General features: G+C 38.8%; 3 protein-coding genes and 2 long non-coding RNA genes across 11 annotated transcripts in view; 2 read left to right on the forward strand and 3 right to left on the reverse strand.

Moving 5' to 3' along the window:
• Positions 1 to 1,886: 1,886 nt before the first annotated feature.
• Positions 1,887 to 9,563, reverse strand: ankrd40 (ankyrin repeat domain 40). The gene is made up of 5 exons (XM_032588014.1): positions 9,033 to 9,563; positions 6,885 to 7,033; positions 6,068 to 6,721; positions 5,579 to 5,760; positions 1,887 to 4,132 (listed from the first exon to the last, which is right to left on the reverse strand). Exons 1-5 carry the CDS (start codon positions 9,164 to 9,166, stop codon positions 3,989 to 3,991), a joined length of 1,263 nt encoding a protein of 420 aa, XP_032443905.1. The 5' UTR covers positions 9,167 to 9,563; the 3' UTR covers positions 1,887 to 3,988.
• Positions 9,564 to 11,349: 1,786 nt separating this feature from the next.
• Positions 11,350 to 18,571, forward strand: luc7l3 (LUC7-like 3 pre-mRNA splicing factor). 2 transcript variants are annotated; one of them, XM_032587133.1, is made up of 11 exons: positions 11,350 to 11,607; positions 12,936 to 13,002; positions 13,095 to 13,134; positions 13,218 to 13,362; positions 13,480 to 13,554; positions 14,189 to 14,293; positions 14,478 to 14,639; positions 14,742 to 15,091; positions 15,448 to 15,674; positions 16,495 to 16,703; positions 18,141 to 18,571. In XM_032587133.1, the coding sequence occupies exons 1-10, from the start codon at positions 11,509 to 11,511 to the stop codon at positions 16,668 to 16,670; spliced, it is 1,446 nt and encodes a 481-aa protein (XP_032443024.1). In that variant the 5' UTR covers positions 11,350 to 11,508; the 3' UTR covers positions 16,671 to 16,703; positions 18,141 to 18,571. The 2 variants fall into 2 exon arrangements, with proteins under 2 accessions (XP_032443024.1, XP_032443023.1); XM_032587132.1 differs by having other exon boundaries at positions 16,495 to 18,570.
• Positions 18,572 to 38,748: 20,177 nt separating this feature from the next.
• Positions 38,749 to 42,160, reverse strand: LOC116735029 (uncharacterized). The gene is made up of 3 exons (XR_004342311.1): positions 39,490 to 42,160; positions 39,031 to 39,167; positions 38,749 to 38,919 (listed from the first exon to the last, which is right to left on the reverse strand). It is a non-coding gene; the product is annotated as an uncharacterized LOC116735029 (long non-coding RNA).
• A 4,520-nt stretch (positions 42,161 to 46,680) lies between these two features.
• LOC116735792 (voltage-dependent T-type calcium channel subunit alpha-1I-like) overlaps positions 46,681 to 71,486 on the reverse strand; it is a 78,479-nt gene continuing 53,673 nt past the window's right edge. For 2 of the 6 annotated variants that reach the window (XM_032587891.1, XM_032587888.1), the window contains 6 exons: positions 68,467 to 68,916; positions 61,857 to 62,003; positions 56,848 to 56,985; positions 53,927 to 54,140; positions 53,189 to 53,427; positions 46,681 to 53,034 (listed from right to left, as the gene is read on the reverse strand). In XM_032587891.1, coding sequence (XP_032443782.1) covers positions 52,303 to 53,034; positions 53,189 to 53,427; positions 53,927 to 54,140; positions 56,848 to 56,985; positions 61,857 to 62,003; positions 68,467 to 68,916 — 1,920 coding nt within the window. In that variant the 3' untranslated portion in view covers positions 46,681 to 52,302. The remainder of the gene's footprint in view (positions 53,035 to 53,188; positions 53,428 to 53,926; positions 54,141 to 56,847; positions 56,986 to 61,856; positions 62,004 to 68,466; positions 68,917 to 71,486) is intronic. The other 4 variants (XM_032587890.1, XM_032587889.1, XM_032587893.1 and 1 more) reach the window with 4 other exon arrangements.
• LOC116735794 (uncharacterized) overlaps positions 66,718 to 71,486 on the forward strand; it is a 10,126-nt gene continuing 5,357 nt past the window's right edge. The window contains exon 1 of the long non-coding RNA XR_004342435.1: positions 66,718 to 66,823. This is a non-coding gene — a long non-coding RNA (uncharacterized LOC116735794). The remainder of the gene's footprint in view (positions 66,824 to 71,486) is intronic.

Here is a 71,486-nt window from a genome sequence, read left to right on the forward strand (position 1 = left end):
AAGGAACTATAGGATCATCAGCCATGAGGGCAATATCTATTTATAGCTGATATGCATTAGTGACAGGGATTGTCAGGGATAGGAAAGTGAAACTGCTCATAAATATACAAGTTCAATTGGTTGCAAATGTGCAAACACAGTCAAGCTGTGCTTTCACTGTCTACTCACCCACTTGTTCCCCCCACCTCTCCCGTTAGGCCCCCCCACCCTTAACCTTCACCCCTCAAGACCCTGCATTCCCAGCATTGTCAACACTGAGGCTACAGGGCATGTAGCATATTGAATCAAGCTACATGCGGGACCCCTCATGGGGGCCGCTCTATCAGCCTTCAGTCATGTATTGTCTGCAATTAGACCTTGACTTTGACCTTCACCGTGTTTGTGAGCAATCGTAGCTCAGACACTGAGTCTGTGCGGGGTTTAGTACAGTTTTGTAAAGAGGAATGAGCGAAATGAGGATTTTTCATTTTTTAACTGTAATGTATTTTCTTTGTTGTTTAGGACAGTTTTGTTGGGAAATACTTTTCGATCTGTTAGAGAATGACTTGAACTTCGCTCAGTGACAAAGAAATCAACTTGTGACTAATGTTGCCTGACCATGTAGATCCACTGCTTCTACTCCCTGTGCCGGATGTCTAGAAAGCTGGTTCAAGACAATAAAGGTATTCTAAGTGCATTTTAAGCTTAATAAAAGTGTCTAATTTCTAAACAAAGGAGAGGGACACATCCAGCTACAGCACGGCTGTAAGCTTACCCCCCACTCTAGTCTAGACATCCAACAGAACACAGCAAGGCCAGAAGACTTGCATAGCTTTGTCCTTTGTATGAAGGCGCAGTACTCGCGACCCTCTGTGTAGATTTTGTAATATTTGTTCTCTGCAGATTGCATCACCTGGACATCTGGTCACTGCATGAACACTATTGTCTTCATTTCACAGATACAGCAGTGACGATGTGACCGTAAAGTAGATGCTGTTTGTGTTCTTTAAGTCGGACAGGGAACACAACAAAACCTCATGTTCTGCAAGATCATTGCAGGATAACACAACAGTGGGTTGTTGTGCAGATGCATGTGACGACTGACTGAACATGTAGGCACTCTGCAGCTGGAAGGTGGCGCAATTCCTGCAATTCAACAAACTCTTCTAACATGCTCAGGTCTTCAAAATAATTATGAGATGAGATGACTAGCCTGCTGCATCTTTTCCCAAACCAGTTATTGTTGTGTGTTTAGCATTATTACTCTGTTGTAACAAAAATGAGCCATCTGACACAAAGCATCACCCTACTGTAAAACAAAAGGGCTTACAATATTAAGTAAACTGCCTGGGCTAAATCTCATAAATGCAACAATTCTACAATTTCACATGAAATCAACAATCAGTTGGTTGAGACTTGAACACAATGGGTGTGCTAACAGGACAATAGTGGAAAAACATGAATAGAAATGTTAATTTGTTGCTTTCTTTTAAGCTGGTGTGATTAAATTTGACACTGTGTGGATTCAAAACAAATACACAATATAAATGATATTTTTGTACCAAAATATTCTAAATCTTTATATATTTAAATGTTTAGGTATTAATTTAAGTTTTTCATTTGTTTGAAAAACTGATGCCGATCATAATCAATATCTATATAGTTGATACTGTACATTGTTAAAAATATTCTGAGCTTGATTATTGTCAGTTTGAACAAGGTAACGTTGAAAATCCCAGCAGTGCTGTTGAAGTTATGTTGTCGGGAATTACTCAAATAAAAATGGTCAATCTTCTGTCTGAATGAAAAGGAAAACAAAAACCATTGCATGTTATCATAGGCTCCTCTAACCAGACAAAAACATAAGAAACGGTCCATTTAAAATAAAGGATGAGGAAAACAGATTGTTTCATTTACCATGCTTTTATCAAAGAACAGTTAAAGGTTTCCAGAACAAAATCACAATTTTAACAGTGCCTATTTATTAGATTATTTGTACATGTATACAGGTCCTACTGTATATAAAAATATCAGACTCTGGATGCATAGGTTAATTCCAACTGTATTCTGTATTTTGAAATAATGTGCAACCAACAAGCACAACGTAGGCATCCCCTTTTCACAAAATCAAATGTTCTTAAAAAAAAAAAAGAAAAAAAAAAGCAAATTTCATTTAGCATACATTGTTTCAGTTCACAATGTCTGCTTTGTTATTTCAAGCTCCAGCATCGCACACGTGGCATAACTTCTCTTAACGTCGTCTCGCTCTTCTTACTGAAACACGTTCCTCTTCCTTCACATTGCACTTCAACAAAAGCGTTTCGGGTCTTTCGGTGATGAACTCCTGCACAACTGCAGGAGATTTTTTTGACACAAAACAAACAAAAAAAAACAAACAGGCCTAGCTGGTAAAAAATATATATATACACAAACACTACCTAAAACCCAAATTAAAACAAAGAGTTAGAGGCTCAAGTATATTCAGAGAATTAAACTCTCACCACAAGGTAAGACGCTGATTGTAAGACATGTTTAGTATCCATTTACTGAACTTTAAACAGGAGCCCCAGTAACATGTTAACATAGGCAGCGTAAACAAATCTGCTATCTAACACAAGTGTGTGTCTTTAGAGTAAATATGTATTTTCTCAGTGTTCAAGATATTCTTCAAGTCAAATTCAAAGTGACCTTTTTAAATTGTCAAGCTAGAAAAAGTGTCAAAGGCAAATGTTAGTTCTGAAATAATGATTCAAAAAAAGGACCAGACTGGCTTTGAACAGAAAAACTGTAGCCGTATGATAGATACTGATGTTATGTGTAGTCCTCAACATGAACAAAGAATATCATGGCCAAGTTCCAAAAGAAAACAAAAATCTGTATGTTTTCCTTTAGCACTTGTGAGAAAACAAAAATGAAAACAAAGCTACCTTCTCCTCTAAAATAGTGACAGGTTTGTTAGTGAAATTATCGTCTTTGCTGGCTAGTCCGGTTTATTTATTTATTTTTTTGGGGTCTCAATTCTAAATTGACACTAAACAAATTGACAGCAATGTAAAAATATTTAACACAGGGCAGGATTTAAACATTTTAAGATGAAACCTCATACACATTTGCTTTGCCACCAGAATGCAAGATGTGGCTCTGCTCTGAAAACTGAAGTTTGATTCTGGCTGCTGAACATAAAAAAGTAGCAGCAGTGTAGTGTTATGTTCAAAAAATAAAAAGCATAGCTCCTGTGTTATTCGTTTACCACAGTGGAATTATTTCAAAAACAGGAAATAAGTTTTCTTTAAATCGTCTCTGAGAGGATGCAGATGAGAATATATGTTTATTTGAGGCCAATAAATGAACTACTCCTAATTAAGTGAGATAAACTTTGCTTTCATTTGGCTAATAACAGATACCGTCTGTGAGAAGACACTATGGTTTATGCAAAGAGCATGTGTGCACAACCAAGACTAATCGGATATGACTCTGTAGCTCATTCTGTTAGAAACCAAAGTTGCTGTGTGGTCCACTGTGCTGCAGCTTATCCGGCATGGTGGTCTGATGATGATCTTATGTTAATCCTTCCTGATGTCTTCTTGGCCAGTTTTCCACAATAAAAACTTGTCCTTATAAGGCGATCGCAGAATCCAGCCCGTTAGGAAGACAAGCCAACGTCCCCCTCTGCTGACCCACTTACTCCTTGGCACGAAGTGCAGTGGGAGGGCATGATAAAGAGGAAAAAAGAGGGTCAAATACGTTGCACATATTCGAGGATACCATGCATCAGCTTTCACTTGGAACTGATTCGGGTACACATAAGCAGCAGCAGCAGCAGGCCCAGAAGGGGACAGGAGGAGGACAATAGCTACAGTTGTACAAACAAATCCCAGCTGAAATATTGGTCAAACATCAAAGCTGAACAAAGCTGGAACAAAGGAGCTGGGCAGGGCGACTATCTGAGGTTGCTCGAGGGAAGCTACAGAAGCCCGTCGTCAGGGAGACCTCTGGGTCTGGGTTTGCTTCAGTAAGTGAGGCGAGAGGCCTTCATGTTGTAGCAGGGCCTGTCTGTCAGGCTCCCCGTACCAGAGAACAGGGACAGGCCTTCTGCTTTCTCCAGCACAACCTCCAGCTCCTGGAAGTCCTGCAGCCGAGCCACGTCCTTGTCCTGAATAGGAAGGACAAATCGGTTGAAATAAAGAAATTCCTGACTTATAAAAATACCAGTTCATTAATGACCAAGTTGTTCTGACAAAGGGTGGTGGAAGTTTCTCAGTTATGAACTGCCAACTTTTAAAAAAAACTTAAATTAGGACAATTTAAGCTGACTGTTAGGTGTTTACAGGAGAGTAAAAAAGTTTTGAAATTAAGGTTGAGTTACTGCGGTAATATTACTAATGTAATAGACATTTAGGACGCTTGCCTGTGATTCTGTCTTTTACAATTGGATTTACAAATACTATCTTTATCAAGCAATGTTCAGAAGAGATGGTCGACTTTTTAATCACATAATTTAAATTAGGGCCAAAACAATTAATTGTCGTGAATCGATTATTGAAATAATTGTCAACTAATTTAGTAATCGGTTAATGGCTACCTGGAGACTCAAAAGAAATTTCCACTTGCTAAAAGAACAACACATTCAGAGTCTTAAATAATCCAAAATTGTACAAAAATTCTATAAGGTTGGCATTTAAGATAAATAAAAAAAAATAAAAAACTGATAAAAATGTTCTACCCAGAAATCAGGTGGTATAATTTTAGATTCACCTGGTTCAATTTTTTTTGAAGTCCTATTAAAAACCTTTTGCTATTCAATTATTATCCAGAAATGTATCAACATGTTGTTGTTGATGTTAAAAATATGTTTTTAGCTATAGATCTTTCCTTTGCTACAAACGACTAAACGTTCAATAATGGAATGCTATTAATGCATTTCAGCCAATAAAATGTATATTTTCTTATTTAAACATGGAATTGAATTATTTGTAACTTGTAATGTATTTCTAATATTGTATAAAAAAGTCTTAAATGATTAAATGAAAAATTTGCAGAATTTATTTTCCAATTTTGGAAAATAAATTCCAGAATTGGAATTTATTTTCCAATTCTGGAATTTAAAATTCCAGAATTGGAATTTTAAATTCCAATTTAAAATTGGAATTTTAACTTAACAAGAAAAAGAAACACAAAACTTTTACAAACAATTGAGTTTTTAAAAAACATGCAGTCATCTATTAGACTGCGTGTTTAATAGAACAAGAAAAACAAGAAAAAGAAACACAAAACTTTTACAAACAATTGAGTTTTTAAAAAACACGCAGTCATCTATTAGACTGCGTGTTTAATAGAACAAGAAAAACAAGAAAAAGAAACACAAAACTTTTACAAACAATTGAGTTTTTAAAAAACACGCAGTCATCTATTAGAAAACGATTAACAGAGAAGAATACAAGGATGGGAGGAGGAGGGGGGGAGAGCGGAGCCTTTCTTCCACCCTGGAAGTGTAATTTCAATACACTTCGATTTGCAGACAGCATTTTTTTTTTTCACAATACATGTATAGTAACGCATGAGTACATAATCCGCAGGACAACACATCTGTCAGCTGTACCTTTCTTAACATGGTGTTTGGCAGCTTGCGGATCTTCTCCACATGTTCAGCACTGATGTCCAACTCGCGGCAGCAGACTCTCAGGAGGGAACGGTAGGTGAGCTCCTGACGATCCAGTTCTACTTCAATGAAGTCGTTCTCCCGTGCATTTGGGTTCTGGATTCGAACCTTCAGAACCAACTCTAAAAGAAAAAAATGAGAGATACCTCCTTATTACACACATAATATGGCTTATTTAACAGACACAATGGGATCTCAGGATAACTGCGTCACCAGTTTATTATTGTCATGTACTAACAAAGCAACCTTGTTGGACCAGTTAAACTTCTCTGCATATTTGTCTCTGTTGTAGGGGTCAGAGGTCAAGGTGAGTGACGTTACACCCACTAAGAGTCTGTTCTGCTTCATCAAGTTGTATACTGTATGTGGGAAGTTCAGTGTTTTGTTTATGTAAAAACTAAACAACAAACAAGTAGTAGTTTAACCCACCTTGTACATTTACAGGAAAGGTGCTGGTGAAAAAGAAAGGCTGAAACGCTGGCATGGGCCCATTGGCCTGGCTGTAGCTCAGCTGCTGTGGAATAGACTGTTGACGGCTCATGGTGGGGTTCGCGCTGGCCACCGGAGCCTGAACCTGTGTGCCGCCGCCACCACCGCCGGTCAAGCTTGGGCGCGGCGAGGCCAGTGGAGGTGAACTCACAGTACCGTTGTGGGCCACCATGTGAGGGTAGTCGGCATGGTTGACCAGGTGAGGCTCCACTGAGAGGTCAATAGGCACCGTGTGGTTCACAACAGTGTGACTGTGGGATGAGGCCATGCTGGGCGACACGCCGTTTTGCTCAGGCACAGGAATGAATTCAGGAGCTGGAGGTTGGCTGTGATTGACGACGGGGTTTGGTGAAGGGGCGGGCCCGTCGCACACCATGCTCTGGGGTTTCTGGAGCTCATCGGTGGAGGACAGCGAGGCTGAATCACTCTGCGTGTCTTCAGCGTAATCTCTCGAGCCGTTCTGTGTGAGGGGCTGGGTTTGGAGGATCTCTGACTTATTGTCCATCTTGGAGTACATGAAGGGCGGGTTGGACAGGTAATTTGGGATGATTGGTAACTCAGGCTCTTTCACCTCAGGCACTTCCTCCACCTCAACTATGAAAGTGCACAGACAATCATTATTTATTAAAGGGTTGACATAATGACAAAGACGATACTTTAATAGACAGATTTAGACAAATAATGGCTTGGGTTTTAACTGAACATAGCAAAATTGGAACATGATAAGAATAAGGAGAACATCAAAAAAAGATCTAACCTCCCAAGAGTCTCTTGATCTCTGGTTTAGATGTAAGCTGAGAGGCGAGCTCCTCTTTAGCCGTGAGGATTTCTTTGTCCGCTCCACAACTGAGTAAGTAGGACACGATGTGCTTATGGTTCCTCTTGCAAGCCCAGTGCAGGCATGTCCTGGTGGAAGAAATCGAAAATTGCTCTTTCCATCCATTCATGCTCTGCAGCTTCTTTGTTAAACAGTCAAAGAAAAATATGTCTACATTTATCATTTAAAAACAAACATGCTCCTTTTATAACATGAAACCTGAAAATCTAATATATCCAGATGGTGAAGTGTAGACGAGCCATCTCTAAACTTAAAGTATCATGTTTAATTAAAAAAAATTAAAATAGCTCACATTGTAATGCCAACCATTCTTTCCAAACTAGAAAGAACTCATTAACTCAAGGTTCATTTTGAGGTATTTTTAACATAATGCTATACAAAAATCTAAGATAAATATTGTTAATTTTCTTTCAAGTAAAATGTCCTAATCCTTTGGGATTATTGGCAAACATCATGTAGTTCACCAGAAGTGTTTGGGAACGCTCTCAAACACGTTCTCGTAATGATCATAAATTATCATAAATGATCAAACGTTGTAGTTTGATCATCTATGATTAAACTATAAATGATAGTTTGATCATTTATACACATTTTTGGTAAACTTTTTGTTTTGCAGAATAAGTTTTTTCATTTAAAATTTGGTCATCAGAACCTTTTTGTAACGTCACTTTAAGTTCCTAACTTTTTTTTTTTTGTCTATATAACATTTTTATTCACCAGTCTCATCACTTGTTTCATGCAAAATGTTTTTCAGCATATCACCTAGGTTATACATGATACGTAGTTTTATATTTCAACAATTAATGATTATGGTTTACAGTTAATGGGAACCAGAAACCCAGCTTCAATTAGAAAAATTCAGAGGATCAAGTAAAAAAAAAAAAAAAACCTTAATAAAAAACACTAATGTTATGGCCACACTCTTGACAAGGGAATCATGGGGAACACTGCTGCCACAAAGGTTCACTCCTAAAGAAGCTGGTTGGCAGTAGTGTGGTAGAAAAAGTGCACAAACAGGGATATTAGAGGGTTTAGGGGGAGATTTACAAGACTTGCACTGCTGCAGGGGTTTCAAGAAACACCACACACAGACAGATATCCATGATACGAGCTTGAGCTGTGGCATCCCTTGCATCAAGTCACGCTATTAACACACACGTGTCTTATCAGGACTAAAGAGCTGTAATTTATTGTAGTTATTAAATTTTACTACAGTTTTAGTACAGTGTGAATTATGCAAATCTGAGTACATTGTCCTGACATGTTTCAAAAATGTCCTCCCCGAGACACTCCCACATGTGCCAGCTTGGCAGACGTAATTAAAAGGTTACTGTGAACACTGCTTATGTAAATGTCTGATTATATGAGAAAGTAACTTCTACGTTTCTATTATCTGTAATCTATAACAACTGAAATTAAAAGAAAAACAACTGCTACCAACAGGATTCTGTCTAATAAATATTTGAAATGAATTTGAACATTTTAATTGCTGAAATAAAATTTTTAATCTAATTCTTTGAAATGCACCTGTTATCACATTTGATCTAGCTATGATCAGAGCCTTTATGGAATGGGTGTTCACCTGGAGCCCTCAAGAACCAAATTAACAGCTTTAACTCAACCTCAACTTGACAAAGTTCTGCAGAGGCCTGCTAATGAGCCATTTTTGGTTCAGGTGGGTTGAACCAGAGAAAAAACATAAATGACACCAGCCCTGAAGGACTGACTCCCTACGGGGATTTTTTTCCCCCCACTTGAACATGTTATCCTTTTGGATCCGTTGTGATATTATTGTAGTTTCACAGCAACAACGCGCCTATTTAACCACTGGCATGCAGAGTGATAAAGGGCATTTCGACAGACTCGGAGCTCTACGGCTCGGATAAAGCAAAAGGGGCAAGGCTGACTGGTTAACAGGCTTAGAGTCGCCTAATAGGATAACACTGACCATTTTTATCCCTACAACGACGCACTTGGCTCAGTGACTCCTACGAGGGTTTCAATTGGTGAAGCTAAACACAACAAAAAGTCAGTCACAAACTGCGGTAATTTACTAGAAACGCTTACCACCCGTTGATCTCGTTCTGTGAATTAACATTCACCCCGCTCTCCACCAGCGACCGCACTTCGTCGATATCCCCGATGGCAGACGCTTCTCTCAGTCGCTCCTGCAATTCTTTATCCAACGAAGTCGTGGACATTTTGGCACAAGCAGCTAGCGGAGTGAGACCATAGGACGGCAAAAGTGTCTCGACAATAATATGGTCTAACACTGTGTTCGCTAGTAATGCCCACACAGAGTCCCGCTGAGAGTCTGATCAGCTAACCGGTTCACCTTACCTACCAGTGGCTAGCTTGACTTGACAGGGGATGCTAGCTTGTGACAACAAATAGCTTCGGCTAACGTAACTTCGTTTTGAAGAGTTCTTCAAATCCTCAGACTGGAGTTAAACACTCAACATTCAAATATGCTGTTAGTTCATGTCATACTACCATTGACTATACCCTGCCTGGGTCATTCAGACAGCAGTGACGGTGTCCTGTCAGTCTCAAACACCACCGCTTGTTCGTCGAGTCGGAGGGGTTAGGATGTGACAACATTATGCACCCAGGTAGTTGGTTCCACTTTCTCATATTTTAGCTCAAAACACTGTCGTTACATTACTCTTTAATGCTACTTTTCACAACTTTGTCTGCTTAACAAATAAATCCGATCTTTAAAAAACAAAACGAGTTAAATTAGCTTATTAAAACTACACATGCATAGTTATATTTTTAATGCATTATATATATATAAAACTGTCAATTATTTTAAATGAATGCCAACAGCATTCACACTAATAAAACACATGTAAATAAACATTACGAGTTATTGTAATGTTTATTACATCTAATATAGGTAAATGACTATTGCATCTCCAAAATGTGACCACTAGAGGGAAATAAATATCCACATGCCAGCGCAGCCGCTATCCTAGATCTGATCCATCCATCCATCCATCCATTTTCTAACACCCCTGTCCCTAGTGGGGTCGGAAGGGGTGCTGGTGCCTATCTCCTGCTAAGGTTCCGGGCGAGGGGCGGGGTACACCCTGGACAGGTCGCCAGTCTGTCGCAGGGCAACACAGAGACAGACAGGACAAACAACCATGCACACACACACTCACACCTAGGGAGAATTTAGAGAGACCAATTTACCTAACAGTCATGTTTTTGGACTGTGGGAGGAAGCCGGAATACCCGGAGAGAACCCATGCATGCACAGGGAGAACATGCAAACTCCGTGCAGAAAGACCCCGGGGCGACCCCAGATCTATCTGATATAACATAATCAGTTTTTTGTTGTTGTTCTTTGATGAAACAGTAAGAGACGATAATTCCTGCCCCCATCCATCAGCATCTAGAATAACTCTTTGAAAAGCCTTGCATAAGTTCCAACAACATTTAAGTTTCCTATGGGATCAATAAAGTGTGATTGACTGTCAACCAATTACTATCAATTTTCCAGAGCACAAACTTAAAAATGTAGGCTATGTATTGTGATGATAAAACTAAGCTTTTTAAAGGTGCACTAAAGAGGTGGATCGAGGAAACACCAGTAACCTTTTCTGGTCAAACTAACCAGTTAAGGTCATAATGTTGACATAGAATAGATAAAGAAGGGTATATTTTGATCACCTGACAAACTAAACCCTTATTTTAAGGCGAAACTGACCCAAAGTCATGCCACAGCAATTAATTCAGATTTAAGTCTGACCTTTGACAAGGTCATTTCTAAAAATTTTGAAACTCTTTTCATATTTGTCCTAACATGAACACTAACTTAATAAATGAACTATAAGTTCTTTAAGTTCTAAATGAGTCATTGAATTGAAATGATTGTAGATTCCAAAGCCCTGTAACATTTTAGAGTTTGATATGTCATTGAATCTTTCCTCATCTCTTCCCCAGTTTTGTTTGGCTATATGATGCTGCTTTTTGATATAGTTTAGCCTATTTTATGTTTTCAGAAAGGTTTTATGATCTCATGATTGATTCTACAGATCAGACAGTAATCAGGTTCAGTCAGTTCCATTCACCTTGTAAACAAAGGTGAATGGAACCTTTTCATTGTTAACGTTGAACCAAACAAATATGGTAAGCTGTGTTTTCTGACTGGACTTGAAGTTTCAAAATTACATTTTGTGTGTACTCTTGTCATGGTTTTATATGCTCTGAAACATTAAAGTGTAACTATAAAAAGCAATAATAATAACAATAATAGGAGAAATCTGTAAGATGCAAAAAAAAAATTTCATAGCCTAGTTTATAAGACATTTATTTGCTCACAACAGTGGGACCATGCGTGGGACTTTACTGAACTCTGCATCAGTTTCTGCATCCGGTTCAGAGTGACCTTTTCGAAGACGAGCGGTGAGCGGGCGTTGTTGCTGCTCCAGCGTCTGCCATTTTGGTTAGAGCTACTTAGCATTGTATTTGGCATAAATAGGCTCCTCGGGATACACAGCGGTACTCCAAGAGAAGGCACCGCAGTCCTATCAAAATGCTGTCTGCAGCCCAGTTACTCGATGAGTTAATGGGCAGAGACAGAAACTTGGCCCCTGATGAGAAGCGCTCCAACGTGCGATGGGATGACGAGAGCGTAAGTTAGCATGTAGCTAACCTTAGCTTCGAAAATGTGATGAGCTAACATTTTTTTAGGCAATGCGAGATGTCTTGCATCATGTCTTCTATGGTTTGGGACTCAACTGGCTTCTTCATCAGGGATTTTCGCTTTAAGTTTCATTTAAAAGGTTCTTCTAATTAAATCTTAGGGGACACTGCTTTATAGGTACGCATGTTAGCGGTATTAACCTGAAATTGCTAACGGTTAAGCTAGGCTAGGCCAGTGAGTCACAATGAAGGATGGCAACGCTCTCGTCAGAACGAGGTTTTTAAAGCCTCAAGATACCCGAGAGATACTTTTAAATGTGTCATAATCAAGTTTTCTCAGATTAGACACTTTTTTTCATATATGTGCTCTTCGAATAAGTAACTTAAAGTCTTACGTGTTGAAAGCAATTTCTAAGTGTTAAGATCACGTGTGGGTTTAAAATGAGAGCTACCGCTAAAGTTTGTCGGTAGTATGTTTCCCTCGTTTTACACTGAAACCAGTGAGAAGTTGTTATCCAAGTCACAGAAAATGCTCTGAGGTTGCTCTGAAACCTCAAGCAAAAAATTGTTTGTTTTTTCAGATGTTTTAAAAGAACTGGCTTGTTATGGTGTTTTATTCAAAGAACCAAATTAGTTACTGTAGAATATGCTTATATATATATATATATATATATAACAGTTACTAAGATTGATATCCCAGGAGAAAAAAAATATAAATAACGTTTCTAATTTGTTTTTACTACATGGCCATTTCACATTTCTAAATTATAGATTTAGTTTATTTGAAAATAATAAATCTACTCATCAGGTAAATTTGGCACATAAGCATTGCATCACTTTTTAATTAAAATGGATAACAAATAATTTTATACATTTTATATTTTAAAGAAGCCAAATAAAGTTGGATTTTTAAGGCAATGGTGCAGGTTTTGGCATAATCAACATAATCAAGCAATTGAAGCAAAAAAGGGAGACGCAGACTAGTTCCTTTTCCGACCTAGAGAATCTGCAGATTCTTATTTTCTTTGATCAGGTTAGAGGACAATATTGCATTATTGTTGCTTTCATTTGATGCAAAAATACTGACATCTGAATTGATTTGGAGTAAAGTTAACTTTATTTTTGTTTGTGTATTGAATTGTACTTGTCAAAAGTGTGCACTTCTCCTTCGGTGTGCTTGTACTGATTATAGAAGTCTGAAATAGTTTTTGACTTAAATGAACGAAAACCTCGATTTTCAGAGTTTTACAATTCTTCATAAATATTTCTTAGAATATAAACATAAGAAAAGTTTTATATTTCCCTTTTTCTCTTAAGGTTTGTCGATACTATCTGTGTGGCTTCTGCCCAGCGGAGCTATTCACAAACACACGCTCTGACTTGGGTAAGGACCTAAAGAAAGAATAATAATAATTTAATAGTATTAAATTAATACTGTTATAACATAGTGTAATGAGGCATTTCTATTTTTTCCAGGTCCTTGTGAGAAAATCCATGATGAAAATCTAAGGAAACTGTAAGTTCTGCTTAAGATTTTAGTATATATATTTTTTCCCCATTTTGGATGTTTTGACCTGATAAACTTCTTTCTTGCCACAGGTACGAGAAAAGCTCTCGGTTTATGAAAGAAGGCTACGAGCGAGAATTCCTGCGGTATCTGCAGTCTCTCCTGGCGGAAGTGGAGCGGCGGATTCGTAGAGGACATGCTCGGCTTGCACTCTCCCAAGCTCAGCAAAATGCAGGGGTTTGTAATTTTATTATTAGTTTTTTTCTCACAAATATGCAGTTTTACCTATTGTGGAAAAACCACAGGAAAATAAATGCACTGTTTGTGTGAGATATTGCGGTTTTATTCCCTCAGGGCCCGGGTCCATCTGGAAAGAACGAAGAGAAAGTTAACGTTCTAACAGAGAAGATAGAAGACCTGGTTTTACAGGTTTGCAACTAATTTGTTGGTATAATTTTACATTTGTTTGAGATCCATTGATAAGAAAATTGTGAAGGAAAACTTTTCACAATGTTTTTAGATGTTTGTTTTGGATCATAATTATATAAACACACGCAGGATTAGGCAGTTCTATGTGTTAAAATAGCTTTTGATGCAGCTAATATTGTCTAAGAGAATTCTGGTTTTTAGTTTAACTCGTTTGATTTCCAAAATGTTTTGGTACCAGATCCAACTTGTTTCATGACTGAGAGAAGTTGAAACCTCAAAAAGAAGAGAACAAATTTGCTATAGCAGTTTTGGCGTTCCCTTTATCTGCTGAACGTCTCGTTCTCTCTGAGCCTGAATGACCTCGTGGCGAACATGTCGGAGAACATTCAGTTTAATTTAAAATAGATCCTGATATTTTTGTGCTGTTTTTGTATTTCGTTTTCAAATCCTTCACTGATATCAGCAATAGCCAAGTTTAACTCTGCAGTAACTACAGTTACACATTTGGAATTGCCATTACATTGGAATAAATTGGTGATAAAGAAGGTCATACAATCTTAAACTGAATTGTAATAGATTACCAAGATTTCCCGTTTTCTCTGCTAATAAACTGCAACATGGTTGTCTTCCTTAGATTGAGGAACTGGGGTCGGAGGGCCGCGTGGAGGAGGCTCAGGGAATGATGAAGCTGGTGGAGCAGCTGAAGGAGGAGAGGGAGATGCTGAGCTCCACCCCCTCGGTGAGTCACCTAACACCGGCTAATCGGCCTACTGATGCAACTTAAGATAGTAGGTGTTGCTTGTGTAACACTGTTTGTTTTCAAACAAGAATTTATCCTACGATGTGCTGAAATACATGAATCCAAAATGAATTACGTTTTTATTAATTATAGGGTGAAACTAATATTGAGCTTTTTTTTTAAGACTATTGAGAGCTTTGCTGCTCAGGAGAAGCAGATGGAGGTGTGTGAGGTGTGTGGGGCCTTCCTCATCGTGGGTGATGCACAGTCCAGGGTGGATGACCACTTAATGGGCAAACAACACATGGGCTACGCTAAGATAAAGTCTACTGTAGAGGAGCTTAAGGTAACATTATGAAATGCCTCAGCTGAGCATTGGAAATCTAAGACAATTCATTTGAATGCTTTTGGTTTTGACTTTCATTCAATTGGGAATTTGTGTCCTCAGGAAAAACTCCGACGTCGCTCTGAGGACCCTCAAGGCGAGAGCCCTGCTGTCAAACGGGACAGAGAAGAGCGAGAGCGCGAGCGGGAGGAGCGGGAGAAGAAGCGCAAGGAAGAGGAAGAGAAGGAGAAGGAGCGGGAAAAAGAGAAGGAACGGGAGAAAGAGAGAGAACGGGAGAAAGAGAGGGAGCGAGACAGAGAACGGGAGCGAGAGCGGGACCGTGAGAGACGGGCGAGGCGAAGCCACTCCAACAGCCGCCACTCCAGCCGAACGTCGGAGAAGAGGCGGAGCAGATCCCGCGACCGCCGGAGGTCTAGAAGCCGGGAACGGGACAGGGAACGGAAGCGCAGCAGGTATAGTTGATTATTATTCTTTTTTTCTGCTCCTTCTCCTTCATAGCTACAATCAGCTATGAAATAGGATTAAAGTTTTCAGTTTAATGAATTATTTCACTCTTATAAAAAGATATTTAGCATCATGAAAAGGATTTTAGAACATTATTTTTGACTTAAAACTATAATAAAATTAGAATTTACAGAAAATCTGAAAACTGGCATGAAGAATCAGTTAATGTTTGCCGTCTCAAAGAAAGAACATTATAGGAAGACTTGCTTACATTACATGCTTCGATATGTCTTGCTTCAAATTGAGTGTGTGTGTATGTAGAGAAAATATATTTTTCTTCAACTTGTTCTCCTTATTTCTTCAGGAGTCGTGACAGAGAGAGGAGGCGCAGTCGTGAGCGATCCGACAAAAAACGTCGCTCCCGCAGCCGCGACAGGAAGAGGTCGCGTAGCTCAGAGCGCAAGTCTCACCGCCATCGCAGCCGGAGCCGCAGCAAGGACAGAGAAAGAGACAAGGACAAGGACAAGGATAGAGAAAGAAACAGAGACAAAGGAAGGGACAAAGACAAAGAGCGGTCATCAAAAGAAAAAGGTGGGAGCCTGTTTTCCTCAGCTTGAGCTTTGCCATTTTTGTCATGTTACATCATGAAACCTCAGGGTTTTGTGTTTGAATTTAAAGTGAGAGTGCAATAAAAGCAGTTGAAAATGAAACTTTGCTTTTATCAATTCAAACCAGAATGTAACTTTTTGGCCTTCATGCAAAAACTTCCTCCACTCTAATGGCACCATTGTCCCAGAAGTCATTGCAATAAATGTTGTCTTGAGACTATTTTCATATGACAATATTATGATAACACTAGAAACCATTCTCAAAGATCAGTAAGCTTTAAATTCTGATGAACATTTAACACTGGAACTGGAAGGCATTTTAAAATATCCAAAACAAACAAAACAACACAATGAATTATGAAGTCTCTATAAACAAAACTGTCCTTCAAAAAAAGGGCTAGTTGAGACCGAAGCACCAGACTGAAGATTTTTGTCATCCAGTTCTTGGTAGGAAGAGAAAAACGATAAATCATGCAAACAGAAATTATTGAGCTAGTTTTAATCTATCATGCAATTAAACATCTGTACAGATCAAAAACAGCTTATTGGAGTCTGAGTTTGAGCTAATTCTCCCAGAAGAATAATTAAATGTATGGAAGAGATAGAAAGCTGGTAGAGACTTAAGCCCAGTAGTAATGAAATCCTACCTTTCAGGTTTACATTTGTGAAATAATTTTTTTTTTTCACTTCTACTTGAATGTTATGTTCTACTTTGTTTTGGCCTGAATAACACGCTTTTTAAGTGAGTTATTTTCAGACTGTAATAATTGGTCAACTGCTGAATATCTGTATCGTTTTGTCAGACCGTAAGGCGACAGAGGAGAAGAGCAGCTCTAAGAAAGAAAGCGACTCGGCCACCATTAAGGCTTCGTCGGAGCCGGAACCGATGCAGACCGAGGCTGCAGCCTCCTCCTCCCCCCCTCTGCTTAATGGCCAGCAAGAGCTCCTCCAATCTGAAGGTGACACTCAGTCCAATTAAAACTGATCTGATAGGACCTCAGATCAGGCTCAGGTAAGTGCGTCCTCCTCTTCACTCCCCCTGGCTCTCGACCTTCCCTCTCACACTCTCTCCCCTTTCCTTCAGCCCTCCTACCTTCCTTCCACCCCTCCCTTCTGCCCCTTCCGTTTCCCCACGCTGTTTATGTTCAGTTCAATGCGTATGATTTATTTTTTTCTTTTTGTCGTATGTACTATATGCAAATATCTTTATCCTGTTTTTGATTAGTGCATCGTAAGTATGCACTGAAGATGAAGGACTAGGCCCGATGAATGAGAAGAAAGTAGAAAACATTCACACAAAGCCAAGAGGGAAAGGCCAGTGTAGCCCTGAGCAAACATGCCCAGAGGTACCCCTCGTTTTGTATCAGTTTTCGATCCTTACAGATGTTTAATTTCACTCTGTGGAAGAAATGACAGATCCAGTCAAATTTCTCTAGCTTTATATACATGTTTTTATCTTTTTTATTATTACTTTTCATAAAAAAAATTTCTTACTCTGAAACAGGAAAACGTAGTAATTGCTGTTTGTCCATTCAGGGAGGAAATTAAGTGGCTGTGTTTTCTACATGTTCAGATTTTACCTTTGGGAATTTGCCCATTTTCTAGCTTACTGTGCCTGATAATGCCATGCACTGTGTTTTTTTTTTAATTTTATTATTTTTTTGGGAGGTGCGGGGGGGTTATAGCACCTGGGGGGGTCTTAACAACACTAACTGGAGGTGTAGGGTTTATCGGATGAATTGCAGCTGACTTCTATACCTCACACAGCGTTGGTGTTGTGAGCGAGACCCACATGAGAAAAAGGGCAAATTAAAAATCTTGGATACTCTCTGACTGTCAAACTGTGCAGGTACTCACCCCAGGTACTCCTTTCTCTACCCACATCCATTTCTGAATGCTCTTGCCTGTCTAAGAAAAAAAAAGAACTAGCTACTTCTTTTAGAACATGTATCCATCGTGTGTATATTTTTAATTGTCTGATTTGCTGCTGTATTTGGTAACATGTTGGGGGAAGAAGAGTTATTTGAATGAATAATCTGAGACGACCTTCATGTCCTTTTGCCATTGGCTGAAATTGCCACAGATTTGTCCACAGTGTTGTTATTATGCTCAAATTCTCCAACATGTCGGGCATATTTCCACTTTGGCGAAAGGAATATTATATAGGTTTGTCTTTAAAATAATGCTAAGTTTTTATAGATATAAAGCAGATAAAATATACCAAAGTAGCCAAATGTATTCAAAACCTGCAGTGTTTATGCTAGAAATCTAAACTGTTATTTGGTTTATATTCTGTTAATGGGACCATCATTTTTTTTTCGCCCCCACAAAAAATTACCATATTTGACCAGCAGATAAACATTTGCCTGCATAGCTGGTTGTCTTTGCTACAAGCCCATGTTGTGGGACCCTTGCTAACGTTGTTTGTTGTGGCCGTTTTGCTCTGCAGGGGAAGCTGGAATGTCTTGTGGAGGAAAAAGCTGAAGAGCATGCCCACCTTTACCCTGAACCTGACTTCGCTGCTTACAAACAAGGTGAACCACAGATGTGTAGGGGGTTATTTAATAAATAACCATGAAATGATATATCTCAATGAGGAGAGAGGGTTAATACTTAGATTTTTTTTTGTTTGTTTGTTTAATTGGCTGGATAAAAGGCAGTTGTGGTTCATCTCATATTCATCTGATTCACTGGTAATAGATGACAGATATCACATGGAAAGTGTAGAAAAAGTTCTTAATGGGCTTTTTTGTTTTTGTTGAGTTGAAAATCTTTACACATCCTATGTTTCTTGGCATTTAGTGGAAATTGAATAAAAAGTGCTCGTGATTTGTACTCATTTGTCAGGTTCTACTTCTCCTGACCTCCTTTTTTTTTTTTTTTTAAAAAACAAAAAAAAAAAAAAACAACCTCAATTAAAAGCGTCTGTACAATGTAAGATCCTTGGCAGGGAGTGTTTCTTTCCTCCTCCACTTTGAGCTCATGGCTATTGCTCTTGTCCCATAAATGTAAAATATTTTCATTTTAGTTCTCATCTGAAACTCTTCATCATTCAAGATTTGTTTAAATTTCGCCTTGCTTTTAATGTACATGTTGTCATGTTAAATTAAAAGGTAAAAATCTTGTCTTTTGTTGATTTTTTTTTTTTAATCTTCTTTGTAATAAATTCTATATTTGATATTAATAGATTTTTGAAATATGCTTAGTAAGACAGGAAAAAAAATACAAATGTGGCAGTACTCCAAGCTGCATCCGGTACCACTACCCGAGGCAGGGCAGCAGTAGCAGACCCAATTACTTAAAGGTGAAGAAGCTGATAAAGACGGCTGGTTCAGTTCTGGAGGTGAAGAAGAATGGTTCAAGAAATGAAGAGCATAATGGACAACTTTGGGCATCCTCTTTCTATAAAACGGTGTGTTTTCAGTCAGAGGCTTCACCTGGACCGCTGCAACACAGACTGCTGCTGGAGGTCATTTTTGCCCACTGCCAGAACTACCATCTTTGAGAAACCTTAGTTAACAGAGGTTGCAACATTTAATTTCACTTCTGGATTTATAAAGCATTTTACAATTGAAATGAACATTTAGTCAATTTTAGGTAAGTTGTACTGAATGAGTTTTATTTCCCAGCACATTAGACATGCCAGGCGAAAATCTTTCAAGTCGTCTTTACACCTTTTCTCAGTTTTTCAGAGGTATCTTCCGATGATCCCGGTAAATGTTTGGTATTGAACATTTACATAAATGGAAAAAACTAAGGGCTTTTCAGAGCTATATTTCCTCAGTCTCTACAGTATGAATGCTTCATTTTTTTCAAGTCGATTAGATCCTTTGTTGTGGTAGCATTTTTTGTCTCTTAGAAGCTAGTTTTTTGTTTTTTTGTTTTCTTCAGAAATTTAAGGTGGTGTGTTTAATTAGCCTGTTAGGACAGGCTTTTAATGAATCTGTTTGTTTGCTGAATCTTTCTACTTCTGACTAATGAATTTAAAAGGGTTGTGAGATGTTTGGCTGCAATTTGGGGGGTTTATCTAGCAGCAGTGATGCAAACCTGTTTTAGTATCATGTGGTATATATAAACACACAATTTAGCCTAAAAACTCAAGATCAAACAGATTTTTAGCAAGATAAAAATCCTTAGGCAGCTGGAATGGTTTCATTTTGGAAAAGGTATGCATTCATTTCCACAAATTATAATTATGTTTTAATTAATTACAATTATTTCTGAAAATATTTGAATTCAGGAGTGGCTAGTATAATAGAACACAAACCAGCTGTCATGACTTGTTCAAAAATGATGGCCAGAATTAAAGATCAGACATTCATTCTGTTCCAAAACAGGCATTTTTTTTGTCTCAAAATGGCTCATTCCTGACAATGCTGAGCATATATTCGGTTAAGCCTGATGAAGGTAAATGCGTAAAACCACTAGTAGAGAGCTTCATCTGTCTTTGTTTTTGAAGAAAAAAATTTAAAGAAATCGTGGTTATGTGCTACAGACTGAAAATAATGAAATTTCTCATTGATTTTAGAGGCTGCAGACAGTTGGTCAGATGACCCCTAGAAACAGCATTATCCTCTGTGAAGCATTCTCCTGCTATTGGAATGGCTCTCATACTAGTGTTGGGCATATTTGACACACTAGGAGTCATGGATTGTAATACATCAACATTCTTTAAGAGTTTATCCTCCTTCGTGCTGAAGAGGAGATTCCTATGAAAAAAAACTTTTAAGCATCACTGACCTACAGGTATGCCGTCAGCATTTTTGTTCCTTATTAACATTACGGCGTTGTTGCATCAATCTTCAGACCATAATGGAAAATTCTCTGTTTCTGAGGCAAAAACCAGAGATACAGAGGAATGTTGGTGTGCTCCAATTGTTCTGGCATACTTGTATACAAATCCCAGAGGTCAGTTCTCCCCTGGCAACGCAGGTTTGAAGCTGTTCACAAAAAGTGTGTAGAGAAACATTAGTTCTGACAACTAATTTAAAAAAGTATTTTACAGTTTATGCAGATGGGTATATATATTTTTCCCATCCATCTCCCCTCTTGGTCAGAAATGTGATCTCGTTTTACTCTTGATTTGGAATATGCAAAGTTTCAAATGCATTATGTGGCACTTAATGAAACATATTACACATAATATAACATGTGTACTAAATATTAAACATTGCATTCTGAATTTTGGAGGTTTTGATGAGCTGAAATGAGCTTTGCATTTCATATTTAAGAAACATACAGTGAATTTTATGCTCTTAGATTACTTAACAGCAGGGGGCGCTATGTACCTATTTTTAATTGAGATTCTTCACCGAGCTGGCAGTAACATCAGCATCAGAAGTGTAGAGAAGGAATGTGTTTGTGTATGTGTTGTCTTTTATTTTGTGCATGTTCACACTGGAATTGAGAGAAAAAACAAACCCTTTGAGGATAGCAACTCCTTTCTACAGTGTCACACTCAGGCAACATTAATGTCCCGTTCTACAACACCCAGTCTGCACATGTCATTAGCAAAGCAGAATTTCCCCAGGGTGAGAGTTGCAGCTACAAGGGGGAAAAAAGAGGCTAGAAACAATAGGGAGATAGTAAGCTGGGGAGGCAGGAGAAACCAAAATGTGACAACGCAGGAAACAGGAAAAGAGAGCATCGAAAGAGAGTTTAATGGGATGCTAAAAAAAAAAAAATCTCACAAAAAGAAGAATGCCTTTGGATTCTCTAGTGTGGTGTTGCAGAGAAATGCACTGACTCTCAAGCAAAGTTTAAAAGACAAGAGCAGCACAGAGGTTATTCAGGAGAAGAGAATTCATGAGAACTTTTAGCTCGCTGTCTGATTAATAACCAAAACTGTTTTACTTGCTAACAGCTTATGTCAGTTGCCACTCAGGTTGAGATGAGGCAGAATAATTTCTCTGTCATTTGAACTGAACTCATGCGTCGTGCCCTGAAAGCTGCTTAACCAATTTTTTTTTTTTCTCCGTAGCCAAATCAAATGTTCAACGTCATTTGTTTCTCAGTACTCGTAATTTAATGCAACCTAAGAAAGGTTTTAATCTCCAAGGTGGCAGATGTCAAAGGAAACATGACAAATTTGCAGAGGAGAAAATAGGCTTGTCCTTTTCATTAAAGTTTTAAACATCTGTGCTTTACGGAAGAGCGACCAATGCATAGATAATTGCCTGAAGAAGCATGAAAATATATACATTTTACAAATCACCACAGGAATGAAAATAAAAACCCCAACAGTTCACTTCTCCCAATACAAAGTCAACTACAGGTTTTTTTTTCGAAGCAGAGGTGAAAGAACCTTGTTAATCTTGTTAATGTTTATAATTTAAGGGATTAAAATAGACAGTGACTTCACCGCTGCAGAAAGTTGTGGAACCTGCACTTCACACCACCTTCTCATCTGCTGAGACTGCTGTCTCTGCTGATGGCAGTCTCAGCAGATGGCGTCACCTCAAGAAAGAAGCCAGAATCAACGAGCTGTCATTTTTTATTCTCTCTCTCTTTCTGACCATCTCCTCCTTTGTGCCATCTCTGTTTTGCTTTTGCCTTTTTTTCTTCTTTTGTCCTGCAGTGTTAGCGGTTCTGGCTTTTGAAGAGCTACCCAGAGTCAGGAATGCAGTCACTATGAGAGTTCAGACCTCCCAGCTGAGCTTCAAAAAATGTGTGAACAGAAACTCATTTTCTGTGCTCATCCTCTGACATCGCCACCAGAAATAGTGGGAATGGTGTAAAGTAGTGGAAGAAAGAAATGTTTCCAGAAACTTGACATTGCATTATTATTATTTTTGTGTTAGATGCATCATCATAAATTAGATAAGGCACTGGGTGTCTGCTGAGCATTTTTGATTTACGTCAGATTTTAGAAAATAAAGTTGGCAAGGGGTGGAACAAGTAATATAAAAGCTTTTAGGTTGAGGCTTTTTATGGAAAATTGCAGCATGTGTTATGTGGATGAAATCACTTTCACCACAAAAAAGGGCTATTGACCTTAAGACCCCATAAACAGCACAGCTACAGATACATGTTTTAAAGCAGGCAGAAGAAGCCAAGCATTTCACAACATGTAACCTTGTGTCCATGGGGCTGGGCACAGCTGACCTTGCCTACCTTCTAATATAAAAGTCAATGGTCTTGCAGAGTGTTAAAAACCTTAGAGGTGTGTCCAGATGTGCAGAGAGAAAGCCTTAGGCAACTGCAGTGATACAATGATGAACAAAATATGATTTATGAGTTAAAGTGAAGAAAATATAACGCTGCCCTCTAATGGATAGTTGAGTCATCAGATAATACCCGCCGAACGTGTTCAATGACTTCATTTTAAAGGGTTTTATTAGAATCCCATTTCTTCAGCCAATATTGCCATGAATGATCACCTTTCAGTTAATTTATTTTTATTACATTGCCAGTTTATTTCCATTACACCAATTACTTAATTTAACACAGGAATTGAAGTACGCTTGATCTCAGTAACTGCAACAGGCCTAAAGAGTCTTGTGGTTATTTACGTGTAGGAGAAACATATTAGAGTAAATTCAAACACATACATCTTGTTCTAAATTATATCCAGCGTTAGTAGCGGAAAAGATTTAGACCTTGCAGCCAAAGATTTTGTGTTTCCACTTTTTGGTCTTCACAAAAGTTTAAATAGTTTCTGATCCAAAAATATTAAAGTTTCCTTACATAAAGAAGATTAAATAGGGTTGCTAGTGTTTTGGTTTGATTTCCTTCCTTCCCAATGAAGAGAAACTGTAAATTTTTTACATATTGATAAAATTTTAAATAACATGACGTGCATATACAGTATATATATGTTACCGTAAATATTTTGTTTTATAAGAACACAGTTTTATTATTCTTTTTCACAGAGAAAAAACATCCAGTCATATTGTCATATTCAACAAATTATTATCTGCATTCCATTGAGGGTTGTTTGTCGGATTAACATGTATAGATTGTGAATATTCTGAACGTGTTTGGGTTCAGCTTGTTTTTCCTCCAGTTGCTTTTGCAGGAATTCGTTTTAGAGGTTCCTGTGTCTCCATATGCTGCTAAAGTTGTGCTTAATGAAATATCCAGCAGAGTAAAGAGCAACATTTAATTAATTATTCAAAGTCTGTTTTCTAATATTACTGCAAAAAGTAAATCAAGTTGTACAACTAGCATGCCCATAGGCTAAACTTAAAATATCATGAGACACATTAGCTCTTAAAATTCTTATTAGGTTTTTACTCGTGTAAGCTTTTTCTTCATGATTGCTTTTCTGAGATTTCCGTCCCAAACACCGTCTCTCAGTTATCCGTTAAGCATGTGTCTTTTAGTAAGAGCAGAAAGAATATTTGGTATAAGAAATATAAAAAATATTCTAAGACAATATCTTTATTTTTGTAAATAATGTGAGCAAAAAGTTGAGAAGCCAATAAAAAGTTACTCTCTTATTTGTGCTTTATATGCTTTTTTCGTTTTAATACACGTTTGGAATATACTGAATACATTTATTGATTTTGTATCGCAACAGCTTGCTTTCCCTGATTTATCTGTTTCCCAACTTTGGCAAACTTAATAACAATCAATTCAATCAATCAACTGAATTTGACTGCATTGTCTTGTAATTCTAGTTCAGTTGCATGAAATTGTATCTAATGAAATGCAGTGAAACACACAAGATTTACTTAAACTGGGGTGGGTAAACCATTTTCAAACTTCAACTCCAAACAATTTTGTCTTTATCATCTGAACCAAACCAATTAAGGGAGATGAGCAAACTAAATGAAGAAAATGTAAGGATTGAATTTGAAGGTGTGTGAGGATAAAGTTTAAACATTTCATGGAAAGGAGCTAAACTTAGTCATGTTTCTTAATGTTGAGCTTCTGAAAATTGTGTAATCCTTAAAGGTTTGTTTTGAATACATTTACTCCAAAGAAAATGCTCAAATTTTTTGGGAGCTCCATTCTAAAGTCAAGAAGCACCAAAGACGTTGAGTTTGTGTTATATTTTTGTGTGTTTAGTAGATGCTTGAAGTTCTCTATGAATGTCTTATTTAAGAATACCTTTTACACATAATCGACCTGGAGTGTTAATCAACCTCTAATCAGCCTGTTTGTTTCACTCAGAAATTCTTCAGAATGTTCTCCTGAGAGAAATGCTGATGGTAGCAGTCTTTCCTGATCCCTCCTGTTTGTTCACAGCACACTGTCGCATGAATTATGTATCCGAATAATTAGGCCTGTCATTACGGCGTATGGTCAACTCCTGTCTGATGTGCTTCAGTAATACAATAGACATTTTTATCTTCCACTTTTTCCCCCAGCTTCATTGGAGACTCTCTTATTATGGATGAGAGGGTATTTGTCGTACCTCTCGGGACGCTGCATGGCATTACGCAGGGGAATACAATGAAACAGCATGATAACAAGATAAAAGCCTCGTGTCGGACTTCAAAGAGGGGGTGTCTGCTTAAACACAAGCAGGATGAAACATAGTCTGTGACGGGGTGATTTCAAAGGGGGTTGCTCTAGTTGAACACTTTCCTACACCTCAGAATGTACCGGAAATATACAGTATGTTGTACATTAGAAGGGCACTCATAAGGAAGGGCAGACTTTCTGAATGAGGGTTTATTTTGGATGGAATACTTCATATTATATCTTGCAAGCATTGTTTTATACATATGTCACCTACTAGTACGCATCAGGTTCGTAACATACAAAGAAAAAATGCTTTGCACAAAGTTAGAGCAGATTCTCTAACTGTAGTCCCCCATTATGTATTGATAGTTGTATCAATACAAAATGTAGACAAAAAGTACAAATTGAGCCATTTAATAAAGTAAATTACAGAATAAGACATATCATATACCCAACGAATCCTTTTCCCACAGACCCCAAACACACACACACACACAGACACTTGTAATGTATAAAATCCGATGCTTTGCTAAGCGTGAGGAACGCTAATCATCTGTACCTTGAACTTTGACCTTGGATTGAGATAAAATTAGATGAAACTATGTTCTTGTTGTCAATGTTATGATCAACAAGGTGGCTAATCACTGTTAGCACCACCAGTATGAGCTAATAGCAGCACACATCTGTTCATTACATTAATGGAAATGCTAAAGGATAATGTTACTAAATAGATAGTGGACATGATTTGGATGTGTGAAAGATTGTGTGACATGCAAACTGCAAACCAAATGATTTAAAAAAAAAAATTAAATCAGTAGGAGCCATATTGGATTTCGAGCCAGAATTGGTAAGACTGTTCCACTTTAATGTCTGACGTGCAAAACAAATAGAAAATATCTTTTTTTTTCTTCACAAAATAACTACTGTCGATGAAATGTTTTGGAAAGTTTTTGATACTGATTGGTGATTTAACCCGCATTCGAAAAAGAATGAGGTTTGCTAGATTCAAACTTTTAGAAGCACAAAAGTTTGTGAGAGTTGAGGTTGCAAAACAGGATAAGCCTGCTTTCGTTTTCACTCAGTGTTCTTAGGTAGTTTGACTCTTCCTTCCAAACTTCTCATTGTTTTTTTCAAACACATTATTTTGATAGCAGCTGTCAACAAAGGGCAAGATACTGACTGCTTTCAGCAACTCCCCAAAACCTAATTTTAAAAATGCATTTTTTTTTTAAAACTAGCCCTTGCCTTTTGACACTGCCTTTTGCACACACTGTATCATGTTTGCATGTTTGGCTCAAAGTAAGCATATAGTATCTATCTCCTGTGAGCTTTTAAGTCTTGACAAACTGTTTGCTGTCTCTGCAACACATTTGCATATCACCTATTGATCTATGCAGTGCTTGGAGAGGGCGGACAATCCTGGCAGTTAGGAAAAATGCCCGCACTTACCAAGGAAAGGAGTGGATAATCGCTGGTGTATATCTCGACAGATGTCACAATCAAATGATCTTTCTGGCAAAACAACATATTTGACAAGTTTGCTGGACTGCCCTAACAACGTGAAATAATGGAGGGATGCTAGAGGGCGGCCTCTGTATTCTGAATCCTTTGACTTTTCATCGATTCAGGGTTTCACAGGCTCCCTATTGATTCCCTGTCTTACCTGGTACAGAGATCAGTCATATTGATGCCCTGTGCACAATAGTGAGATTATACAAACAAGTTTGACGAGCCAGGATGTTATGCAAATTGCCTATCAAAGACGTAGCTTCTTAATTGCTCTAAGATTTAAGCATCCTTGGGTTTCAAACTGGTAGGACAATGCGTGTGTTTGTGAGGTTTCATCTTTGCTCCTCCTCAGGTGCAAATGCTGTCATATGGCATTACTATGATATACAGTATTTTGGTGTCTCTGCATGTCAGTGTTTACATCTGCGCTTGTGTGTGCGTGGAGCTCCGCTTATTTTCCTCTAATCATCCTCTGTGTGTCCATGATGAGTAATGAAACCCTGGCTGTCTGGCGGATGCTGTTTAATCATGCAAATCAGTACCAGACTCGTTCCCTGCAAGGATATTACCTATGCTGGCCGCTGAGCGAGGCCGACCTCCTCCCGGCTGATTTACTCTGCCCTCTTCCTGCTGCCCCTGCTAGTGACACCACAGCGGTAATGTAGAGGATGACAGAAAAGGGGAGAAACAAAGAAGAGCAGGCAGGTGAGTTCAGGCACTACATCCCTGTTTTGTCATCAGCTTTTCTTACTCCCTCACAAGGTTCTATAGCTTTTATGCAACTGGTGTATGGCTAAATAAATTAGGGTTGTTGAGATATATTTACAAAACATATTACTTGTGTCCATAGATGGTAGCCGTTAGGCTGCAAGTCAGTCGGGTGCAGACATGTATTTAATTTTTTCCTATTGCATTCTAGGAGACTGAAGCCGATGTGTACTGACATTTGCACTGATGTGCACTGAAATGGAAAATTCGGCAAACACCTGACTCTCACCTCACAACCTGCAGGACCTGGTCTTCTCTAGAAAGCTAATGCTCACAGAGACAAACATGCATGCCAGACTTGCACTTGCATATATTGAGCGTAATTGCTCAGCAGTTTCCACAGACAACATTAGGGGAAAATTGTAACGTTTGATCTTTATAACTCACCTACTTTGCATTAAGACATTACTTGGACCTTGGCATAACGTGCTCTAAGCCTAATGAAAAACCAAGCTAATCGCTGTTCTGAGACAATGAGTTGTGTTATTATTATGTTCTCTGCGCTGATTGGTCTCACATAATTTCTTCTAGTTAAGCTGGTTCTTTTTGGACACACCTCAGATTTGAAACCAATTGCAAAATTGAACACGTATAAGGCTACGCAGCTTCATTTGACATGGTTTGAATCAGCTACTGCTGCAAGCTATTCACTACGTTGCTTTGTTAAATGCAAAAAAACACGAGTGTGATTGCATTTGATTTTTCTATGCATTGCAGATCTCTTCTGGTAATTTTTTTCATTAAAGCAATTGAGATGATTGTGAGGCTCAGCTATGCTTAATGTGGATAGAAACAACTTAGAATTATTACCAAAGTTTTTTTTTCTTGTTTTTTTTCTGCTTCTCCTTGAGCGTTTGTATTACCCTGTTAAGTGGAAATGGTTGGTTCACTTGCCTCAGTTAAATCCTGGGTGCCTAAAAAAATCTCTGTCCGCTATGGGGTTATTGTAGTACAGTTTAACCCACACAAGTAACACACAGAGATTATGTAAAGAAAACTGAGACATGCTGAATACTGTTAAGAGTAAAGTGGATTGCTGAATTATGAGGCTATTCGAGAAAAAGTGTCAGAAAAAACTTAACCAGACGTGGCAATGTCTAAGCTGAATGCTATGAAAGTTTTTATGAAATACAATTTTTGTAACAATTGGGTATTTGCCACTGTGGTCTTTTAGAAAGACTTGACTCTCAGCAGACAGTCGCATATGTAAACAAGGACAAAGATTATCATTTTTGGAAGCCTGTCCAATGGTCTGATGATACTGAAAGTCTGGCTCTGGTGTGTTTGGACATATTGACTATTGTAATATTTGAAGAAAAAAGGAGGAAGCTGGTTAGATGAAAGAAAAAATAATCTAAGCTAGTCAGTCAAAAAAACTTGACTGAATTACTACATACTGTACGTTCTAGTGCGAATGCTCAGGAGTGCTAGTCTAGAACTAGCATTCGTGCTAGTTTTAGCATATTCTAAAACTAGCATGCTAGAACTAGTATAAATGAGTTGGCTCAAAAAAACATTTGAGCCAACTCTTTCAGTTTATTTAAAACTTAAAAAACAGATTTATTTAAAAGTTAAAGAAATCTGTCATGTGTTTATATTATTCTTGCATTTAGCATAAAATCTAATCTTGGTCTGGACTCATCTAAAACAGCAAAGGTTTAATCTGGTTTAATGTCAGACAGATGGAAAGGTAATTTTTTATCTAGAGTTTGCAAATATCTGGTTTCAACCTATGCTTTAACAGTTCAGTATCAAAGGAAAAAAAAAGTAATGTGAATAAAGTAAGGCAGAAGTGCATGCTTCTTTAATATTCCAAGAAAACAACTTAAATACTTTCTGAAAATCTAAAGAGGCATTAATCTGGACCAGTTTAAAAGATTAAAAGAAGCAGCTTGGGTGCATAAAATATTTAACGAGTCATTACTTAAGGCTTTTGCACAGTTCCCAACTACTGGCAATAATCTACTCACTCCCAGGTTACTACTAAATGCTTATAACATATGCTGCCTTTTAACATAAAACTTTAAACAACATACGGATGCAAAGTGTTGCTGAGCAATGCTGCTGCATGGCCCAAACCAGGTTGCGATTTACATCCTTTCCCCCCCCAAGCATACATGGTAGCAAACAGAAATGGACATTTACTTTAGCCTTTTCTCAGCTGACTTCATACCATATGTGCGGGAGGGAGAGCATCTGCCACAAAGTAGGAGCTTGCAAGTACAATGTATCTGCAACTAGATGCATCCCCCTGGAGAGAGCAGTTCAGGGTCACGCTACATTTTGCCAACTCTTGTAAAACTAATAAAGCAAGCAAATTAGCCTACAGAGTCCGCTGGGACCACGCAACTAATAAAGCAGACATCCTGAAAACGATCTGTCACACCGCCATGCCTAAATAAGATTGAGCCCATCTGAAAGGCCAAATTGGATTTTATTTGGACTCAAATGAATTCAAATAAGAGTAAAGCAGGTTTGGCATTCTTTTTACAACACAAATAAATTTGTGGTTGTGTTGGTTGTTTTTTTTCTGCAGCAGTTGCTGTAAAACAATGGATAAATGAGTTTAGTGATATTTAAACAGATTTCCCCGCCACAGTTTTTAGTCCCCAACAGTGATCGCTCACAGAATAGTAGCCTTTTTTTTTTTTAAAACCAGTTTTGTTTTACAGTCCGGGATGGTCTACTCATACATTTGGATTAGAGTTTCTGCAATTTATAACCTTGCTGTTAGACATGCCAAAATTGTGTTATTTATTGTAAATTGTTTGAAAACATGATTTTAAGTTTTGCATCAACTTAATTTTATTCTATAAGTAAAGAAAGGACTACAAAAGTGTAGAAATAACTTCATGAAATCAAATACATATTCATAAATACTTAGCAAACTAAGTATTTATGTTGTTCTTCAGTGTAGTGTGTACAGTAATTTTGTTTTAACGGTACTCTAAACATCAACTTTCCACTGCTCCATTTATGACATGCTTTACACCACTGTGCCTAATGTTTTTCACAGCACTTGGTGATGTAAGGCAGTGTTTTTCGACCCTGGTCCTGAAGGCACACTGCCCCCTGCATGTTTTGTATGTTTCCCTGCTCCAGCACGCCTGATTTTGATTGATGACTTTTGCTGAACTTCAATCATCCGAATCAGGTGTGTTGCAGCAGGAAAACATCTAAGACATGCAGACCAGTATGCCTTGAGGACCAGGGATAAGAAACACTGAGCAAGACTTTGATTCATCTGCTCGTTTATGGACTCCTTTCCATGAAGCTCTCTACAAATTGCCTTGAGCTAGACTGAAGGGCACATAAAGTTTGAATTTCTACAGTCATTCACTTTGCATAAAGTTGACAACTTCGGCACACTGCACACTTCAGCGCAGTCTACCACTTCATAGTTGAGTTGCTGTCGGTCCCAATCGCTTCCAATTTGCTATGACACCACTAATGGCTGACTATGGAGTATTTAGTGGGGGAGGAACATTTACTATGTGACTTATTGCAGAGGCGGCATCTTATTATGATGCTACATTAGAATCCATTGTAGTTATTTTTTTTATACTTGTGGCCATGAAGCGACTGGAGCGCATAAATTAAAACATTTGGAGGGATGATTGAATAGTTTTTGCAAAAGAGTGAAGCAGACAGCACACTCTCCCACTGAGGCACAAAACTCGCCTGAAAAGCGCAACAGGTAAAACTCCCTAACACGCAAGGAGACACAGGAAATAACAGCAAGCATTGCAAAGACAGGAGATAAAAGGAGTAGGTCAGTTTGCAAATGTGCTTACAGTACATGGTAGCACAGGAAAGGTCGACTGACGTACAAAATTCATCATGTCAAGAGGGCAAATATTTGCAAAACTTTTTTTATGGTCTTGCCAACCTCAGCAGAAATGAAGTTTTCACTCTGCAGGTCATGAAGTTAAAAAGAGGCTGTCCACCCACAGTCAAGCAGACTGTCTGTTTAGGTGCTGCTGATGTAGGAACAATTTGTATGTTTTCTCTCTCCAGCCTTCAGACTTTGGAGCTTGCTAGGGCATGTGATGTTTGAAAATTTTCAAGAGCTTTTAGTGCAGTTGGCTAGCAAATGGTTATTTCTTAGAAGCACCGCTTGTTACCTCACTTACAGTGTTGTGCAGAATACAGTAGTACTAGTACAGCACCACTAGTAAGTTTTGAACAGGTTCCAGAGCAAAGCAAATCTTTGTATTTTTGTAAGGATTAATATGGCATTTTTATAAAAAAAATACCCGACCATTCATGCTTGATGCATATATCATATGCTTTTTTTTCTGTTTATGCATATTTCTGAGGATTAAAATTTTAAGGTGCTGGATTTAAGCAATTCCATTTAATTTGGTTTTATATTTAAAAATAAAACTAAATATATGCTGTATATTTTGGAATGCGAAAAAGCAATTATGATGTCATTGTCATCATTATGTAAATTTCGAGACACATTCTGAACTTTCAACAGAATCCTATTTTTCTTTCACGCTCTTTTTTTAATTTTTATGTGTTATATGTTTTTTTTCCCCTCATTGACGTTTTTTGCATTCAGCTGCTTAAGTCGAAGCTTCTTCTAGAAGAAAAATAGTAGAAATAGTGTAAGAAAAGTATAATAATCTTTATTCTCATTTGAAACTTTAAAACATTCATGGAAAAGTTCACTAATTACTCCACTGTGTCTTGAAGCAGAGGTTAACCTATGATATAAATAATTCAAAGGGCTATGCTTGCTGTAACCGTTTCCTCCCCTGCTCATAAATACCACTGAGACATTCTGGTTATTTGCTTTCAGCAGAAGGTTAAATGTGAGTACTTAAAGGAATTAGACCAGAGGATACTTACTTATACTTATATAGCAACCCTGAATAGGAGTATCTAGTTTATTTACTTTGGATCAACATTATTAGGTTTTTCTTCTTTTGCTCTTTCCTTTGGTTTGTTATTTTGTTTGTATTTCCTTTTAATTCCTGTAAAGCACTTTGTATTGCTTTGTTGCTGAAAATGTACTATATAGATAAAATTACCTTTACCTTTACCTTTTGTCAGGATCTGTGTTTTTCTGTGTTTATTTAGAGTTTTCTGTGTCCTTAGTCTCTTCGTTGTCCTGTCCTCCCCTTGATTGTTCCCAGGTGTGTCTCGTTTCTGTGATTACCCTCCCGTGTATTTAACTCCACCTGTGTTCCTTGTTCCTCGTCGGGTCCTCGTCAATTTTTCGTCAATGTTAGCGTCTATGTTCCGTCAGTGTTTCCTTGTGCCTGCTTCTTGTTGCCGGACTTATTTTCATCATTAAACTTCCATTATTCACCTCATCTGGGCCCACAGCGTCTGCCTCACCAACCCGCACCACACCTCATGACAGAAGGACCCGACCAGACCGAAAGGTGAGGCTGCTATTATGGACCCAGCTGGAGTGCGGAGGCGGAGATCCGGCAGGGAGGACAGGGCGCTGGCTGACGCTCTCGCCGAGTTGCAGCGGGAGCTATTCCGGGGGACAAGACTGGTGTTGGCACCCCCCGGATATGGCCCCCGTCGATACCTCCGTCCGGGAAGCCAGCGACCTGAGCCGCCGGTGGAGCCGGCCCCTCGTCGCTTTCCGGAGACACCTCCCCCGCTGTCTGCTCGGAGACAGCGACGTGAGCCGCCGGTGAACCCGGCCCCTCGTCGCTTTCCGGAGCTGCCACCTCCGCTGCCCGCTCGGAGACAGCGACGTGAGCCGCCGGCAGACCCGGCCCCTCGTCGCTTTCCGGAGCCGCCACCTCCACGGTCAGCCCGGAGACAGCGACGTGAGCCGCCGGTGGACCCGGCCCCTCGTCGCCTTCCGGAGCTGTCACCTCCGCAGCCGTTTCCAAGGCTTCGCTGCGGCTCGCCCCCGCAGCCGGTTCCAAGGCTTCGCTGCGGCTCGCCCCCGCGGCCGGTTCCAAGGCTTCGCTGCGGCTCGCCCCCGCGGCCGGTTCCAAGGCTTCGCTGCGGCTCGCCCCCGCGGCCGGTTCCAAGGCTTCGCTGCGGCTCGCCCCCGCGGCCGGTTCCAAGGCTTCGCTGCGGCTCGCCCCCGCGGCCGGTTCCAAGGCTTCGCTGCGGCTCGCCCCCGCGGCCGGTTCCCAGGCTCCGCTCCGGCTCGCCCCCGCAGCCGGCCCCGAGGCTCCGCTCCGGCTCACCTCCAGCCGGCGCACCCGAGGCCGAATCAGCCGGCGTTCCGGCCGGCGCACCCGAGGCCGAATCAGCCGGCGTTCCGGCCGGCGCACCCGAGGCCGAATCAGCCGGCGTTCCGGCCGGCGCACCCGAGGCCGAATCAGCCGGCGTTCCGGCCGGCGCACCCGAGGCCGAATCAGCCGGCGTTCCAGCCGGCGCACCCGAGGCCGAATCAGCCGGCGTTCCAGCCGGCGCACCTTCCGAGACTCCCAGTGTTCCTTCCGAGACTCCCAGTGTTCCTTCCGAGAACACCGGGAGTGTTCCTTCCGAGACCCAGACTCCCAGCGTTCCTTCCGAGACGACTCAGACTCCCTGTGTTCCTTCCGAGACCCCCTGCGTTCCTCCTGAGACCCTGACTTTCTGCGTTCCTCCTGAGACCCTGACCTCCTGCGTTCCTCCTGAGACCCTGACCTCCTGCGTTCCTCCTGAGACCCTGACCTCCTGCGTTCCTCCTGAGACCCTGTCCTCCTGCGTTCCACCCGAGACCGAGACTCCCTGCGTTCCACCCGAGACCGAGACTCCCTGCGTTCCACCCGAGACCGAGACTCCCTGCGTTCCACCCGAGACCGAGACCCCCAGCGTTCCGACCGAGATCCCCTGTGCTCCACCAGAGACCCTGCCTCGGGGGGCTCGTCGTCGCCGTCTGTGGGCGGCCCCCGGGACTCATCGCCACCTCCAGCGCCGCGGACGGCCGCCGGACCGCCTCCGTGGTTCCCGCCTCCAGCGCCGCGGACGGCCGCCGGACCGCCTCCGTGGTTCCCGCCTCCAGCGCCGCGGACGGCCGCCGGACCGCCTCTGTGGTTCCCGCCTCCAGCGCCGCGGACGGCCGCCGGACCGCCTCTGTGGTTCCCGCCTCCAGCGCCGCGGACGGCCGCCGGACCGCCTCTGTGGTTCCCGCCGCCGCGGACGACCGCCGGACCACCTCCGTGGTTCCCGCCTCCTTTGCCTCCGCCCACCCTGTGGGTAGTTTTTTGTTTCTTTTTGGACTCTTGGCCCTTCCCGTGTTTCCGCCCGCAATGGTGGGTTGTTTTTTGTTATTTTGGACTCTGGCCCGCCGTCCAGCGCCCCTCCGCCCACCCTTGTTGTGTTTTTGTTTTTTGGGCGTCTAGTAGCCGCCCTTGAGGGGGGGGTACTGTCAGGATCTGTGTTTTTCTGTGTTTATTTAGAGTTTTCTGTGTCCTTAGTCTCTTCGTTGTCCTGTCCTCCCCTTGATTGTTCCCAGGTGTGTCTCGTTTCTGTGATTACCCTCCCGTGTATTTAACTCCACCTGTGTTCCTTGTTCCTCGTCGGGTCCTCGTCAATTTTTCGTCAATGTTAGCGTCTATGTTCCGTCAGTGTTTCCTTGTGCCTGCTTCTTGTTGCCGGACTTATTTTCATCATTAAACTTCCATTATTCACCTCATCTGGGCCCACAGCGTCTGCCTCACCAACCCGCACCACACCTCATGACACCTTTACTTCTGCATGGAATGATTTCTTAGTATTTATTAGAGGCTTTGAAGTTTCTGTAGTATCAAAGTAATATAAAGTTTAAAGTGTATTTATGCTGAGTCTGAGGAACAACATAAAACCAAGAATCTGCAGATTAATTTTTCAAAATATTGAGTGATCTAATTTACATACAGTATTGGTTGTTGTGACCAACACTGGTTGTTCAGTATAAATAGGCTCCTGCTTCTCTTTTATCTACCCCGTTTCGAGACTCTTCATGTCGTCTCACTCTCCTTTTTAAAAAGCATGCATGCCAAAATGTTTTTCCAAGGTGGATGGATCCTGTGCAAGAAGTGTTGGCTTTGGTTTCACCTCCAGAGCTCCTGTGGATACACAGCATATGTTCAGATACGAAATAGCCTTTGAAGATTGCACTATAGCATGATAGCACATTCGTCTTTACTTTGTTTTATTGATGCTCCCTTAAACGTTCTGGCATCTTTTTTTCTGTGCATTCTCAGTTGCATTCAAGCTCATTCATCTTTTTCCACCTGCTTTTTGTCCTGTCTGTAGCGCTGTCTACCCTGCTACCTTGCTGTCTTTCTCTTAGTCTCCCGACCGGCTCTGTCTGTCAGCGATACTGGCACTTTCTGTGAACAGAGACCTAGAGACAGTGAGGATAAATTGCAGCGTTGCGTACAAAAGGAGGCAGGTGGGTTCTTGAGCCCAGCTTTCACACAAGACAAGAAGACTTAACAATCAGCAGGTTCCTAAAAAAAAAATTTCATTTTCGGCAACGGTTGCTTTAAGGCTACCTCACAAACACACTTGAACAAGCTCATGTGCAGAAAACTGTAAAATAACCATGGGAAACAAGCTCTCTAATCGAGGAGGAACACTCTCTCAGTGAGGACCTGCCTGCTCAGCAGAGCGACTAATTGCAGTGATACATGAAGTGACAGAGATGGCAGATAAAGACTTGTAAGAAGGAGTTTTGGGAGGGGAACACACACACAACACGTTCAGTTACTTGACAGGGGGAGGTGATCAACTACAGTGCCGCTATACAGTAGATCTTTACACAGCTCTTGTGAGGCAGAACACAACGGCTGTGTGCAATGTGCAAGAAAAAAATATACAGCTCTGTTAATTTCAAGTATTGAAACTCACAGCAGAGGCCCATGGCCACCACCCGCTGAACCTGCAATCCATTCGGCTTTGTTCTGTTTTTGAGAACCCCCCCCTTCTGGTAGAATTACTCACACCTGCAGTCCAGTAATGTTTGTTGTCTCTGTGTAATTCAGCATGACACATCAAATGCATGTAATGCCTAATTCATACCTCCCAGTCAGCTCTATGGACACCAGAGGCCAAGTAGATTGCAGAGTCTGTGTGCCACCTAGACATTTGTTACCGCATTGGCTGCACACGCCCACAGGGATGTAGTCAAGGGGGAGGAGAGCCAGGGTAAACGCACAACAGATAAAGAAAATGAAGGGTCAGACTATGAGCAGCAGAAGAAAAAAAAATCAACAAAGCTCGATGTGAAGAAAACAGTGAGGAGAGATCTGCTGTTTCCATAGTGAGCATAATTTGGCTCTCAGGGACAAAATGAATAAAACCCGGACTTCATGTTAAAGGGGACGTATTATATATTTTCCAGAAACACAGTGATAGCACATAACAACTATAGCACAATCAATATGGTGCCTTCAGTTGTTATGAAAATCTTGCATAAATCAAAAACAACTAAAATGAAATTTGACTTTGCATCATGGCTGTGTATGACCCTTTGAAATTAGCCACTGTCCCTTTAAGAACCTTCTACCCTTTCCAAGACTCCCCCTTCAGCATATCGCAACAATACTGCTCCATGCTCTCCAATGATGCACAGTAAAAATGCCAGTGTTGAATTAACACCCACAGTGTTAATTTTAACACCCACAAAGTGTCTATATGTGTCCAAGTCAGCTGGTGTTAAAGTAACACTTTTCAAAGTGTTAAAAGGTTGACACCCATTTTTTGTTAGATTAACACCAGATATTGTTAATATTCAACAATACCGAGTGTCACATTAACATTACAACGGTGTTAGTGTTAAAATATAATGTCAAAAGTAACACAGTGTAGTGTTAACCTCAAAACAAATAAATAACTGACCCCACAAGGTGTCAATATTAACCAAATCCAGTGGTAAAAAAATATTCAAAACAATACACAGAAATGGAAAGTTCAACTTTTATTAAACCCATTTCAGTATTACAGACCTTCAATGCACAGCTCATACAAAATAGTAGCGGGGCACAGAAGTACTACTCAATGTGTCATCAGCACAAACATCATCAGTCTCAATACTATCTGTTCCAACATTGTCCACATAAACAGAATCTATGGCAATAGTGTCTCCATGTTCTTTCATCAAGTGCTTTTTGAACCCAGAATATGTGTAAAAAACAGATGAACAGCTATGTTCCCCACATTTCAAACGCAACTTGTGCCCTGGATACAAAGCATAACTAAATTTCAAATGCTGAAAAAGAGTTGAAGAATTTCTGTGCTGAACCTTACAAATGTAACATGTTGGCATATTTAAGTGTTGTTAATTCTCACTCTGATTTCCTTGACTCTGGGGCTCTCCTTTGTTGTTGCCGCATCAATCCCATAAACTGTTGTTTGGATGAATGTGTAGAAGTTGAAGAGGGTTGCATCGTAGGACACAGCAAACACAAAGTGCGCCTTAAAAAGTTCATCGAAGGCAGCCACTGCAGTCTGTGCCACACAAGGATTGGGCTTCTGATCCAGGATGATGTAGAACTTCTGAATACGGCTCTTCTTCTCTCCAACGCAGAGGAGGAAGGGCTGTGCAGATTCAACTTTTCCAAGGAATGTCGCCATGCTTGTCCCCACCTAAGATTAAAAGACAGCACATGGTGGGGTTTTAGTCCCTCACTAGCAACAAATGAAGAACATTTTCCACCTTCCTTTAACTGTGAACATGCCATAAAAGGGGATGCGACTTGCAAGGAAACTCCTGTGAGCTTAAGTGAAAAGATCAGTTCTAATGGGCTCATACAATTCTTTGTGCCATTATTTTCCCATAACCAACTTTTTGTTCCATTTTGTCATAAAATTAACCCTGATCTCTCCCATCCCCTCCAAAAATAACTATAAATTTATAATACAAATAATGCCAAATAATGACTTTACATTTTACAGTCTTGTAAAAATGAGATCAATTTACAGTAAGTGAAGCACAATAATTCATGTCAAAAACATACCTTCATGAACTTCACAAGACGATCAGCTGCCTCAGTTGCACTAATTTTTACATGTTTCTTCCCTTTGGCGGTTAGAGGCAAGAGATGAACCAGCAGGAGAATGGCTGCCAAGTCGCTATCCCATTCTGATAAAATCATAACAAGCCATGTTGAGAATGCATACATAGAAAAGACTGTTGAACATATTTATCTATCAATACATACCATAATCACTTGATTCCTCCTGAGCAGACAGAAGGTCATCCAGGTGAACGCTCTGTCGAAGGCTTTTGCTGACAGTGATGACCTTTGGTTTGTAGAACGTTGGCCATCTTGCAATGAACTTCCCCGAGAGGTCTTCTCCAAAGAGCATGATGAAGTCCTGCTCAATCTAACAGAATAAAAAATACCATTAAAAAACCCAATTCAAAAGTTGGGTAAAAGTATTTCCCACCTTGACACAACTCACATCTTTTGCCATCTTGCCGTCAGGTGGTCCTTCAGCCAGTCGTCATCTCTGTGCTTTGGTGTTCTCTGTGATCACTGTAGAAGATGAGATCGCTGAGCTTGGAGATTGAACTGACGAGGCTAACCCATCTTCAGAACTGAAGGAAGCGTCTGTTACCTCACTCTCGTCAACGGCGCCCACTGTATAAAGTTTAGAAGACTCATTAGCAAACAACTTAAAATTAACTTCAGATTTATATATTTTTAAAATGCATTAGAAGGAACACTTGTTTTAATGCTTTTAAATCTTACCAAAGTGTTAGTTACTACTTTGAAAGACACTGTAGCAGACCTCAGGAGTTCATCAAAAATATCAGCATCCACATCAACTCCAGAAGATTCCTTCAGGTCTACACAGATTTCACTTGCCAAATTGAATTTAACATGAACTGGAAGGAAACAAATATACTAATCTTAACATGCTCATTATAGCATATGGTTAGAACTGGTAAGAGTCAATTACATTCATAATTTGAAAATATTTAGAATAACATTTTCAGACAACGAACTGGTGGTTGAAATAGTACATTTTATCTTTAATGTTCCCCATATTGTTTGACATAGCCGTTTTTATGAAAAATAATGACATAATTATTACTTGAACACGGACAGGGGTTGGTTAATAAGCATTCGGGCATAATTTATGATAAACTACCTTAAGCTCACTTCATTTAATGGCAGCTGCCACAACATATTTAGTACTCAACTTACCCTCGAGCATGAATTTCAAGTAATCATAGCAGTCATCCGTCACTGGAACCCGAACCCATTTCTGGACGGTCTGATACTCCACTTGAACCAGCATTTCTGCATAACAAAAAAGGGACACGGTCCAAGCTTTGCCACCTTACAGATATTTTAAACCAACCCTTTATCACTTCCACTATCACTTTGAACACGTCAGCTCTGTCAACTATATACACTTCATCCAAGCTAGAGTGTTGAGCTAGCTAGCTAGTCAGAATCTGCTACCGTTTGCAAAGTTAGCTTTTTAGATACACACATCGCCAATATTTCAAATAATACAGAAATACAAGTATTATCCATGGTTTAAAATGACAACTAGAACTTACCAAATATAACAGAATTCAAATTTACCGTTCGCCTAGATTTGGCAAAACGGCGGGACCTTGAATTTGGTGGATTTTCCATGCAAAATGGGTTGAATATCGTGCACTCTTTGAAGTCTCAAACTAAAAAGCACATTTCCAACGAAACAATGGTCATGTATGAATATTTAGCTCACCTTTAGGAAAGAATTGTGTCTTCCGTGTGCGAAATGAAGCCGTACCGACCGACTGGCTGGTGGCGTGACGACAGAAGGTAGAACGTGCTCTGCAGCCGTTACGCGAAGGCGGGGCTTAAGCAACACCAACCAATTAACACTGGAATTTAACAACGCAAATATTACGGAGTTTACACTTGCAGTGTTATTTTAAAGCTGTGTGGTGTCAAAACAACACTCACACTCTTTATTTAACACTACACCTGAGATTTTAACACTGGCATTTTTACTGTGTGCAGTTTACAGCCAATTTTAGGAGTGTTGTAGTTCGTATGATAAACTCAGCAGATATGCAGTTCCACCAGGTGTTTGCCAATTGCTGCTGCTGCTGCTAGTCTGAAGGAGCTGAGTGGGCAGGAAACCAAGCTGAGGACTGAAGCTCCGAGATGAAGCCCAAGAATATGCTATTTATTCACTAATGCAATTACCAATATATTAGAAATAAACAAGGTGTGACAATAAAGTTAAAGCCTTAATTGTTAGACTGGAAATGGATAACAATGCTTCTTTAAATACAGGGGGGGAAAAGTTGAGATTTCCTATGAAATTGTATATGTTTATGTTGCTTTATAAATGTCTTCATGGGCATTCTGTGTGGGTCTTGATTCTAGAATGCAGCTCTGATCAAAATTTTAGGCACATGGTAAGGGCCACTGTGTGTTTATAACATATTCAGACAAACTCAGAATGTTTGAAATTCACGAGTGTCTCCCCGGTTTGTCCTTCGTTGCAACCTTGTGTCATGCATCATGCAAATTCCAGCATGTCTGACTGGAACAAGCTGATGTTCACAGTTCTATTATCATTCTCAATAAACTCGTAGCACAGCATGCAGTAGAGGCCAAAGCCAGCATGTCTTATCGTTAAGAGCCATCTGTGATAAAGGAATTTCCTTTAGAATCCAACAGTTTCAGTCTTAAACGCTTTATTTTTTGAAAAACCTGGCAACACTGACATATTAGTAAAAAAAAGAAAAAAAAATCTATCCATTTTCTTTTTTTTACCACATTGCGCACGTTCATTGAAATATATATTTATATACAAAAATGTAAAATATGTACTAAGTAATACATCTTTGCCGTCCTATGAATGATCGGTTAATCAGAGTACTTAATATGCATAGCTAAAACTAAGATCTTCCCATTTGCGCATCGCCCAAATCTCAGTAATGTTCTATGAGTTCATATAAATTTGAGGGACCAACAAAAAGGATGCAATTACAGCAATGTATTGGATAAACTAACAGTACATATAAAATGTGATCAAATTGCTTCTGTGGATGCATGAACTTTTTTTAAACGAAAACTAAGATCTTCCTACAAAGTACTCAGAGAATCCCCATAAAGAAAAAAATGTATTTCAATATTGCATTTAAGATAAAAAAAAAAGAAACCTTAATCAAAGGAAATAAGAAGATGACTGCTACTGATTTGAAAACTTCAGCGACTGATACAGATGGTTAACACACTCCACTTCTTTCCAAAAACAGATGATGTGACTTCATTGATTGGTTCCTTTTGTCTGCGGCAGGACTGTTAATACAGAACAATGCATCAATTTATACCTACCTTGGGAACATTTTGTACTCACTGTGGCTTCTGAAAATACCAGTTCATTTTCTGCAACCTTTTAAGAGTTTACTGAGAGTGAGATTGTGAGTCAGGATGATGTACGCCTAAATAGAGTCGTATTCCCAGATTTAGATAAGAAATAATGGCTTACTTTTTAAGCCATTATTAAAAAGTAATACTGTTTTGGAGTAGCTCAACCAGTTTGCACGTCTGGTTGCTGTGGATTGTGATGCTGACTTCTACCGGAATAGTCTGTGGTAGAAGTCAGACTGAAGGCACTGTTGCTGTTAGCATGACTATCATGTCATGCTAACAGCTCAATATCCAGAGAGAGAGACAATATTTCAGTAGCAGGTTTTAGTCCTTTTTTATATTTAGAAAATGCAGTCAGAGTTGTACCAATCAACTTTGTATCACAGAATGGGAGTAGCATGTTTGTTTTTAATAGTTGTGTACCGTATTTTCCACACTATAAGGCGCACCTAAAAACCTTCAATTTTCTCAAAAGCCGAGAGTGCGCCTTATAATCCGGTGCGCCTTATATATGGACCAATATTGAGCCACAACATGTCTCGCAACTACGGTAAGCAGCCGCCAACTTCATTTTCCCCCGTAGAAGAAGAAGCGTGCGGTGCACGCTGGGTTTTGTGTAAAGACCCCAAAATGGCTCCTATTAAGAGACACGCTTACGACGCAGAGTTTAAGCTCAAGGCGATCAGTCACGCAGTAGAACACGGGAATAGAGTAGCAGTGAGAGAATTTAACATGAACGAATCAATGGTGCGGAAGTGGATATATATTGTGATTGCACTAACGTTTGATTTACCGTTACAGTATCAGACTGTTTTTTTACGTGTTTATTGAATCGAGGAAAAGTTCCTGGGAATGAACGGAGTTTTCAGAACGCTGGTTTGTAATCTATTAATAAAGTTTGACTGACCTATCTGACTATTTTGTTGACATTCCCTTTAGCACAGTTCCATCTAATGGATGCATAACGTAACCCCAGCCTCTACTGTAGCGTCTATTCTATGCGCCTTATAATGCGGTGCGCCTTATATATGAAAAAAGTTTTAAAATAGGCCATTCATTGAAGGTGCGCCTTATAATGTGGTGCGCCTTATGGTGCGGAAAATACGGTATTTTCAAGGTTATCCATTGATTGATCCGTTTATTAAATCATTCCAAAAGAATTGCACTGTACATTTTGTTTGTTTAAAGGTACATAATGTTTAGCACCTTTTCTGCAGCCCTCAGCTCCTCAACACTAAAAGTAAAATGGAAATACCTTCCAAATTCTCAGCTTTCTCAACCTTGAAATTGGTTTTCATGTAAAGGAAAAGTGGAGCGTCTTAAAGTCAAACAAAGCCCGAGAGATGGAAGCCAGGTTTTTCAAGTTTAGCTATTGCAACAGACACTCCCGTCATTTGGTGCGACAGAACCGCTTGCTTCAGATAAATCTTTCAAAGCACAAACCAGTTGCTCAGCGTTGTTACTATGATATTTGTCTGTATTCTCTTACACAACACCAGACCAGGTGTTCAGAAAACAAGTCAATCATGTTGAAAGTAGCAGTGTCAGTGCTGCTCCAAGTCCCACGGTTTCAACATGTCACTGCATCTCTTTCCCAGCTGCCTCAGGCAAAAAAAAAAAGAAAAAAAAAAAAGCAAAAGAAACTGAGAAAACGAGAGTGAGAACGGGTGGGGGAACGCAGCCTGTTAGGGAACAAGCTTCAGCCATTAGTGCTGACAGGCACCTTTCCTCTGAGAATCAGGTGCAATGAGCGAATGGATCTCTTTTGTTAGTGTGAGTGAAGGAGAAGAGGGGAGACGCAGGGAAATCAACTCACACAGGCACTGATGCAAATTGTGCCAGAGTTCATGAAGGCCAGAGAGCTGCTTATTTAAATTTAGAGCAGATTGGGAGCAATGAAGAAATTGCAGCACCTTCATTCACCTTCTGAAGCCACAGAGAAGAGGGCGAGAACACGGAGCAAAAGAACAGAAATAGCACAAATAAAATCATATCATTTGCCTACACTGAATTTAAGTGTCGTTTCGTGATTGAAAGCTATTTAGTTTGATTTATGCAATCCCCTTCTTTTATTGGCATGCCATTCTTTCTTTTTGTTGTTCAGCCCATTCAACCTGCCTTATCTGGCTCTCTTCCCAGAGCCTGAGATAGGATCAGCGGGTCTGGACAACTCCCTGGACACTTAGCCTTGACAGCTGACAGGGGCTGGTTTTCCATGCACGGCCTTGATTTGTGCACGGATCTCAGGTGTGTAGGTTGGGTAAATGTTGGGCAGGCTGATATAATTGAATAAAAAAAAACAAAAAAACACACACACAGAAAAAGTTGGAGAAGTGCATCTAGGAGCTGCATTTCCACAATAATAGCCCCTCCTTTCTGCATTAAGGAACAGAATGGCAGCCATTTATCTTCATTTTCAGCCATAGGAGGGTGAACCCCCCCCCCAAAAAACAGCAACATTTCTCTGTAGAAATTCCCACCCTGTTCACTGACCCTCAACATTTTCTGCTCCCCATGGATGAAATAGTTCAACCGCTGCCCAGTATATCAGCTTTAGAGTCAATGCTACTTGTTTGAGATGGCAGGTCATATACTGCCTGCTCACATTACTTATTAATCGGCCAACGCTGAATTTTATCTCCCGCATTAAACTACTGAAAAAGACTGAAGACCACACAATAATATTATGGAGCTCTTTTGGTGTGTTGGCCCAATATCAATGGTCGGCAGCTGAAGGTTTTCTGCATAAAAATGCAGACATCAAAATCTTGACACGACAAAACATTTTAAACTCGTTCAAAGAAGAAGAAAAGAAGCAACACAAGCCAATTTCCAGTTAATTTCATGCGTTCCTTTTGATATTAACCAACTTTGTTGGACTCTTTAATTATTTATAATGAGAGCTGAATTTGGCTGGCTGAGTAAATATGATGGAAAGATTAACTGCGGTCTGTGGATATCAAGAACTTTGTGGTTTTGATGCTGTAAGATCTCAGAGACGCATTTGATATTGTAGAGCTCAGAACATCAGCAGCGCTGGGTGGGGGTACTTGGCTTGGTACTCAAACAGTTTGCATCTTATTTAGAGTCTCTAACTATCTTGGTATGATTTAATAGAGCATCGTCAACTACTTTTCTGTTTGATTTTCCACAAGGAAGGCTTGAATTGTTGTTTTCTTTGCTACTTGTAAGTCACATCGTACCAAGGCGATTATTTTCCCTAACACAGCTCTGTGAATGAATGCCTCTTAGTTACGTAATTAAACTTAAAAACCATATAGCCTTAAATTTAAGTTAGAAAAACAGAAATCCTTGTATCCTCTCACATTAGTCTGAATTTCACATCATAGAACTAGCTGCCCTTCATACATAAATTTGAAATGTAACTTGTAGTTTTTAGGACACTGCATGGGGAAGCACGCGCCTGTATCGCATACTTACTGCCCACCAAGAGCTCCAAGGTCAGCTGACCAGCTCCTTCTCTCTATTGCAACCCATCATTTGAGGCATAAATTTTGTTGTGCTTTTTGTGAAATGGACCCAATTATGGACAGAATCCCACTCCAGTTGCAATCGGTTTGTGCCAGTAACTGTTGTTGATTGAGATTACAAATTCACTCATTTCCTGAGTACTTTCAGAAAATGTTTCCTTTTCTTTATGTGATTTTGTCTGATTTGGATCATAACTCATTGTTTTTGTTCTGTTTGGTACAAATGCTATACATTATTAAATTTCTTTTAACTATATACAAATGAAGTGACTTCATTTGTATGTGAATACACACTATTAAATTATTGTTCAATTTAATAATGTGGGCCAATTTATTTTCACTTTGGGAGCCATATTTTTAAATACCATGGTGAGATTTGTTTTCATTCTAAAAATGTAGTTTTTATACTAAATCTGCTACTAAGTAAAGGCTATGGAAAGTTGTTTCTAGTCGCATCATAGGGGTAGATTATTTAATGTTTTGTGTTTCATCTCTTTTTGTACTCAACAAAAAATACAGTTTTAGAACTTTGTTTGGGTCTTTCTTTTCTTGATTTGCATATGTAAATATGGCAGATGATTTTTTTTTTGTCTGAGATTTCACAAATACCTCTTCTCCTTACCATGAAGAATTTTCTACCATGCAGACGTGCTACATTTGACTGATTCATTGGAAAAATATTTTTCCATTTTCATCTCTTGAAGAGTTTAACCAAGATTTATTAGCCCAAGGTCTCCTCTCCAGCTCTAAGATATTGATGTTAGCAGAACAAAGGTTGTTACTGAGGCAAAACCAGATTATTTTCAATCAAATTGCTTTTTGAAAAAAAATCCAAGTGGGCTACATGTCTTAGCCAGTCTTCTAGTTGCCATGGGAAGGTAATCAAATCCTCACCACTGGAGCTTGTGCAGCAGGAAAGTATCTTATGAGGACAATCTTTTCAGACAGAAGGAAACCAGAGGAAAAGCCCCAAAAATGTCAGCTGGCAGGGCATTTCTTGAGAAAACCTTAGAGATTACTGACACATCCAGAAATCTGCACATATAAAAAACACTTTCAGAGTAACGAAGATGCAAACACACCTTCCACTCATCACGCACATATAACTCCACACTCTTGCTGTGACATTTGAAGGACAGCGGCCTGGAGGGAAAACTGGTTTCAAGAGGTTAGATGAGGCAAAGGGCTGGCTGGCCGGCCGGCCGGTTGAGGGTGTGAGGTAAACAACACCTCAGAGTTCAGTGTGCATGCCTAATGTGCTTTCTCGCGCTGACGGCTCCGCTGGGCACTGCTGCCGATGACAAGCTGTCTGCAGAAGTTCCCTCTTCTGCAGCATCTCACCGCTGTTTGTTAACTTCACTCAGCTGTCCGTGTCATCCCTGGACTCATCCTGCTCTTGTGTCTCCATCCTGTCTTCAGCTTTCCGTTTCTTTCTTTTAGCTGTTCCGATTCAGCTGCTGTCAGGACCAATTCTTTCAATGTAAATAACGTTTGTGAAGATGAAGAGTAGACGTATAACATCTCATGGAAAAACAATCTTTTTATATTTTTATAGTCATGTGCTGGAACAAAACAACTGTTGCTGACTCAGACTGCCTTTTTTTTGTGGTTCCATAGCAGCGGTCAAAAACATTGGGGCATTTCTATTACCTTTGTACATTTTCTTTTAAGATGCATACTAATTATATTTCCATTATCATTAGCAGCAATGCATACATGCAGCTCAAAATACATAAATATGTACAATTGTGAATTATACACTTGGAAAGTGTGTTTGGACAGAAGGCAAAGCAGTTTTGGTCCTGGGTTGACTATGACTTAAGTACAAAGTAGAGCCTGAAAATAGCAAACTTAACTACAGGAAAGTCAAAAATTGATAATTACACTTTTCCATAAAATCTTGTCTTTGTGCTATGGTTATGTGTTGCCATTTTAAATAATAATAATAATAATAATAATAATAATAATAATAATAATAAAAACTTAGACCAAAATCATCTGGCTTTACCTAAAGAATCCATTATCACTCCCACCTGAGGTCATAGTAATGAGAAAAACATCCAACTTTTCAAATCTTGTAATTTGAATCAAAACATTGCCTTAAATAAAGCTGGTGCTGTAATCTGACAAACATGAGGCGGTTAGATGTACTGAGTAAATGAGTCCCTGTCATGATAAAGTGATATTCATCACTGTTTTTACATGATATACTACAAGTTTCAGAAGTTGTAGTTGCAAGAATTAATAGGATTTGGTAACTTTGTGGTTGCTATTGGCATTAACAATACAAGACAACAATCTATTTTTCTGTATTTTATAAATATTATTGTTCTAAAACTTAAGGATATAAATCTTTCAGAGTAAATAAACAGTTTGTTCCTGCAATTCTTCTGCTAGTTTATGTGTGTTGCAGCCATTTTAAATGCAGAACTAAATTACACCAGTTTGGAACTGGAAAGATGTGACGTCTGAGTACAAGTGGAAGGCATGACACTGCATACATGCATTTTGCAAATCAAACCTTTTAGCTCTGTTGGCACCTAACATAATCAATCAAGCGGAAGTTTTGGAGAAAAAAAGAGGTGTTTACAAAGTCTCTTCAAAGAAGAGATAATGAGTAAATTACAATGTACGTAATGGCTGTTATCGCACAAGGTAATTGATGCTATCCTACAGTTAATTTGTGCAATTGTATGAAACCAATGGATGTATTTTTACTTCTTCTTCTTCTTTTTTTTGTGAAAAAACCCAAATTGTTCCAAATCTTGATGCCATTAAAGTTAGGAAACAACTAAGTTATTACTACAAGCTAATTCTGCAGTGAAATGTTACATTGAATCAAATCTTAAAAATACACCTTTTTGTGGTTTATTAGCTGTGCTGAGTTTCTTTGTACCTTCATATTAAATACTGTTGACGAAAATGGGTTTCTAAGTGTTTTTGAACATGGTTGTCAGAAACAGAAAAAAATGTATTTATTAAAACTCCCATAACATATTCAATGTTGTTAAAAGGGAAAGCCAACAATGTACAGCTACTTTCTTGTTTGGTTGGCAATTTTGTTTTTAAATTTGGAATGAAAAAAATGTAAACATAAATTAACATGTTGGCAAATTAGTTTCTAAGGCACATGCTTGTGCACAATAATGCACATACTGAAAATATAAAGTGGCAGTGTAAGAAACATTGAGATTACACTAAAATCCTCATGTTGTTGCATAACTATGATATCTAAAGATCTTTGCTCAACAATATTTGACTATGCATTTAATTATGTAAAAAGGAAGAACTTTTTAACTGTAAACCTTAAGGCTGATTCACAGTGCTGCCACTTAGCTGCAGCAATGCTTAATATGGTCACAGGATCATTTGTTAACTCTGTACTTTCCCAATTGTCCCAACCAACCTTTATTTTTATGATGTGGTGTAATCTTCCATGTTCTTTGAACAAATAATTACCTTCAAGTAAACATTCTATGAATCAACTAGAGGGGGAACCCATCCTTGCAACCTGAATGCTGCTGTGCTAACAGATGTTGACTCCTGTTGACAAGGTTTTCACTTTTTCCAGCATCCACAGTGTTGGCCTACACTTGACTAAAATCAAGACGACAAGACTTAAATATGGAACTCTGCTGTCGATGCTACCTTTTTGTCTGTAGCCAGAGAGGTAATTCAAATTTTGGGCCTATTTGATCAGAGCAAATAATGTTACTTCTGATTTGAAAAACTGGCAATATTGACCAGATCTGTCACAAACTAGTTTTCTGTCAAATTTGACATCTTTTGCCTTTCAAGTCTTATCACATGATGGCATTTATGACAAACATTGAACAGGAGTATGGAAGTGTATCCTTGGTTATTACTTGTGTATATGGAGAATATTTCTGAAAAGTAATTTGAGGTTCAGACAAGAACAAGTGAACTTTGAGAGGACAGTTGTAGAGGTGGAAGCATTACTCTACACATAAATAATCACACATAATAAGCTGCAATATGTGTGCTGATTTACACTCTTAATACTGTGTTTGTGATTCTTTGAAAAAAAAAAAAAAAAAAAAGATTTACATGTGATTCATGAGGCTTCATTGATGTTTGTACAGTGACCTGGGCTAATGAGTAATGGATCATTTGGATATTAATTTTGTAACAAGTTGCTAAGAGTTGTTTCATTCCAAAGTTTGCATAAACTGTGTCCAGTGGTATCTTTTTTTTAAGTACATATAGCTTTGGATCTTAAAGTTAGCCTTAGAGATATCCAGATTTTTTGAAAAATTTAAAATGGCTCTGGTCAATATTTTAAAAAAAGGTAGTTAGAAAAAAAAGACTGAATAAAGGTAACGTGGTAAAATCATCTTAAATTACTGGAACTTTTGAAATCAGACTCAGTATGAGCTGTTGCACGCACAATGTATAAAGGCACACTTTGTTCACACAAAGATTTAATGCGGTGTTACAGCTCATGTCTGGCTGTTTAAAGCACATAGAAACAGGGCAAAATGTGAAAACTGAATCAAACCAGGTAAAATTCTGCTTTGCATTCTGTCTGAGCACAACTTCACAGCTATTGTATAAGATATTACGAGTGGTTTTTACCCCCCGACCTGAGTTTAATAACCTCATTTGTTCAAATTGTCCAATTGGAGCCCATCTCTTCTTCTTTGACTGGTATCTGAGAGGGCAGAGGTGCTTTCCGATTGGGTGTTTCAGACAAATAAAAGTGAAAACAGACACATGAATTCTGTTGTTCTGAGGAGATAAAAATCACATTGACATCATTTACTCAGGGAACATACATGGAACATTTATTGCTGTGTTGTCAGGCTTAACCTTTTGATGCCATGTTCATTGACAACTATTCGTCTTAAAAAGATATAAGACAATATATCTTTGAAGCTAAAACAGCCCTTGGTTACTTTTCCTTTTCATCTTCATCCTTATACCACAAGTATCCTCTTCACTGACAAACAGGACACTTCAGGGAAAGGCAAGTCACTTTACCTGAAGTTATTTACACACAAGCACACACCCCCTCTCACACATATAATTGTCTTGCCCATTAAAAACAAACTCTTTATGATAAAACATAGTCATCATTGTGATTTTGCATGATAAATGAGGTTGAAACCTCACATTTTCCCACACCGCCTCCATGTTTTGTTCATTCTTGGAAAAAATTCAAACTAAGGTTATTATTTAAAACAACAGTCTACCTCAGGCATCAGAATCCTCTTTTTGAATGAAGCAATACTCTAAATGGCCGAAACCAAAATAAGTTTTCATTAAAAGAGAGAGAGAAAAAAAACTTTGCAATTTTTTTTTTTAAATTAAACAATAAAATTAGAAAGGGTTGCTACAATGAGATGGAGAAGATGAGTGCATCAAAGTATCACGTGATAAAGTAGCATACTCTATTGCAATCCCAGAACCATGCTTAAGGTGCAGTAGGGTGCCCATGACCGATATGTTGTGATGTAACTCTAAAATTAAAGCTTTCATCATGATGGTTTATGCTGTCAGAGGTTTTCAGTCATGAGGCTACAAGCAAAGAATGTTGCAGCCATGTTTGTGAGCTAGAATGTCCACAAGTGGTGAGTGAATATGGCTGTTCCCATTTCTGAACGTCCACAGACTTCAACTCATGGGAAACCAAGACAAAAAAAAACAACTGTCCTTGAGGAGCAAGTATTCCCATAAGAAAATGTGCAGGGTACAATCACTTCAGCGCACACGTTTCTTTGAAATTTTTTGCTTTGTCATTTTATGCACCACCCTCAGTTAAAAAAATGTTACAAAATTGGAAGCCTCTGGCAGACAAAAAGTCCTAGACAAGTCAAAGACACTGCAGGGATTCAATAAGGACAAACTAATGGCAATACGCAAACGTGCCTATTCTCTTGTCTACAAAAATAGTGGAATAGGAATCACATGGTTATCACCCGACATTGAAATCTTAGTACACATCTGTATATAGCTTAAAAATCATGGTTAGATGCAATCCCATCATGCAGTCAAGGTTCTTTGCAACAGGGTCCTTTCATTTAGAATCCTTGAAGATGCTGAGAAAGGAGTGCAGTCAAAAAGAGTGCACTTAGAGCTCCATTTCAGTGCACAAAAAGTTGCTTCATGCACACACTTAGGTGCTCTCAGACAGGATTTTGAGTCCTTTCTCCCTGCCTCTCTTTCACACTTATTCCTCCATGTTTATGAGTGAGAAATGCTGGAGATATAATGAAAAATAACCAATTTCACAAATCACTTCATGCACAGTTTTACCTCCACTGTCCCTCAATTTATTTCCATTTTCATGACGACCAAGTTGACAGACACACAATGTCGAGACCTATAGTCAGGTTTCAGAAACACTGAAATGTGGTACAGCCAGCAATGAGGATGATTTAATTCATGCCTTGGATACCTGAGGCAGTGCTCGGGAACACAAACACAGACCCGGACCGAACTACACTGAACTTTCCATCATCCTCACATTTAAGTCGGATCTAAGCTGAAGGTCTGCCAGGAAAGACAGATATTACATCTACCCTTCCTTTCCCAGTCTACTTTCCACCTTGATGTATTCCATCCCAGTAGGTCCTCTACAAGCCTAAATGTAGCCCTGTCTTTGAGACATAAACAGTTTTAAACAGAGTCTCTTGAAATGGATTAGATTTCTTATTTTCAACCCCAATAAACTCAACCCATTAGAGAGAGGAGGAAACTGCTTCAGAGCAATACTAACTCGCTGTTGCATCTTAAAGGTTTAGCTTCCTAACATCCTCCTCGGCTGACTTCCTGTTGTAAACAAACACTGCTGTTTTTCAGTGTGAGCACAACTTCCCATCGGATCCTGCAGGAATACATCTCCTAAGACAGCAGAGGAGCCACTCCTCTGCCCATGGGCATTTACTCTATGAGGCAATTCTGCACCATCAACCATAACCAACGCCACTCCCCCAGATAGCACATACAGGAATTGTCAAAAATGTATATAAAAATGCTGAGGGGCAAGATGAGGATTTGGTGTTGAAATACCGAGCATCATGTTTCATCAGACCTGTGTCTCACTGATGAAGCAGAGTGAGAGGAACGGCAATGGGTTTAGTTCCAAGAAATGGAAAGACGAAGAAAAACGAAACAGTAGGTTTCATCTATTTTTTCGACAAGACCCCACTGTTGTTTGGCTTGAGCTCTTCCCTTTCAAGCTGTGCTCTGCATCTTTTATTACTCCAGTTCCCTCTCCTCTTCTGCTGTCACCTAGTACTCCTGTCCAAGGGTTGGCCAAAAAGCCCTGGGGGTCCATTAGCTCCATTCCCATAATTTCCCTGCGGCCTTCCCTGCACCGGGAAGACAGCAGAAGACCCCCCTTGTCAAGGCTACCTGTGCTGTTGCACTTCTTTACTTGTCCTCCAGGGCATAGGATGGTGCTAGGCGGCAGCAAAGATGTTAGTGACATGCTGCTCAGCGCCTCTGATAAATGTTCACTGTTGCCCGCTTGGCTGGAGCCACAACCACCGATAGACGAGCCAATGCCTATGCCCAAGTCTTCATCTGACGGGTCAATGGAGTCGTCACGATTGTAGCCGGGGCTTGTGCTGCCTCGTCCACTGCTCTGGCTCCGTTGGTGTCCCCTGGTGGCCAGAAGGGTTACAGAAGATGGAGGGTTCACCCTAGGCTTTAGGGCCTGAAGTGGAGAGGAAATAGTAATTCTGTCTTCAGGCTGTGAGATAGGGCACATGGGTGATAAGGAAGCTGTTGGGATTGGCAATTCCAGGTTCTGCGATGGAGAAACACTGAAGCTCAGTCCTTCTTCCAGGGTTGTCTGGAGGCTGCCTTCAGAGCTACCAGTGGCAAGGGACGAGTCACTGTGGGATGGGTACTAGAGAAAGGAGGAGTGGAAAAGACAAAGTGAACGCATCGACTAATACGTTTTCTTTTTTGAAAAGTACAACTGCTCACATCATTTTTTTTCTCATCACCCTATGTGCTATTCTTCCACTGTTTTGTTTAGTTTGTAACCTCCCTCTGCTTACTTGTGCACAGAGCATCTTTCGAGGGGCTCCAGGGGAGCGGAATGAGACCCAAGAGGCTGGGGAGGTCAGCCTGAGGCCTCTTGACAAACGCAGGCTCCGACTGCGTGAAGGTACCGGGATGGCTGCTCCTGCAGAGTGGAAAAACTCAGCAGGCAGATGAAAGAGGGTAGAAATGCCACTGGCCCCCTTTTCCTCGTCTCCTTTGCCTCTGTCCTTGCTGCTGATGCTGGAAATCCCACCTTCAGGAGAGAATCACAGTGATTCATTTCTAGACTTCTTTTCATGAAGTCTTTCTTTTATCTGTGTAAGTCATCTGCTTCAGCGATGTATTTTAAATTAGATTTTGGTTATTTTAATTTAACAGCTATTCTGGAAGCATGATAAGCACAAGATATGAATATAGAAGAGCAAATTATTCCAGCAGTTTTTCCGACTCTAGAGGTTTATTACTGCAGTAAAGCATTCAGTTTGGTATTGGTTTTTGACTTTGACTTAATTTAGATTAATATTTATTTATCTCAGTTTAATCTAAATCTAAGCGCTGCTTCAACAAAAACAATGCCAAACTTATCATAATGTTTAGTATTACGTTTTTACCTACCTCTTTTTCTCAATGGACTCATGAAGTGGTGAACAAATCAAAACATTACCTCAAACCACACTTTGATTCATTTGATTGATCATGGTAAGATTGCAACAGAACTTTCTTCAAAAACAGCCTTGTGGGAATTTACTGACCAGGGGAGCAGAGAGGTGAGCACATCTTTGTGTGGTATGTTTGCATTTCCATCTCTTGCAGTTCAGTCTCTGTCTCTGTGTCCGAGCTGGAAGCCCTGCATTGCAGGGAAGCCCCCTGACCTTGACCTTGTTCCTCAGTCTGATGACCACCTCCATGGCCGCCTCCTCCACCATCGGCCTCATCAGAGTTATGGGAGCTACTGCTGCACCTTCCCTAAAGGAGAAGAAGAAAGGGTGCAAAAATCTTCAATAAGAATGAATGTGATTATCTATGTTAATGCAGATAAATAAGTGAACTTTTTTTTCAAAAACAGCCAATTTTCAATATCAAAATCTTATATTTATGGAGTAAGACATTTAACTTGTAAGAAAAGGTCACATGTATAAAATGACAAATAAGAACACTTAAACGTGGTCCATAAAGTCTAATGGATTTTCCAAAGGGGCAAGTCAAGCTTAAACTATTGTACATGCAATGTGACAATTCCTGGTTGAGAACAAAATTATTAGAAAATGAGAACAGAACAATCCCTGAGGCTTTGAACGGATATTAAACATGTCCTCTGATTTACATCATTCCACTGGCTTTTCATTTAAGTGCCTCTTAAACAGTAGGAAATTATTATTAGCAGCTATTATCATGTTAATGTTTTGATATAAGGAAAAAATTAAGCGGGGAATTTCTGTTTCTAATATACATTGTCTTGGAGAAATGTACATACAGTTTCATGTGTTTCATATTACAACCACAACCATTAATGTATTTTACTGCTCTGATGTGGCAGCCCAATATAAAATAGTACCATAATTTTGAAGTAAGAAACAAACAAAACATGGCTTTCAAATAATTATTTTAAGAAAAAATTTTATTAATTGCTTTAATGTTATTTTCTGTCTGCTGAACATGTTGTGCCATTTGAGGGTCAAAGGAATATTTAGTAAATAGTGGATCACTGGACATGCATACATTACTGAATGTAAGCATTGGTGTCAAAAGTTTTATGTTGTGGAAAACTGAATTTTGGATGTGTGTGTTTTTCCTATCCAATTTTCTTTTTAAATTTGCAGTCAGGTGATTTATTTTTGCTAGTATAAAGACCTGAAACATAGTTTTGTATTTTGTCGCATGATTACATGAAAATCACAGATTAAATAAGAACAGTTCTAGTTAAGGAATTTGAGACTCAGTAGGGTTTTTACCATATTCTTTTTTACTTTTACTCAAGTCATTTTAAAGCATTACTTCAATATATTTTTACTCAAGTAGAAGTAAATAATGTTCATTTAATATGACTTTTTGGCTACTCTATCCACCTTCAAGCATGCCTATATCTTAAGTTTGCAGTAGAACTCTTTTAATTTTTAAATGACAGATTGAACAGTATTCCTTGAGAGGTCCAAATTTGGGATGTTGTTTAAAAACCTGATCACATTTTAACCTTCTTCACAGTCACTTCAAGTTCATCTGAATAGCACATTTAAAATTTGCTTTACAGCAAAAATACAAGTAATATGTATCATTCTGGAATTGTAAGTTATTGTAGATATAATGGGATTAATGTGAATAACATGAGCTTTTGCTTAAATGATTTTATTTCATTCTTGTAATAAAAAAGGACTTGTATATTAGCAGTATCTCAGTGAGACTGCAGTTCTGTTTCCGTCCCCTCAGAGAGCAGTATATCGATTTTCATTAATTTACTGTAGATTAACCATAAACTCAGTATTTCAGTAAGGCATAATGGTTATAGAGCTCTCCATCCTACAGGGGAGTGTGAACATAATTTGACTCCGGAAAGATATTAATATGCTACCTGCATGACATGATTTCTAAACTATGCCATGCTCAGTTTATATTTTCTCATTTATTAACCCCCTTCTTCTCCTCTTTCTTCAATCATTCTCTAAAAAGTAGAAGCAGATAATCAAAGTCGTACTTTCTGATTGCACCTTTATCTGGGTATCCAGAAACAAGAAGCATTACCCCGTTACAAAGAAAATGATAAGGGACAGAGATAGAGGGGCTGAAGGAAAGTGCAGGACAGGTGTGTAATTACCAGAGATGTAAGACTGAAAAATGGTGAAGCATAACAGATAATTTCTTCACAGTGAGACTAAGTCAAAGAAAGGTAGGCATGAGAACCAGCGAGGAAAAGAGACTAAAGGGAACATGGGGCAAGGATTTATTCATGAGATGGTCTGAAGTGGTTAGGGACTGTGGGCTCCTCAAAGACAAGATATTTTATTCTGATACATGCAGAGCAAGAGATAAAGAGGCCTTCAGAACACAATATTTATAGTAGAAATATCACTATAAATAAAACAAAGCAGAAGTATTGTTAACACCTGTCTCAAGGTAATCCAGAAAACTTCTATTTTCAGTTATTATTTCTAAGGTGAACTATTAAAGGCCTTTATCAATGTCCAAGGAAATCACTAAAAACCTTTCAATTAAAAAAGGCTGCATAAGGAGTTCTGTTAGAGAAGGGAAGCTCATATTTCTTCAACTAACTATTAAAGACACAACGGAAAAATATGAATGAAATCATTACATAAAAGTAAAGCTAAAATCAACAGGCTTTTATATTATATACTTTATAGTAAATCAGGTTTATCTGTACAGCACATGGGGTTGAAAGTGCTTTACATCATAAAAACATAACAGGATGAACAAACAAAAACTAAACATAATATTACAGTACAATTCTGAGATCCACACAGCCAGAGAGGACACACACACGCACACACAGCCCCGCACATGCCCACAAAAAGAAAACAGGTCTCTTTCAGGCATTTGGCAGTTTACATCTGAGAGTATGTGTTATGGTATTTTTGGTATCTTTTCCAGCTCTCTTGAGTTTTTCCTATAATGTGGGATGTATTGGATTTAATCTTCTCTTTCAACCTCAGTTGAAACTCACCTTCCCGTCTTGCATCAGCAGTATGTAGCTGGTATGTTCGTCCAGGCTCAGGTCATCAGGGAGAGCAGGAGACGAGGACTTATCTGAGAGTTGCTCCGACTTCAGTGATGCCTGCTCAATCTCTGCCATTCTGATCTGCTGCAAAGAGTTTGTTTCACTTACTGATGCCTTTAAAAGTCAAAGAAACACAAAACTGTGACCACTTCCAACATCCTGGAAGAACACAACCTCATCAGTGCTCACTGTGACCATCTCTAGCATGGAAGACCTTAAATATTTACAAGAATATCTGCATGAAAAAGTATGAAAACATACAGAGATCTTGCAGGATTTTTAAAAATTATTCATTAGCTTCAATAAACCAGCAAAAGCATCACAGACAAAAGAGACAAAACCTCCTCCAAGATGCACCAGTTGTTGACAATTCAGAGGCAATAATGCTGTGGGATGTGTCTGTAAAGAGAGCATGATGAGACATTTCAAGCAAGTAGTTTGTAATCATCAGGTAAACCAATGTGTCCCATTTTCTAAAGTGATGTTAGAGCTTTTTCAAAAACTAATTGAAACCAGTTTTCTTTAATTCGCAGAACATGCAGATCAGCTCGTGTGCTCTTTCTCAGCAATATTTCAAACAACCTGAAATCGGAAATGCTGTCTAGGCATTCCGGCAGTATTTCCTAGAGGTGGTAGAGCAATAAATAGTCAGCGTGAGCGGGGTGGATTAACCGCAGTACTTAAAGCGGGCCAAGTGAAATTCAATGGAGCGAGGCTGGTTAGCCATGTATTAACACGTGCACAAAGCGGCTCATAAAGAGAGATTCACTGCTGATATGAGCCAGTTAATCACCACTGCCACAGATCCCAAAGAGAACGAGAGAGAGAGAGAGACGTAATGAAGCAAAGCAAAGACACAAGGCACAAGCACAGCAAAGCGACTCATTAGCTCAGAGAAACACTTCAAAGTTGTGCTGTTTTGATTCATGTAGTAGCCCTCACTTGTGGTACTTTGTGGCAGCACCGTATCTGACTTGTGTCTCATAGGTGGGCAATAAATAGCCTCGACAAAGACCCCTGCAAGCTTCCAGCAGGTGTTTTTATTGACGCGCAACAGAAACTACAACGTCTTTCTTCTTGTGTTCTTCGCCGTGCCTTCGGGGAGAACACAGAAGTACAAAAGGCAGAGGAAACTTTGCTACTCCAGAAGTATGTTTGGTAACACAATGGACAACGGGAAACTAAAAGTATTCACTTCAGTATAAAAAAGGGGAGAACATTCAACATAAAAGGGGATGGAAAAGAAATCCAATTTCTCGTGACTTGAGTCACACTGGCCAGCACACACTGTTTGCTGTATCATATAAGCTCCAACCCCGCAGGAATAGCAATCGCAAGATAATTTCCTACTCAACACACAAAGGTTAACAACAGGCTTTATGGTAAATGCACTGCTGTGATTACAAATGAAGCAATATAGAAGGATGCTGGTCTAAAGGAAGCATAAGGTCAACACATGCAGCTAAATTAATGGTAAAGGTTGAACTGTCACTTTCAGGTTGTCTCAAGGGCTCTTTACAGAGTAACATGATGAATTATTCTCCTCTTACACACATTAAGCCCAGATTTCCAGTAGGGCCTTTTAGACTCTCCAATGCTGTGAAGACTTCAGGATCTAACAGTAATCTGTATGAAGATTAGCTGTACAACGGCTCCCTCCTCCACTTCCAAACCCCATACTTTCACATATAAAAATAATATCTTTTTACATTTGCTACCTTTTGTTGACCTACAACATGTAAGTTCAATGTATTTCTTGTGGATTTAATGTGATACACCAAAACAAAGTCATGGTTAACTGTCTGCATTTGCATATAACTCCCCTGGGTTAATGCATGTTTCTCTACCAGCTTTCCACATTAGTTAACTAAATAGTTTGCTCAGCTTTTTTGAAAAAATATCTCAAACTCTCTTCAGATGGAGATCCCCTGTGACCATCAGTCTCAAGGCTTGCCAAATATTCTTCATTGGATCAAACTCTGGCTTCGACTGGACCATTCAAACAATTCTGTCCGTTTTTATCTCAGCTTTTCTGTTGCAGATACAGCTGGATGTTTAGGATGGTTATTTGCTGGATGGCAAATCTCCACCCCAGTCTTAAATCTTCTGTAGCCACTCACAATATTTCTCTTATATTTTTCTCCTGTCCTCTTTCCATCAACTCTGATCATGACAGATTCTCTCACCTGAGCTATGGACCTCTATAATTACTATGAACATGTTGGCAGCTTTTCTGACTAGATGCTTAATGAGTGAGTGATTTTTACTTGTAAAACATTTCTAAAACTGTAATTAAATGTTCTTACAACCTTGATATGTTTAAAGCTTGGAATATATATATATATATATATGGTCGCTGACCAAAGCGAGAGAAAGAAACACGTAACTTTTTTTTTTATTATTATTTTTTTATTATTATTATTGATTCATACCCCTTCATAACTTAATCCTTCACTTGTCTGTTGTGTTCCTTGGTCTTCCTGATGTTTTTGTTTACTAGTGAACAAATTTCTAAGGCCTTCAGAGAACAACTGCGCTCTTAGTGAGATTGAATAACACATAAGTGAACTCTATTTACTAGGTATGTGACTTTTTAAGAGTTTTTTAACATTGTTTAATTTAAGGGAGTCATAGTACAAAGTGTCCAACCTTTCAGATTTTTATTCTTTTTTTTTACATCACATAAAATCCTAATAAAATACACTGACGTTTGCCATTGAAATGTGACAAACTACAAAAACACAAAAGGGGTATGAATACTTTGCAAGGCACTAGTGCTCAAAATAAACTGAAGTGGAACTGCTCTGGACATAGCAAATCAGAGACCAAGCGCGGATAGCAAAAGAAGTGGAAGTGCACAGAGAGGAGAGGAAACATGTAAACGAGAGAAATAGAAGATTGATGGTCTGACAGCAGCTGCAGACAGGCAGAAAGCGAAGCTGACAGGTGAGGAGGTGTAGATCCCAGTTACTTCCTCCTCTGAGCTGACCCACTGCACTTTGTCACTGTGATGGACAACACTCGCGCAGGACAGTATGTTTCTAAGTGCTTGTTGAATGCAAGACTTTCCTGTTAACAAGACACCTTGGAATATAAACTCAAGGAGACTGTGGGTGGCCGTGTGTGTGCTCTCATGCAAGCATACAGTCATGAAGGATGGGTGCATTTGTGAGCTCATGCAGAGTGGCCTCAGTAATCCATTAAACAGCCATGCAACATGGTTTTATCAGTGTATTTTCATATAGCATGCAAATGCATCTTCCTGAGTATGACCTTGATTTGGAATGTACCGCATATATATAGATGTTTATTATATGGACTTTCTAGGAATAATCAAGAATAAATCCAGAATTAATTGGATGGTCTACCTACACACTAGTCCATTACAGTCTGAAATCCATCAGCTGGCAAAATCGTCCATGTTTGTACAGATAAGTATTTATGAAGGCTGATATTTAGGTATATAATTTCTGTTTTGACTCTTCATTAGGGCTAAAATGTAATACAAACACATTAAAATTAATCATTGCATCTAATAGCAGCTGCTTTACATTTTTGTCCTAGCTACACTTAAAAAAATATGTGCAGAAATCTTTCATACCCAGCAGATTTATATTAGGTTTTCTGTATTTTACATCAGTGAAATTGCAATAATTTTTCATTCTTTCATTTGTTGACAAAAGAATGAAATGACATTTATTAACTTCAAATACTGCTTTCCCCAACAACACACAATTTGATAAAGCAAAAGTACGGCAATTTTTTTCTCAAGGAGGCACCAAAGCAATTGCGTATTGAAGTATGCAATTGCTGAATGTGTTCACTGAAACATCGAATGTAGTTGTTAGTCCTGAAACCTACAGCAGCAGTGAAGAAACAAGACTGGTCTCTGGACTAGTAGTTCTCAAACTTTTTGCGTTACCTCATTGTAGATATACTGTAAGTCTTTGGGAAAAAAAGAGCTAAAGAGAGAATAAAATACGCAATATTAAATTTTTTAAATAATTTAAAGTTCAATAAGAAAAAGTAATTTTATGTTTATTTCTCTTTTAGGTTTAAGAGCAAAGAAAAACATAATCTTAACATGTTTTAATTTTAAATGAAAATTAGAACATTTAGTGCTTAGTTTGAGGCCTAAATATTTGAGTTTTTTATGCACAGTTATTCATTTATTACATGTTGAGAAAATTGTTTGGTGATATTGCATGAAGACACAATTAAAGTGGCAAACAATCCCTTTGGTTACTTTTAAGTTAAGACACTTTGGAGTTTTATAGGAATTTAGGCTGTTGTTTTTTTCTCTTTTATTTTTGTTTTTACAAAGAGCCATAATATGTTTCTAAAGTTACTGATTGTAAACCTGCTTTATTGTTGTCCAGTCAAACCTGTTTGTTGCCCTGCAAACCTGTTGTCCAGTCAGGTTTGCAGGGGTTCCTGAATTTTTTCCATTAAACATGTATTTTTCATTAGTTTACAGGTAAACTTAGGATTCCACTGTGCTTGAACCAGTAACATTGTTTATTTTAACATACATCTCAACAGCAGGTCTGATTTACATTCAGTGACAAAGTAGCATAGTTTGAGAAGCACAGATGTAGTTGGGGAAGTATTACGCTCGCTCATTAAGCCTATGGATTTCTTGCTAAAACTCATTTTTATTGCAAGTAATTCCACTAAGAGGAGGCTAATCTTGCTAATCTTATTGCTTTGTTTTTTTTTCTTCTTTTACCAAGATGTCTGTATATGAGGTGTGAGGAGATAAAAATTACTATAATTAATAAAAAATGATTAATAAATATTTAATTGCTCAGAAAAGTTTCAGATTTTCTTTTTTTTTTTTTTTTTGCTTCTGTTCAGCTTTTTAAAATTTTAAACCTTCCATATTCTCATACACAGCCCAGCCCAGGGTTGTGTGTGTGTGCCGAATAGTGTCTTATGTGTGTTCAGGGTGGTACCTCTTGCGGGTGGCCCTTGCAGTCTTTGCAGACAGGCGGAGAGGAGTAATGGTGGAAGACGGAGCCGGAGAGGTTGTCGATCATCAGCATCTCCCCATCTATTGTATCCTTGATTAGGAGAGATACGCTGTCCAACCACTGGCTCTCCTGGAACACATACACGCACACACCCCAACAAACACGCGCACGCACACGGACAGAAACGCACACGGGACGGAGGCCAGCAGACCAGGATGCACGCAGGCACAAACATGTGCACATGCGGACATGCGAGGACAAAAAAACACGCAGGGAAATGCATACACCATTGGAAGGATTATTAAAGAGCCCGTGTGCACACGCAAGGCAGGCTTTCGCCTTTTTTTTTTTCTTTTAAATCTACTTTCACAAACTGCAATTGGTCATTCATATGCAGTGCCTTGCAAAATTATTCACACCCCTGATATTAATTATCACATTTTTACATTTTAGTTTTTGGGGATATTGTGTCATTGACCAACACAAAACAGTTCCTTACTGTAAAGCTGAGGAAAAAGTTACACTACTTTTATTTTGTCTATATAAGTAACAATCTGAAAGGTTTTCAGTTGGAGTTAGGTCTGGGTTTCTATCACATTTATTTGGTTTGGTACAAAATATTTCATTACACAATTTAGGTGACTGATGGACAGTTTCAAGTTTTTGGCAGCCTTTACCAGGTTTAACCCTGATGAAGAAAAGCATGCCCACAGCATGATGCTGCCACCTCCATATTTCACTATGGTGATGGTGTTTTATGTGCTATGCTAGTTTTCAATTTCTTCACACAGTTGTATTGTTGTTCAGTTATGCACAACTGGGTTTGATTTAATTATCAAGCAAAAACTAAAGAGAATTGATTACAGCAATTTTTCTGTGGAGTTTTAAGAATACAAGGCACTCTGCAAATAAGAAACATTTCTAAGCTTAAATAATTTTGAAAACTACATACACTCTTTCTGCCACATCACAGTGATGTTTTATTTTGGGTTGGTCTGTCACATAAAATCTGAACATCCACTTAAGTTTGACATTTTATTGTGATGAAATTAAAAAACATGGAGGTTTGAATATTTTTGCAAAGCACTGTTCTTGTTCACCTCTACAGCTGTAAACGTTGTAGTTTCTAAGGATACACAAACGATTCATAGATAAAAATTATGAGGCAATTTGTTTTGTTGCTCGAAAGCATTGTCAGTGATTATGTAGCAATCATTCTCTCCTCTTTATAAATCTTTACTGTTTCAAAAAAAGAAAAAAGAAAGACAAGATCTCGAGTAATAAAGCTCCAAATGCTCATTAGTCGAGCCACATCTAATTTTACTATCAAATCCTTGGGCGCTCAGTGTGAAGCAATTACGTTTGATATATCACCTCAATTAGGCTGTTCAATACCTTGTTGAAACAGTTTTAGATTTAGGTATTTGCTTTTTGCTCTGGGTATATTATAAGCTTTAAAGTAATTGAGCTTGAATCACTCAGGGCTTTTTTTCATTGTCATCAATGATCCCTGCTTGCTTGAATCTCGTCTGCTAGATTTATTTCTGGAGACGTATCTACCATAGCGGCGAAAGGAAACTACTTCGAGAACGAATATTCAAAACATGAATTCACTTCAGTTGAATGCATTGTGCCTGTAGCCAAAAAACTGTATTACATCAGAAGATATTTCCCAAAAGACACTGTGGAAATAAGGTCACTCCTCTTCAATTCCCGAATAAGCCCATTTTCATTATAAAATTCTGCAATGGTGCTTATGGGACTATACTTAGATCTGTTATGCAAACACACACCATCTCATATGACTCACATAGCTTTATTACATTTAGCCATGACTTATGTTTTCAAAAAAAAAAAAAAAAAATCAAATGAGGGGGTTAAGCTTTCAAGAGCCGACCTACTGTACTGTGAGCTGCATATTACTGGAGTGTTGTTGATTTATGAAATAAAGCTGAAGAGCCACAAAGTGACTCTGCTGAAACTAGCTTGATACATGCAAGTGTGAAAAAAACACAAACTCTGTAATTCACAGGGAGGCTTCAGATATTTTGTTGTATGTGTAGGTGGAGCTTAATATGAAAAAATAATGTTTGATTGACTGCCGTTGTCTGTGTGCTGGCCCCCATTAATAACTGTATTAGTGGACAACAATGGGCTTGTCTGGAGGGATTGGAAGTTGAGAGTAAGAGAGGAGAGAGCTGAAATTAATTACTGCCTCTATCTGACTGTCACTGGCTCAGCCATTATCTCTCCTCTCTTGTTCCTGGACTGTAACACACTGCTACACTGTAACTGTGTGTGTGTGTGTGTCTCAACTTCCTGCAGTGTAACCTTTGTAGCTTGTGCAGTTCTTTAGCAATGTTTCTGCATAAAGCTAGACACAATGAAAAGTCTTAAAAGAGCCCATCGGCTGTAGATGAAATTAGTGTCTTCCATTCATAAGGACTCCTTGCCTGACATGTAAAACTTTGACCACCACTCAGTTAAATAAAGGCATTTTCAGTCGGTCTAAAGTTAAGGAGGATTGAAGAAAGATTATTATTTAAATCTTTCCTATTTTAAAATGACAGAAGAGAAAGCAAAATCATGCAAAGATGCAATGTCTCAAATCTTGATACCCCAACGGATTTGGGGTTCAAGACCCTAATTAGTCAAGCTGATAACGTATTTAAGTAATTTCGAAAAATCACATAAGATTAAATGTTTACGGCTGGAAGAACATGCACATATTCCAAGGGAACTAATTACGGCATTTTTTGGAGGTAAAACAATAACTGTTTATGGACAATAGAGCAGATTAAGTAAAACTGCATGGAAGCAGTAGGAGCAATGCACAACTGCAGTGTCAATCTGGCTTTGCTGCATCCTCACCAAAACAACTTGTAGAATGAGTCTAGTCTATTTATGAAACAACTTTGGGACAAACAAAGTTATCAAAGGATGCTCATTGGGTACAACGGTCATTTCACAGAAGGTAGAGTTGATCCTCTCAACTGTTAGGCAGTGAAAGAAAGAAGGTAGTGAGTGAGCTCACATCAACCAACACAGTGGAAAAGAAACCAAAGATCACTTTTTAATGAATAAATAAAAAAATTTAAATATTCATGGTCAAAATGTTTGCACTTTTTTCTATTTGTCTTATTTATCTTTCATAAACCAAAGGGCTTTGTTTGAAAATCCACACTGCATGTTGATGTAGAAATACGACTTTAAATTTGATTCTTCCCTCAAGAATTGCAGATATGTCATTAGTTTTGATAAATTCCCCAGTTTGCTCAGGAACCAGAGTTTGCCGAGCAAATGTGCTCTCTTGCTGAACACTTCATCTGCCAAATTTGTCCAAAAAGCAAGAACAATTGTGACCCTATAAAAATAAACCAGTACACAGTTCCCCCATCATTTTACTTGCTAAGACTTGTTAGAGTCTGTGTGCAATGACCAATCTGCCTCAGAGTGCAGAAGTAAGGCAGGCATGGTGAATGTGCAAAAACAGCAAACTACATTGCTTTGTGAATTCACTCCTCTGTGTATCCAAGAAAACCAAATTTAAATTTTGATAAAAAGGTTACATATGTATATGAAATTAGCTCAGTTAAAATTTTTGATGTCATGAGGATGTGATAGAAATTTGAGCTTGTGAGTCAGCCAGTGGTTTCTGACATATTTGATTTGTAAAAGCTTCTGCATGTTTGGTACAAGAGTCCCTTTAATATTTTTTATTTTGTAAAAATAGCAGATTTTTGGTTTACACATTTTAACTTACTTGATATATTCAAAACCATATTTTTTTATATCTAAATACACTTCCTAATTTGAAGAAATGAGACTCCATGTCATTGAGCCTCATAATTTTTACATATATGTTTTATTGTGGACACTAACCTATAATGTATAAGAAATGTCCGATTTTGTCTTGAGGAACTTTTGTTGTTCAACTTTTACAACACATCTTTCTCTGCATTTCAGGCCTGCAGTGTGATTAAAATAATTTCATAAGGAATTATTTTCCTTTAACATGTAGAGCCTTTAATAGAAAAAGTGATCAGAAGATCAACAATCTGTCACCAAATGTATGAGAAAAAATATTAGATTTATTAAAAACTATTTTCCCCAAAGAAGAAATGGAAAGGATTCCTCCAACTTGCAAATCATTAATTTGAGTAATATGATTTTCAGTGCATAAACAAACAGCAGGAAGTCACAGATCCCAAAGACAACTCTGCATAGAGAGCAGTCATTCATGAAATGCTGACGAACAACACTGGCTAAATATTACTTTTGGGAACACTGTGACTCTCAACAGAGCAGAACTGTATTCAAGATATTATTTTTTTGTATTAAACAGATATTCTACAGTAAGTTAACTTTATTTATAAGTTTTGTTCTTGTCAGATTGGCAACATTTGAGATGGACAGAGTGGTTGAGGTATATTCCAGATCGTTTTTGGAGGAAATCAGTTTATGTGTCATGATTTGTAAGTTTTTTTGGACCTTCATCTGTGTTTCTAATTTTGACAATTTTTGTATTATTTACATAGATCTGGTCTGAGTTCATTCTTTTGGGTGTTTACTTCTGTCATACACACAATTTTTGAACAACTTTTGATCAACTTCTTTGGATAGACAAAGTTCAAGTTTGTTTTCAACTCTTAAACTAAACTACTAAGCAAATGTGTATTTTTACTGCACTTGAGCACCTAAAGTAACATTCGTGCTAGCACAAGGCAAAAACCCAAGGAATTGGGCTGTGTATAAAATACGCTGGTCTGCTTGATCCCTTACTGCATCACTCCGGAGAAAGAGAAAACAGAGCAGGGAGGATGGATATAGAAAAAGCGGGGGTGGATCCTGCCACTGCATTAACTTCCTTTGTCAGCCAGCACCGAACTAAAAATGGCTCTATGCAGCCAAGATTAGCTCTACAAAGGTGAAACTCCTTTCGGCAGAGGGTGAGTCATCTTTATGTTTGTATCTGTGTGGGTATCTCAGGTGATCATTAGAAATTTCATAATAGAAGCGTGAGTCTCTGCGGACTGTCTCTTTCTTACACGCTGGTCTAGGAAGTGAAATTATAATTAACCTGCAAACATGAGCCTGCAAGAACCCAAGATGGAAAAAAAATGTAACCGGAATAAAACAGAGGAAAAAAAAAACAATAATCCAGCCTGTAACAAAGGTTGATCTACAGTAACTACTAACCCAAAAAATGTAACTTAAGCTATATATGACATAGCTCTGTCTTTCATGTTACCAGTGTCGCTGTTTTACTAAGGGATGTTTTTTTGCTGCTTCATATTTTCACAAATATGTTAATTCAGCTGCTCCTGTGGAACAATGCCAACATAAGGCAATGTTTTCTTATTTAATCTCTTCACTTGTTTCCCTTTTGAGAATTACTTTGACATATGCATCTGGAAATGTAAATCCCAACACACTAAGCTTGAGGCGATACAGTAACAAATGGATTGCAGGAAATTGCATGTAATTTTTTATCATAACGTATGCATAATCTTTTACTTTGCATATTTAAAAAAATTAATCAGTCTGTATCATTTCATATTTTCATTTTTCATATTGCGTATTTTGTGCTATGGCATGATGAACGAAGCCCACAACGTTTATTGGAATACCTGTGCATGTGTGTAAAAACCTCTAAAATAAAGGCATGTTTTACTGCAGCAGCAAAATTTCCTACTGAAAATGTTTGCAAAAAATGCCTTTCCTGGAGAAAAACAACAAACTTTAATGTTATTTTTTTAAACCAAACAATTCATGCTCATTGGCATCCCAAACAATAATCTATAATAGAAAACTAGAGCTTGATTTGCATTGAGCCCTTTTTACTTTGGCAGTCCTAAACAAAATCTATCTGAATCAATTGCCAAATGTCAGGGGATTGGTAAATCTCAATTTTAGTTACTTTAATGCAACAAATGTGAAGAAATTCAAGGGTTATGGTTACTTTTGCAAGGCACTGTACATGTTAAATAATTACCATTTGTCTTTAGCAATGTTTGTGAAACAAAACATTTTTGAAGAATAAGAATTTAGGCTTACTAAGCCTTCTATTGACTTTTCTTCTATTGACTATTCCATATCCTTCTGCTTTTCCGTTGTAGGTTTTCTTTCCTAAACGAAGCAGATTGTACTATGTACAATGCTTAGATAGATAGGGCAAAAGAAATGCTTCAGAAAAAATACTAATACTGATATAGTGGTTTCTGTTGACACATCTTGAGTGCAACATTACAGAGTGGATCAGCTGATTCACAAAGAATCACTACTCTGAAGCTAAAATAGACATGTTTTAGATTATAATCTGTTTCCTTCTTTTGACTGGCAGTAGTTTTGTATTTTAAAAGAGGCTCATAATTCGACTTTAACAGAAGAGCAATTCTAAGTAGCTTCGGGAAGATTTTTGATTAAATTTGCGTACATTTTTTTCCAACCTGGATCAGTCTGATCTTACTGTTTAAGTTTTGAAGCAATACTGCAGACATCCTCGTCCACCAACCGCAAGCATACAAAGTGAGTCATTTACATTTTCACTCAGTTAAAAAGTACCCATGCACACGCATACAGAAATACTCACTTGTGCTGGCGAATATGACTGAGGAGAATCACAGGAATTGTAAGGTCCCTGGTTTGTTACGGGATGTCGCAACCTCCTCCCTCCTTCCCCCGTCTCGCCTCTGGCACCTCCGCCCCTCTCCCTTCTCCCTGGCGCAGCTCCAAGCCCCGATCCAACAGTCAAAAGTCCTTTGTCAACCCCTAAACCCCCACAACTGGGGGCGCCCATGCAACAGAGGGTGCCCTGGGCCAGCTCCAGCTCAATTTCTGCATCCATCTCCGCCTCCTCTTGGGCCTCCTTGTTGGAGTCGTCCAGGTGCTTCATCAGCACGGCCACCACCACATTGATGAGCACAAACTGGGCGGTGAGCACAAAGGAGACAAAATACATGGGCGAGATAAACTGAAGGCTCGGATTGCAGCCATAGTCCACACCGGAGTCATGGTTTGGTGGGCACTCCCGCAATGTGTCCTGGTGAGGCATGAGATGAGGAAAGAAAAAAAAAAAACAAAGTCAGGGATTGTCAAAATCAAATAATAAGATTTCTTCCTTTAGGATCCTGAAAAAATACAAAAATAAAAAAATTATGACATTGAATGACATTGGTAAGAAGTCTAATTTGTAATGTAATTAAACTTTCCTCTGTAGTTTTGCTCTTTAGTTTTAGCATACTTAGCACTGTGTGCTAAGTAAGTTTAGCATACTAAGCAAACAACAAAATAATCTCTCAAACTGAGCAAAAATACGTTTCTTTATCTGTCTCTCTGTGGAGACTTTTTAATTTAGACAAAGCCAAATTACATTCTTTTATAATGTCACAAATATAATGAATAATTGGTTAAATCTATAAAATATTTTTAAAGAAGTCCTAATTCATCAAAAGCATATTGGAACATATGTTCCACAAAGCTCTGAAAGTATGATTGAAGAACTAAAATGATTTATGACAAATTATTGATCTAGATAGCTATGACTATATTCTATTAGAGCTTACACATTATATTAGGCTTTGTGGACAGCTAAATGCAGCTGTTAAGGGTTGCCACAAAATTGCCTAAACTGGCTGCTTCTCGCAAAAGTATTATGCACCTTATCTTTTCCCATTTTGTCACGTTACAGCAACAAAAGTCAGTATTTGTATGACAGACCAACACAAAGTGGCGTGTAATAGTGAAGTGGAAGAAAGCTAATAGAGGTTTTAATTAATTAATTTATTTTCTTCAGATTGATTGGAGGGCATCAGAAGACATTAGCTATCAAGTTATCACAGATTCTCCATTTTGGGTTAGGACATCAGTTGAGCTATGTTAAAGGAGGAATATGCTTTGATGTAAACCATTATGTTGCCCTTCAGTACTTTTGGCTGCATTCACATGGAGACGAACACAGTAAATGTGCACACTGTAAACGATTCCTTTTTCTCGCCACTTTTTCAGTAGTTTAATATATTCTATCAAAAGATGCTTCCACCTGAGCTTTGAATCTGTGCAGCTCCTCAAAGGATACCACAAGCCTTTTTTTTCTGCTTCTGTGAATAATGCTCCTCGAAGAAACACACTCTGATTAAAGGTTGGAGTTTTTCTGTGAAATCACACTACAGCAGCGAAATAATTCATTTCAATGCTTTTCGCAGCTTTTTACAGCAATGTCAATAGAAATTAACGTTACAATATTAAAGCACCAATTAACTTATTCATTTTTTAAAAATTATTTTATTATCCAGACTGTGGATTGTCTTCCACTCTAGTTAACATGAGTGCTGTGGACTTTCATCACAGCAAAGCTGAAGTGACAAGAGTTTTCTGCAGGAAGAATGCATATCTCAGCCAGGCTGTGACCACACATAACAATTTCAGCCCTCTGAGCTGAAGCTGGTCTTTTGTGTCTAATTTGGCTTGACATTTACACACTGTGCTCCTTCACAAAACATCTCCAATTTCAGAGTACATCCCCCATTCCATCTTATTTTTATGCCTATTTCAGACATTTGCTAAACTAAACCAGGCATTTTCTAACACACAAACATCCTCTCTCTCTCTCTCCCTTTCCGTTCCTCTCATTGAGATGCCATCATGTTTTTCATTTCTGTTTTCATTTTGCCTCTGGTTAGGAGAAAGAATAATAAGTGGAACTTTTAACCCCTCTCCACTTGTGGCACAGTTCACTGGTGCCTCCCTGTAGTTCCCAACCCCAATATTTCATTTTCTCTCAAGATTGCATTACTAATTCCATCTCAGTTTTACCCGCTTCTCACTAATTTATAGCAGATCTTCCGTTAATGAGTAGATAGATTTTTTTTATGTCTCAAAAGCTTGAATTCACTCTCAAAACCGACATCTGCAGTCCACAGGGTTTTTTTATGCGCAATACAATCTGTGCTGCATAAATCTAATCTGACGAAACTTGCTCCAGTACAATTTGTTTTCCCTTACAGTGTAGGTACACTGAAGAGGTGCTGATGGATGTGGAGTCATTATAAAATGGTGTTTTTCCAAAGAGAGAGATCTAATCCTTGCAGTAAGCTATTCCATTTTTATCATCAGTAGATTTCAAAACTCAGCAACACATTATGGCTGTGAGACGTAGAGTGTTTCCAATCTCCTTTTTTGCCTTTTATATAAATGTCTGAAAACCTGCCTAAAATTAAGCTGCATTTGTGTGCTCTGCAGTGTTTTGTAAAATGATGCATATCTCTTAAAACGTTCTCAACATTTGACAGATTAGAAAATGATTTTAGCAGCATGCTCCATTGAGATATTTAAATCTTTGGATATTGAGCAAATATGGATTCATGAGTGACAGAATAAAGGAGGATAAATAAAAACTTATTCCACATTTTTATTTCTTAAAGCATTTTGAAAATCAAAAATTCATTTTTGCACTTCCTTCCCAATTTTACACTTCTCTGTAGACATGTCAAATAAAATCCAAATAAAGTCCATATAAGGTTGTGGTCGCAAATTTACAAAATGTGAAAATGTTTAAGATGTGTGAATGCTTTTAAAATGTACCGGTACTGTACGTCTACTTGAATCTTTAAT

Source organism: Xiphophorus hellerii, chromosome 16, assembly GCF_003331165.1.
Source record: "Xiphophorus hellerii strain 12219 chromosome 16, Xiphophorus_hellerii-4.1, whole genome shotgun sequence".
Classification (NCBI taxonomy): Eukaryota; Metazoa; Chordata; class Actinopteri; order Cyprinodontiformes; family Poeciliidae; genus Xiphophorus; species Xiphophorus hellerii.

Excerpts from the sequence above, each read along its gene's own strand:
- ankrd40 (XM_032588014.1), bottom strand. The coding sequence starts at position 9,166 with ATGTCCACGACTTCGTTGGATAAAGAATTGCAGGAGCGACTGAGAGAA. Across the intron at positions 6,722-6,884 it reads GATCAAGAGACTCTTGGGAG|TTGAGGTGGAGGAAGTGCCT; the intron begins GTTAGATCTTTT and ends GCACTTTCATAG. Across the intron at positions 4,133-5,578 it reads CAAACACCATGTTAAGAAAG|GACAAGGACGTGGCTCGGCT; the intron begins GTACAGCTGACA and ends CTTCCTATTCAG.
- luc7l3 (XM_032587133.1), top strand. The coding sequence starts at position 11,509 with ATGCTGTCTGCAGCCCAGTTACTCGATGAGTTAATGGGCAGAGACAGA. Across the intron at positions 13,003-13,094 it reads AAACACACGCTCTGACTTGG|GTCCTTGTGAGAAAATCCAT; the intron begins GTAAGGACCTAA and ends TATTTTTTCCAG. Across the intron at positions 15,675-16,494 it reads GCGGTCATCAAAAGAAAAAG|ACCGTAAGGCGACAGAGGAG; the intron begins GTGGGAGCCTGT and ends TCGTTTTGTCAG.